General features: G+C 36.0%; 1 protein-coding gene, 2 long non-coding RNA genes and 3 pseudogenes across 4 annotated transcripts; 5 read left to right on the top strand and 1 right to left on the bottom strand.

Moving 5' to 3' along the window:
• The first annotated feature begins 25,387 nt into the window (after positions 1-25,387).
• Positions 25,388-28,372, top strand: LOC120071612 (uncharacterized). Its single transcript, XR_005480301.2, has 3 exons — positions 25,388-25,676; positions 25,788-25,838; positions 27,943-28,372. It is a non-coding gene; the product is annotated as an uncharacterized LOC120071612 (long non-coding RNA).
• An 899-nt stretch (positions 28,373-29,271) lies between these two features.
• Positions 29,272-30,615, top strand: LOC150038137 (uncharacterized; annotated as a pseudogene).
• A 388-nt stretch (positions 30,616-31,003) lies between these two features.
• Positions 31,004-31,983, top strand: LOC150038136 (uncharacterized; annotated as a pseudogene).
• A 4,299-nt stretch (positions 31,984-36,282) lies between these two features.
• LOC120070897 (uncharacterized) lies at positions 36,283-38,534 on the top strand (annotated as a pseudogene). Its single transcript, XR_016527826.1, has 4 exons — positions 36,283-36,367; positions 36,444-36,548; positions 37,762-38,007; positions 38,082-38,534. The product of XR_016527826.1 is annotated as an uncharacterized LOC120070897 (transcript).
• A 21,338-nt stretch (positions 38,535-59,872) lies between these two features.
• Positions 59,873-63,398, bottom strand: LOC120070661 (Actin-binding FH2 (formin homology 2) family protein). Its single transcript, XM_039022495.2, has 4 exons — positions 61,712-63,398; positions 61,439-61,629; positions 61,126-61,361; positions 59,873-60,667 (listed from the first exon to the last, which is right to left on the bottom strand). The coding sequence occupies exons 1-4, from the start codon at positions 63,292-63,294 to the stop codon at positions 59,975-59,977; spliced, it is 2,703 nt and encodes a 900-aa protein (XP_038878423.1). The 5' UTR covers positions 63,295-63,398; the 3' UTR covers positions 59,873-59,974.
• On the top strand, positions 63,188-64,128 carry LOC150038135 (uncharacterized). Its single transcript, XR_016527532.1, has 2 exons — positions 63,188-63,327; positions 63,395-64,128. It is a non-coding gene; the product is annotated as an uncharacterized LOC150038135 (long non-coding RNA).
• Positions 64,129-72,089: the final 7,961 nt, after the last annotated feature.

Here is a 72,089-nt window from a genome sequence, read left to right as displayed (position 1 = left end):
TTAATTTATTACTTATTATTTATTATTTTTTTCAACAATTTTTTTTTGTCTTCATCCCTTTTTTTCTTTTTTTTTTTTCAGCCGAAATTTCTCTTCCTTTCTTTTTTTTAAGCAAAACTCTTATTTTTTTTAAAAAAAAAAATTATTCTTTTTTTATTAAACATTTCTTCAACAATTTTTTTTCATTTATTATTATTATTATTATTAGAAATCTTTTTTTTTAACATTTTTTTCCTTTTTTTTTAGCAAACAACATAAATAAAAATATTTTCTTTTTTTTTTTTCCTATTTTTTCTTTTTTTCCTTCTTAACTTTAATTGCAACCATCATCACTCACTCTCTCTCTTTTTTAACTAACTTTCCCCCTTACTATTTTTTATAGGAGTTAAAGCGCAACTCAAGGGTGCAAAAAAAAAAAAAAAATTTTTAATCTCACCGGCTCGTCAGTAAACTTAAAGGGTAGGTTTCCTCTTTCACAAGCTTTGTTTCATAAAAAAATTCTTCCTTTCTTTTTTTGTTGTTGAAATGTTTGACCGCATAACCGATTCTTAGGTACATAGGGATGACCCCGACGTGGTCTATCTGTTGTACTTGTTCGTGCTCGTGCTCGTGCTTCCTGATTGTCATGGGGGGGGGGGGGGGGGGGAAGGGTGGGGAGAGGAACACAAAGGCTTGCAACTCCCTCATTCGATCACCCTAGGGACGATCCCGGAAAGGTCTACCTTGTAGCGTTGTTCGTGCATCCTAATCCTCATGGGAGGAGCCTTGCAAAGGCTTACAACTCTCTCATTTGATCATTCTTGGAACGATCCGAAAAGGTCTACCTTGTAGCATCGTTCATGCATCTTAATCGTCATGGGGGATGGGGGGAGGGGGGAGGGGTTTTGCAAAGGCTTACAACTCCCCCGTTCGATTACCCTAGGGATGACCCCGGGAAGGTCTACCTTGTCTCGCCGCTTGTGCATCCTAATCGTCATGGAGGGCCCCCCCAAAGGCTTACAACTCCCCCATTCGATTACCCTACGGATGATCTCGAAAATGTCTACTTTGTAGCGCTGTTCTGCATCTTGATCATCATGGGAGGGGCCTCGCAAAGGCTTACAACTCTCCCATTCGATCACCCTAGGGACGATCCCGGAAAGGTCTACCTTGTAGTGCCTTTGTGCATCTTAATCGCCAAGGGGGAGGGGGGCTCATTCAATCACCCTAGGGACGATCCCGGAAGGATCTACTACGATTCCCCCATTCTCATTTTGTAGGAAATTGTCACAGAGAATTGGGTTTTTTTTTTTTTTTTTTAAATCTCTGAACCCTATGGTTGAGGCTCATCCACCTATGACATTTTTTTTTGCAAAACGATGGTTCACTTAACCGAGCACATTTTATCTGATGAGAGACACCTCGTGATTCTTAAAGACCGGAGTCATCCCATAAAGGAAGGACTTAGCCTTCCTGTGGCAAAGTCATTAGTCGGTCCTTTTGTTGATTACTGGCCAAGTCTAGATGACAACATGATCCTTTCCAAATTAATGGAAGTGCCCTTGACCTGGGGAGAGCATGCATGGATTCTGCGATCTTTTATTCATGAGGAGACCTCTAATCCAAATCAAGTGCTAGCTCTCGGACGTCATATAATTGAGGGCCAGGTTCATTGAAATGCCATGACAAAAGTCCCTGGAGAATTCGACTTTGTTAACTGTTATTGGGAGTGGCTCGAAGTTGTAGTTGGTCGAAACGAGCGATCCCTTCGTGACATTAGTTTGTTTGGCGCAGTGACGGCCTCCTTATACACATATGATCGCAATGGTGATATAGTTCGAGCTTTTGTGAAGCCTGGTGCCCTTCAACCAACACTCTTCATACCGTGGTGGACAAAACATCAATTTCTTTATGGGTTCTCTGGTTGCTCGAGGGTCTTTCGATCAAAGGAAGCTTTTACGAGGAAGTGGTTCCTTCCCTCAAAGAGTTAATTGGTTATCGCGACAAAGAGAAGACTTTTCGAAAACATGTGAACACTTTTTTCAGGTATATTTTTCAATAGTGTGTTCATAGAGAGAAAATCGCATGACGTCCTCGAAGCATGACTCCTCAGTGTCTATCAACTTCTGGATCTCTTTTTGGTTCCTAGGGGCTTGCAAATATGAAAATCCTACTACAAGGAAATAAAAGAAAGCCTTTCGTTCCTGGTCCACGCAAAATCCTGATGGTGCGCAGATCGCATTTCGAGATTGGTCAAGCAGGGAAAACATGATATTCGCGGAGATAGAGGTAGGAGACAAGTTGAAGGACAAAACCTATCTGGCCGCCTTTCTATCCTATTGGTTAATCTTTTAATCTTTTTGTATTTCCTCAGAAAGGAGCTTACCTTGGCCCCGGGGTCTTTAGAATGGCTAGCTTGATGGCTAACAGGACTGTTTATAGTCTCGTTGTTATGGTCTTGGCCAATATCTACCATGGTCTCAGCTGATAATAGAGGTTTCGAACCCAATTAGGAGTATGGACTTTCACTTCCCTATGCATTATGTCCATGGCTGGCTGGTCCATTACTTCAACATGCATTACCCCGTCCCTACAGCTGTTCGGGGTCCTAAGATGGCCAGCTTTTCTGGCGAAAGTGGCCGATTTACTCTAACGAGTACGAGGCACGTGAGCTGATCCATAGCGGCGCTAGTATTCAGCGGCACGCAAATATTCAGAACAAGAGTAGGCATAAACGCTTGACTGATGGTAAAGACCTATCTTTTCTGAAGTCCAGTTATTTCTCCAGCGTGCGATCAGGCTATTTATCCTCTCAGTGTGGGAATGTTCGAACTATAGAGTCGTATAGCCCCTTTCGTTTTGGCCGACAGTTTGGCTTCCATCAGGACATTTCGAATGATATGGGGGAAATACCACCTGCCTCTATGTCGAAGAATGTTTTACATTACTGGAGAATAAGGCACGAGACACAAGCCCTTGTCTCAATTATTCCTACCGACTCGTACATTGGATCTGCACACCTATGTTACTCCACGTTTTAAGGATTGGTGGTTAACAAAGCACGGGAACTACTTCGAAGAGAATCGTCATTTGTTAGTGACTAGTGCTATCCCCCCCCCAGCGCCACTGATGCGTTATTTTATGAAGTGAAATTATAAAATGAGATGCGGTGATGGAAATACGTTGAGCAACAAGTTTTCTCAGCGGAATCCAAGTATAAACCCCACTGAGTTTCCTGGTAAGTCCAGGGTCGAACTCAGGGACTAGGAAAAACAGTATACGGTGATAATTTCTAAGAAGACCTTGCAGTAACCAAATAATTCAAATAGTTGTTTGTGTTGTTGCTTGCAGTGTAAAAATAAATGTATGCGGTAGATTTGAGAAAAGTTTGATTATGCGGTAGATACACTGAGTATGCGGAGGAACGGGTTGAGAAGGTCTTTCTCTAGCATTTCTCGAGAATGCGACAAACTATGCGATCATGCTACACTCATGCGATAGCAAATCATTTTCCAATGCAAATGCGGTGCTCCTAATTCTAGGATGCATGTGTTGAATGCAACAATGTCCATAAAGCTTATTTCTAAGTCTCTATTCTTTTCCTATGCGATGATGCAAGATGCACACAAAGACAAGGTGACTGCATACAATCATATCTTATTGCTAGGATGCATGCAATGCGTTAACAACAAAAAATGCATATTCCTAAGCTTCTATATCTTGATTATGCGTTCTAATATGACTCTCCCGAGCCTAGATTCTAACCTGACTTTTCCAAGCCTAGATCCCGTCCTTAGACTACCCTCCCAAGTATCTCTAATGGACGAATGAAGCATACATAATACAAGATAATCGCATAGAGTGAATATCCCCAATTAAGCTAGCTAAGTACTTCTTAACCCATTCGACATATTTAACTACTCATGCGTATTAAAAAGAGAGTGAACAGATAAAGAAGTAAATTCCATTTCTATAGATAAGAATAAGTACAAAATGACAATGGAAGATAAGGATAGAGAGCTTGGTAGCAATCCCTTGCTTTCCAAGGCCTTTACACTATCAACACTATTATGTTCGAAAGATAATCTTGCTTCCGTAGGTGCTGGCCTTCTCTCCGATCTTGATGCTTTCGGCACTTTTCCAAACTCACCAGAACGATCTATCGGCACAATCTCGCTTCTCTCACTTCCACCTTAAAATAAAAGAAAATCTAAGAACAAGGCTATTCTAATTATGGAGAAAAATTATCTAAGTATCTGAACTATCCGGACTCGCTGAACCCCTTTTCTGAAGGTTGCCTTCGGTATTTATAGAGCTTTGGGGTGAAAGGCGGCTTCTCTCTTATGATTGCACAGATGGGATGGCTTTAATTCTCTGACTGATGCACCAAATATTTGTCAACGAAAAGCTGAGTGCTTGTTATCGTTAGCGGCTTGTCAACTTAATTCGGATTCGACCGTCATCAGCTTTCTGTCTCATCGTGATTAATTATGCTTTTCACCTAGATGCGTCCACCAAGTTGTGCTGGCTCTATGTGGAAATCCTTCTTGAGCAAATGTTTGCGAGCATAAATCACCGCAAAAGCCTTGCGGTAATGCTGCGCTCGACCATTAATTTCTTGTGATTGTGCTTTCTGCCTTACGTCAATGCATATTCTGCATAAAAATACAAAACTTAACTGTTCTTATGCGATGAACGCATGCGACCGCAATGTTATGAATTTAATGCTTTTTGGACGCAATCTAACATATTTTATCAACGCAAACCTGCATTGTTTAATAACTTAGCACTGTAATAACGTGCATTTCTGCCCGTTATCACACCCCTAAATTTAAACAATGCTTGTCTTCAAGCATAAGCTAAAGATTTTCTTTAGAAAGTCAGTCGCAATCTCTTTTCCTAGATTTCTCAAGGATACTTCATTCAAATCTTATACACCAAAATTTCGTTAAGTCTTATTCAAGTCTCTTCTTAAAATATTTCTAAGACCTAGAGACTGCAAGTTTAACCTTCAAAAGAACTTTACTAGATTCCAGGACATCGCATGATTTATTTCAAAAAGAACTTTTTCACTGGGGTGTTAAATGATTTTTATCCTTGCATATTTTTTACATTGTTATTTTTCTCTGACCTTGCGCTAATCCAAGTGCCTCGCCTTCGTTTTGGCTTACCCCCACATGTGTCATGCAGACATCCAACTACGAGCAAGACGCTCTTTCTCAGACTAAGCTCATACCTACTTGGCAGTAGAGTTGCGGTCATTTATTTATGCGTTGATCCTGGTGACTTACTTTCGTTTTGGCTTGCCCTCACGTATGTCATGCGGACATCCAACTACGAATAAGTGCCATTCACAACTTAACTCTTATCAACATGGGTTTCTCCATTGCGTTGACAGTGAAGTTGTTATTCTTAAAATTTTCCTCTCTCTCCTTTTTTTTATAGAGCTAAAAATGGCAAGGTCGAAAATAAATACCTCACCCCCAAATTTAAAATGCGGCAATGTCCTCATTGCCAAATGATTGAAAGAAGTCATGCGATGTTCTTAGGAAGTTTGGTAAAGGGTCAGTTTGAAAGAAAGCTAGCAGACTACTAACTTCTAGAAATATTTCATGAGGTGACTGTCCTAAAATTAAGTTGACTCTAGTATATACGAAAAAAATAGAAGCATGTGTTTCATCATTGAAATCATAATTGACAAAGAGACAGCATGCGGTGACTTACTAAATTTATCAATGTTAAATGATTGCAATAATCAAAGAGGAGACGGTGATAAAACTTTCAAAATTAAAATGTGCTGTGATAGTGCAGAATTTAGAATAAAGTCAAGGAAGAATACAACCCCCAAATTTGCGTTGTCGCCCGTATTGTTTTTTGACGTATCCTGCTTTGCGAGGATCGACCTCCTTTGGATTGCGGTGACGAAATAAAGTAGTTGTGTCTTCGTGTAATGCCTCCGCAATCGTGTACCTTGATCGTTTTCAAAGAAAACGTTGAGAGGGTCAAATGATAGAAAATATTAACAATTTTTTTTTTTTATATATATATAGATATAAAGAAGTAAATGTGCAATAACAGATAACAATATTGTGATGAAAGTTCATGAAGTTTTGATGTAGGAAAAGGGTATTAAAAAGGATTGTGTCCTTGATGAGGTACTCAAAGACTGCTTATTTTGCGGTGCAAGCTGGACTTTTTACGTCCATGGCGGCTTTTTCTTCTTTTCTTTGACCTCTGGAATCTTGACTGCCTTGATCCAGAGCTTTTCCCTATTGATGTTTATTAAGATTTTCCCATTGTGCACATCAATTTGAGTGCGACCGGTCGAGAGGAATGGTCGTCCCAATATGATGGGCACATCTTCGTCTGCTTTATAATCCAAAAATGATAAAGTCTGCCAGCAAGATGAATTTATCAATTGAGATTGCGGCGTTTTTCAACTCTCCTTTAAGGTGTATTTGGGATCTATCCGTAAGCAACAGAGTTTCCTTCGTGGGCGTGAGTGTGCCAATATCCAATCGTTTGAAGATTGATAGCGACATTATGTTTATACTCGCCCCAAGATCACATAGTGCTTGGCCACTGTAGACCCTTCTAATGGAGCATGGTATCGTGAAGATTCCTGGGTCACACATTTTTGGTGGGATCATAGCATTTTGCGTTATTGTCGTTGTTGTGAACTTGTCTTCATCATTTTGTTTCTCTTTCAATCTTTGCGGGCATGGTGATGGTTGGACTTCCTCTGTCTCATATTCTAGAGGCTTAAGGGTAGACGCAACTTCAGGGTTCATCTTCTCGAGCTTTTCCGAATTATAAGTCAACGAGTCTTTGGTTGTCACAGCATTCAAGTTGGTCGTGATGGGTTCCTCCCCTACTTCTGCAGTCATTTTGTCGCTTAGCAAGGAGACTGCTAAGCGTTGTTCCTTCCCTGTACCCCCAACGTTGCGCGGAAGCTCAGTTGAGCTCGGCAAAGATCCTTGCGGTCTATTTTTGAGCTCGCCCGCAATATCCCAGCTGAATTTCGAGATTTCGGATGGACGTTGCTTGATTCTGAAGCACTGATTCATTTTTCTCAATGTACTGCTTCAACAAGCTCTCTAAGGACGAAGATTGTGGTGTTTGCGAGTTGCTGGCTTGGTTATGCATTGGACCGTTGTTTCTCAGGAAAAATCCGGGTGGCCCTTCTTTTTGCGCCACTGGTTGGAAGCTTTGTTGTTGATTTTTCCACGCGAAATTTGGGTGGTTTCTTCACTCGGAATTGTATGTATCGGAACAGGGATTATTCTTTATGAAGCATACTGACTACGGATTTTCTGGGCATTCTTTCATCGAATGGGTGTCTCCACTGATGACACAACTTGTGGTCGTTTGAGCAATTGCGTTGACCTGCCCTTTCTTCGCTCCCATGCTGTTAATTGCGATGCTTTGTATCAAACTCATCATCGCAGTCATTTGATTCTCGTCGCTTCGAATGCTACACTTAGGCACATTACTTGACATCACAATTTCCTTCTATCCTTGCTAATTCTTAGCAAGCCCTACTTTATTCTTCTATATGATAAAGTTTTGCTCAAAGATGCTTTTATAGTTTTCAAAATAGAATGTTTATCTCTTATTTGTCAAAACAACTTGATGTGTCTATATGCGATGAGCAAAACTTTGCGTCATTTATTCACTTAGAGACTGTTGATCATGGTTGCACTCTTCGTTTTGGCTTATCACCACAGGTGTCATGCGGACATCCAACTACGGTTGTGTGCCAATTTCAACTTTAACTCATGATAATCAGAGGAATTGTCTCTTGCATCCTTTTATTTATGTTTTTGTTTCTTTGTTTCTTTTTTTTTTTCATACCGCGTTGTTCTTGGAAACCCACCTTCATTTTGGCTTGCTCCTACGAGTGTCGTACGAACATCCAACTATGAGTAGGCTCCTTTCACAACTAAACTCTTATCAGGTTGGAACAATTTTGAGGTTTTCCCTTGCGCTGACATTGGAGTTTTGCATAATTTTTTAAAAATGAAAATGGACACATTTTCTTAACTATAGCATAATCTTGATCTCATCTACTCAGACCTTCCCTACCCCCAAATTTAAAGATGAGCAAGGTTCTCATTGCGTTGTTTGGAGAGACTAAACAAACACTTAGAAGAAAATTTCAAAAAGAAGGTTTGAGTAGAACTTTGAAAGATAAAAGGTAAAGTATAGCTAAACTAAGTGTTAGTCAGAATTTACTAAGTATGGAAAATGTTTCTAAGTATAAATATGTAATAGATCATAGAAACGTAATGAAGATCGTAAAAATAAGAAAAAGGCACAGGCAAAAAGTGGAGTGAATATATACTCTGATTGTATTGACTATTAACAAAGTATACAAATAAATTACAAATGAACGCATTACAAAATTTTCGTTACCTGTACAAGTCAAAGAATTTTATTAACTGATAAAAGAATAAATGAATTGAAAATTTCTTTCAAATTTGATTCAGAAGGGTGCACGATTTAAAAATTCACATCATGCTTCCATTAAACGCAGAAACATATTTGCTGAGGACGGGCAACACACATGTACTCCCGCAACACGCCCCTTAACTAGACACATTTCTGGAGGATACCTCAATGTAGCGCATTTAGCTAAGGATGGGCAAAGAGCACACAAGCGCGTAACACACCCCTCAATGCAATGCATTTGGGTATAATGGACGCAAGGTGTCTCTTGTTAACACACAATGCACCTATCATCGCATTTCATACCAGTATTTATTTTTCTTTTTTTTTTTAATTCATCTAAAACACAAGTCAAAAAGGACTTTGCGATGTTTAATGGTTCATCCACTCATTCACAAGAATTTACGAACGACGCTACTAAATTAAAGGAATGGAAGTACATACGAAATTAAATTGGAAGGAAATACAGAAAGCATTAAAAGCTAATCCTAATAGGCAGCAAATATGGAATTTAGAAAGAGATTAAAGAAAGCTGTAAAGATAGAGATTAAACATAGATATAGGGACGCTAATTGAAAGAGTTTTTCAGAGTTACCGCAATAGCATCCCCGCAAGTGGTCAATTCTGCTTGCCTGCACATGTCTTCAGGGACATTGTTCTCCTCCTTACCTCATCCCACAATATGTATGGGAGGAGATGCAATATAAGTCCTTTGGGAGTCACACTAGGTATGGGGAATGCATGCACTTCTCAAACCTTGCATTCTCCGCAACCGTAGGTTTTGAAAGTCCAGTGCTTATTTTGGTCCTGATGTGCTCCTGCGTGAAAAATACACCTGACCTCTGGGTCCGCTTAGAATTTAGGATCATTCCAGTACTCATAAGCCATTAGACTGCTCTTCGCGTTGAGCAATCAGTACAAAGAGATCTGTCCTGCACATATTACAAAAATATTCAACACTAACTGTTAACCATTCCCAGGCAACGCACCATAAACTTGTAACGCAGGATTTAATAGGTATGATTAATGATGTTCTATGCTCGAAATGATGCGATACTACCATTAGATATGCGTTAATGATGGGTGTTCACGTAGTGTGCCATGCGCTGTCACAAGTTTCCTTACGATAGAACCAAGTGTAATTCCACCGCAAGTTTCTCAATGTGATTTGAGGTCGAACACGGGGACTGATTTAGGTTATTACGGTATGTTCATGATATATGCGACCAGGTTTTCAATCTTTAAAAATGTGTTTGTACATGTGTATAAATTGCGATAAAATAAAGTAAAGCAGTAAAGATGCGATAATAAAATGAAATACAATAAACCTAAGCTAGATGATACAAGATACATGTTTCATGTTACAAGATGCTGGGGTCAAGGCTGGTTGTGAAAGTTATGCAAAGACGTGGAATGCGGTGGCAAGTCTTATGAACAGAATAGAAAGAGAAAGACAAATAATATACACAACGCAAGTTCTCAATTGCGTTGAAGCTACAAATGTTGTTCCGCTCTTATCTTGCGTACATCTTTCAGTGATCGGCCGCACTCCCACATATCTGTGGTGAAACAAAGACTAATGTAATGAACGCAAGATTGCTTCCATGTCTGGAAGTACTACTTGCTTTAGTTAACACATTCTTCTAACCTTCTCTCGATAGATCAGAATGGCATCTTCACTTCTGCTCTCACAGGTGAAGATGTCATCTAACATGCCTTAGCTAAACGCATTTTATATCTTTAACACATATTAAGTACTTGGTTAATTCATATTGCTTATCAGGGAATTAAGAAGATATCATAAAGAAAGTGATTGATGGGTGAACGGAAATAGACAGAAAATGATAAATGAAAGATATCGAAACATTTAATATCTCTATTAAGCATTTGATACATGGTGTGTGAATGAAAAGAGAATGAGAAAGTGAAATACAATGATGAAAGAGATAGAACAGATACAAACAAGTGCCAATGTCTTGGCACTGATTCGATGGAGATCTGCTTGCTGGGTAGGATGGATTTGATGGTAGGAAGAGCTTCCCTCTCAGGCTTGCTCTACTGATAGTAGGGATCTTTGCACAGAGCTTTCAGTTGGGTGTTTGGCAGATTAGTTCTGAGATTTACCTCTCGGTCTTATCTCGCTTCTTCCCGGATTTCTTCACTTAAGCACTCAGCTCAGCCTTTTCTCTCAACAGTTTTGCAGCATTTACCCCGTATCCCGTAGCATTCTTTTTCTCTGAAATCTATGGCGTATTTATAGGTGCAGATCTTTGACTCCGGCCTTGTGGTCCCCACTTGATTGTCATGGTTATTCTGAAGATGGAGGGATATTATTCCTTCTTTTATGCAATCAGACCGTCAATTCTGCATAACCGTTAGTTGTACACGTGTCTCAATCCTCTGCTTTTGCGTTGCTCAACTGCATCTTTCAATCATGGATTCGCATGCAGTGTTTTTTTATTACCGCATGCGGTTGCACACAGCTCTGGATCGACTGTCGCGTTGCGCCGTCATTGCGGTAATCGTCTCTTCATTGTTGATTGACGAGTGCTATGTGACAGAGATGCGTTGATCAGTTTCTCGTGAGCTTTGAGCGCAAGCGATGACTTGGTCTCCTGTAAAACAGAGTAAAGTTCAGCTTGTCTTCCATCTTTATGGTATTAATTGGTGTAATTGCAAACATTTATAATTATTATAATACTAGGCTGATTTTCATACAATATGTGCATATTTACTAACTTTAGGTTGCAATATCTAGATAAGGTGGCATAAATAACTTGTATTTCTACAAGTTATCAGAGGGATGCGATGGCCCCATTGTTTGCGTCACTATAATTCTTAATCTTTGATCGCTTTCCTGCCAATCCTTGTGATTTTTAGAAATGCGATCAAGTATACTTTTGACCTCCTCATATGTTTTGTCAAGCAGACCACCAACTGCTGTCGCATTGGCAGCGTTCTGCGAAGCAGGGTTCAGACCTTGATAAAAAAATCTCCGTCTGCAAGCAATTTGGTAAGCCGTTATGTGGACAGTCTCTTACTAGCCTCTTGAACCTCGCCCAAGCATCGCTGAGCGATTCGTTTTGTTCAAAATTTGTTATTAATTTCCTTCTCCTAGTATTCTCGGTTGGTGGAAAATACTTCTTCATAAACTTTTTCACCATTTGTTCCCACGAAGTTATTTCCCCCGGTTCGAGAGAATACGCCCATTTTCTCGCTTGATCGAATAAGGAAAATGGGAACAAAGTGAGTCGAACTTCCTCGGTGGAGATATTCGGAAACACAAAAGTGTTGCAGATTTTTATGAAGCTCCGGAGGTGGGCGTGCGGGTCCTCGCCACGCCTTCCTCCGAACTGTCCTACAGTCTGGATCATCTGCAGCATCACCAGTTTTATTTCGAATCAGGATCTATCAAGGGCAGGCCTCATGATTTTTGGAGAGAAATCGTAGAGGTTTGGCGATGCATAGTTCCGAATGGGCCTATTGCGATCATTTGCTAGTAGGATTGGATTCGCCATGACGTTGTTTTCGTTTGGTGCTCCGTTTCCAAGCTGCTCATTTATATCATCTTTATCTGGTTGTTGTTGGCGACTGTTTCTTAGTCTCTGTCTGAATGTCCTCTCAATCTCTGGGTTGTAATTCGCCAGAGATTGAGAGCTGAAAAGAAATCAGAAAAATTACCGTTAGCACACTGATTTATGAAGTCCCCAGCAACGACGCCAAAAACTTGATGCGTTATTTTCTGAAGTGAAATTATAGAATGAGATGCGGTGATAGAAATGCGTTGAGCAACAAGTTTTTTCAGCAGAATCCAAATATAAACCCCACTGAGTTTCTTAGTAAGTCCAGGGTCGAACTCAGGGACTAGGGAAAACAGTATGTGGTGATAATTTCTAAGAAGACCTTGCGGCAGCCAAATAATTCAAATAGTTGTTTGTGTTGTTGTTTGCGGTGTAAAAATAAATGTATGCGGCAGATTTGAGAAAAGTTCAATTATGCGGTAGATAAACTGAGTATGCGGAGGAACGGGTTGAGAAGGTCTTTCGCTAGCATTTCCCGGGAATGATCAAACTATGCGATCATGCTACACTCATACGACAACAGATCATTTTCCAATGCAAATGCGGTGCTCCTAATTCTAGGACGCATGTGTTGAATGCAACAATGCCCATAAAGCTTATTCCTAAGTCTCTACTCTTTTTCTATGCGATGATGCAAGATGCACACAACGACAAGGTGACTGCACACAATCATATCCTATCGTTAGGATACATGCGATGCGTTAACAGCAAACAATGCTTATTCCTAAGCTCCTATCTCTTGATTATGCATTCTAATCTGACTCTCCCTAGCCTAGATTCTAACCTAACTTTTTCAAGCCTAGATCCTATCCTTAGACTATCCTCCCGAGTATCTCTAATGGACGAATGAAGTATACATAATACAAGATAATCGCATAGAGTGAATATCCCCAGTTAAGCTAGCTAAGTACTTCTCAACCCATTCGACAGATTTAGCTACTCATGCATATTAAACAGAGAGTGAACAGATATAAAGAAGTAAATTCCATTTCTATAGATAAGATTGAGTACAAAATGATAATGGAAGATAATGATAGAGAGTCTGGTAGCAATCTCTTGCTTCCCAAGGCCTTTACACTGTCAACTCTATTCTATTCAAAACATAATCCTGCTTCCACAGGAGCTGACCCTCTCTCTGATCTCGACACTTCTAGCACTTTTCCAAGCTCACTGGAACGATCTATCGACACAATCTCGCTTCTCTCGCTTCCGTCTTAAAATAAAATAAAATCTAAGAACAAGACTATTCTAATTATGGAGAAAAATTATCTAAGTATCCGAACTATCCGAACTCGCTGAACCCCTTTTTTTGAAGATTGCCTTTGGTATTTATAGAGCTTCGAGGTGAAAGACAGCTTCTCTCTTATGATTGCATAGATGGGATGGCTTTAATTCTCTTACTGATGCGCCGAATATTTGTCACCGAAAAGCTGAATGTACTTGTTATCGTTAGCGACTTGTCAACTTAATTCGGATTCGACCGTCATCAGCTTTCTGTCCCATTGTGATTAATTATGCTTTTCACCCAGATACACCCACCAAGTTGTGTCGGCTCTATGCGGCAATCCTTCTTGAGCAGATATTTACGAGCATAAATCACCGCAAAGCCTTGCGGTAATGCTTCGCTCGACCATTGATTTCTTGTGATCGCGCTTTCTGCCTTATGTCAACGCATATTCTACATAAAAATATAAAATTTAACTATTCTTATGCGATGAACGCATGCGACCACAATGTTATGAACTTAATACTTTTTGGACGCAATCTAACATATTTTATCAACACAAACCTGCATTGTTTAATAACTTAGCACTGTAATAACATTCATTTATGCCCGTTATCAGCCACCCAGACTATCCAAAGCTAAAGGGACCAACCATAGAGGTAAGCAACTTCGCCTGACTGAGAAGGCTACAGTGATCGCATAAAAAGACGTTTCCAAATCGATTGAGGAGGATAGTCATAGTAGTACTGACGATCGTCATTGGAAGTGACCCTCTAAAAAGCACAGGGCATCGAATATCGATTTTCTTGAGAGGGTTCAAAATGATGCAATGGCTTCTAATGCTCTCAACCTACTGGTACGTCGTCTTTTTTTTTTTTAAAAAAAAAAAGTTCTCTCATCTCATCTTTTTGACTATACAGTTTACATTTAGTCTTAACTTTCTGTAGTCACCCTTGAACCTTTCTCTTCAAGGACTCGAGGCATCGTGAAGTGAATAATCTTTAGTAGGCCCTTTTGTCGCTGACTCAACTGTTGAGGGAGTTGGTACTTCCGAAGCGCTGCCAGTGGATCCCATGCCAAGGTCCTATCAAGTGTGTGCTATCCCTGGTGACATCCCTCATGCCAAGGAGGTGGTGGTCGTTGGGAACATCGAGGCTTCAGATCCTATAACCAAGGAAACTAGTTCCCTCTTGGTGCCTGTAATAGGAAGGGTTCTCCAACTCAGAAAAGCGTATAGGGTCTTGGCAAGTTCAGATGATCATGAGCTCTCGAGGCGAGTAAATAGGGTAGCACCCCTAGCCGTTCTTGAGGTTTTCGAGTTTTGTGCTGCCAATGTGGTTTTCGACATTTGACACCACGTGGCATTAGCCATGTGGGAGACTATACACAAGAAGATCATGCGTACTCCTTTCGAGAAGGTTCTCTATCTAGAGAAAGAAACTCATGAGATATTTCGAGCTATTTCTGAAATTTGAGGCGCCAACCTCCCTCCTCTCAGAAAACTTGTAGATGAGTATTTTTTTAAACATGGAGAAGTATAATTAGTTTTAGCTATCCTTTTCCTCTCAATTAACTCAAACAGGTAAGAAGCAACATTTGGAGGAGGCTAAGTCTAATATGAAGAAAATACTGTATGACGAGAGTAATGCTTTTGCTAAACGAAAAGCACTACTTGAACGCGACTCCTGAGCCTTACAAGAAGAGGAGGAACTGTTAGCCCTGTTGGAGGCCATCAGGGCCAAACGAGCCGAAATATCCCAGCTGATTTCTGAGAGCGGAGGCCTTTTGACTGGCATAAGCTTGAGGCCTCGGAGATGCGAGGGGCGATAAACGAGATCGAGACCACCCTAATCCTTTCTGATATATATGTCAAGGCTTTGGATATCCTACGTTAGATGTTAGAAGCCATGCAGTAGGAGTTGAGGAACTATCATTGAGTACCTTGACTTGACGTCGTTTGTCTTATTGGATTAGGCGTACATCAATGGGCAGTGGCCTAGGAGTTTTTTTTCCTTGTATCTTTCTTTTAGTTACTAGATTTATCTATTGTAGTGTTGAAATCCCTTACATGGAAGTTTTTTTTTTATTTTTTTTTTTATTTTTTTTATTTCCTCAGTGATGTTCTCTGGTGCCTTGTAGTCTTCTTTAAATTTCTGCTTCTTTTATTTATTTATTTATCTATTTATTTAATTTTTTTTACACTGGACTCATCAATATATATATATATACACACACACACACATATATATTTTTGACCACGTGACTGAACTTAAATTTCTTTAAGCTGCCTATGTACCCCTTAAAATGACGGGGAACAAGTCATAACGTAGTTCATACAAAGATTTTTTTTTCTTTTTTTCTTTTTCTTTACATTTGCTAAGCATTAATTGGGCCGATTCTTAGCCCGTCTTGATTAACTATCTTGTATGCTCTGTTTGTGTAAACTTCTTTGACGACGTAGAACCCATCCCTTTTAGGCATGAACTTATTTCCCATATGTCTTGTCGTGATAATTGGTCTTCTTACGATGAGCACTAGATCACAAACTTAAAAATATTGAGGCTTTGCAGTTTATCAAAGGCTTTAGACATTCGCGCTTGGTAACGTTCCAACGCTTATTGAGCTTCTAATCGTTTTCATCCAGTGCTTTCAACTCTTGGAGATGCAGTTTGGCATTGTCCTCTGTAGTCAACCCTTCTTGCACCGCCATTCTTAGCGATGGAATTTCTCTTTCCAAAGGAAGGACAACTTTTACCCTATAAACGAGAAAGTATGGGGTGACTCTTGTAGGGGTATGGTGAGTGGTAAGATAAGCCCACAACACTTCACCCATCTTTTCATGCCAATCTCTTTTCGACTTGGAGACAATTTTCTTCACCAGGTTGCACAACGTCTGGTTGAATACCTCTGCCAACCCATTTGTGGCGGCGTTATACATGGACGACTTGTACTGCTTGAATTTGAATTCTTCACACAACCTGTTCATGAAGCTGTTGGAGAATTATCTCTTATTATCCATCATGATTCGATGAGGAATACCATACCAAGAAATGATATGAGTGCGGATAAAGTCCATCACATTTTCTTTCTTAGCTTCCCTTAGAGCGACAACCTCAGCCATCTTGAAAAGTAATCAGTGGCTGCGAGAATATAAGAGTGCCCTACTGATGACTTAGGTGTTATAGGGCCAACCAGATCAAGCCCCCATGCACTGAAAGGCCACGAGGCTATAGTCGGATGCAGAGGCTCTAGTGGTTGATGAATGAAATTCGCGTGATATTGACAAGCTTTGCACTTCTTTGCGTATTCCATTGAGTCTTGGATCATCCCCGGCCAATAGTAACCTATTCCTTTCAGTTGGAATTGTAGCTTTGATCCAGCTTGATGTATGCCGCATACGCCTGAGTGTGCTTCCTCCAAAGCCTTTGCTGACTTCTTTTTACTGAGGCATCGAAGGGAGAGTCCTTCAAGGGATCTATTATATAAGACCTCTTTGTAGTAAATGAAATACACGGCCCTCCTTTGAACCTCGATTTTATTGCAAGGGTCGTCTAGGAGCCTTCCATGCTCAAGGTAATCTATGATGGGCTGCCGTCAATCTTCCTCATCAGTTAGGTAGACTGATATCACATTCATTTTCTCACATGCAGTCCCGACCGGAGGTATAACCTATCTTCGACAAAATGATATATTACAGGGTACATTATCCATGACTGTTAAGGCCGTAGCTAGGTTTGCCAAGGCGTCCACTTTCTTATTTTCTGTCCTTGGGAAATACTTCAATGTCACACTTTCGAATTTTTCCATCAACTGGCGAGTGTAAATGAAGTAAGGTTTCAAGTCGTCATGCATCACATCATACTGACATAAGAGTTGATTGAGTATCAACTTTGAGTCACTAAAAATCTCTATGCAAGCCACCCCAATCTCCAAAGCCACTTAGAGACCAATTATCAAGGCTTGGTATTCAACGACATTGTTCGAGCATAACTCAGCAAGTGAGAAGCTATAGGGCAACATGTGCTTTTCTGTCGAAATGAGGATGATGCATGCCTCCGCACCACTTCTCCATGTCGCACCATCAAAGAACATGACCCACAACCCTGAGGTTTTTGTGAAGAGAACTTCATCGTCGGGCAAATCTTCACTCAACTTTCAGTCTGATGGAACTGGGTGATCTGCCAAGAAGTCGACCAATTCCTGCCCTTTGACTGCCTTTTGCAGTACATAAATGATGTCGTACTGTTGAAGCATGATTACCCACTCGGCTAAACGGCCCGAGATGATTAGCTTGGACAGAACATATTTGATGGGATCGGCTTTCATGATTAAGTGGACTGTGAAGGCTTGTATGTAGTGCCTCAAATTATCTATGGTGAAGAAGAGCACAAAACACGTCTTCTCAATAGAAGAATAGTTGAACTTAGCTCTGTCTAGGGTCCTACTTAAGTAGTAGAGTGCACGTTCTTTTCCCTTCTCTCTTTCTTATGCCAGCAGTGCCCCTAGCGATCTTTCTTGCGCTGCGATGTACAGTATCAATGACTTACGCGTTACTGGGGCTCCTAAGATAGGAGGACTGATAAGGTACCTCTTTATGCTATCGAAGGCATTTTGGCAGGCCTCATCCCATTCGAATTTTTTTCCCTTTCTCATCAGTCTCTAAAAGGGTTGACACTGCCCTGCCAGGTTAAAAAATAAACCTTCAGATGTTGGCCAGATGTCCTTGTAAGCTTCTTAACTCATGTAGATTCCTTGGCCTTGGCATCTTCTGGATGGCATCGATCTTGGATTGATCTATCTCTATCCCTAGGTGTCTCACAATGAAGCCCCGAAATTTTTTTGAAGTTACGCCAAACGTGCACTTGAGGGGGATCATCTTTAATTGGTATTTTCGCAGGCGATCGAACACGGCTCTTAGATCTTTCAAGTAGTCTTATCAGCACTTGGTCTTAACCACAAGGTCCTCCACATAGCATTCCACGTGTTTGTGCAATATATCATCAAACATCTTCAGCGTGGCACGTTAATAAGTAGCGTCGAAGTTCTTCAACCCGAAAGGCATCACCTTGTAGCAATATATCCCTTTTGGGGTTCGAAATGTCGTCATTTCATCGTCTGAAAGGGCCATTCGTATTTGGTTATACCTGGATGATCTGTCCATGTTAGCTATTCACGTTGGGTATTTGACTTCGCAGATGAATTTGACTTCAATCAGCTTATTGACTTCAACCTCAATCTAAAGGATAAGTTCCGGCTAGAAGTGTTGTTGAGCCTGCTTAACGAGTCTACACCTTTGTTTGATCGCGCGATGGTGGACTGCTACCTTTGGATCTAGTCTTAGCATCTCTTTGTATGACCAAGCGAAAACATCCCTATATTTAGTGAGCAAACTCATGTATTCGCCCTTCCCTTTTTGAAAGGGACACACTGATGAAAGTCGGACGCGGCTCCTCTGTTGTGCCCAGATTCACCTCTTTTAGCTAGCCACCGTGGATTGACCACCATCCTCTAGACCTTGTGGAGCGTCCTTCAGTTCCTCCTCGGTCATACCTTCTTCAGATTCTTTAGTGATGGTGATGTGGTGGCACGAAGTTTCGCCTTCCACCCGCTCTAAATTTACATTCTGAGGATTGGTGAAGACAACATCGCACCTCTTTACTTTGATTGAGCCCTCACTTATGTTTCAAGTAACGAAGGTCTTTTTCTTCATGCGTGAGAGGGGGGTACTACAGATTTCTCGATCATTTCTTTCCTCTCCTGATGGCTTCTTGTTCGATGGCCTTTCAGCGTCTTTAAGGTTGAGGCGTCACCAAATTGACGCTCGGGGTATCGGCCCCCTCTCTCTTATAGTCGTTTCAGGGGCGTCACTGCAGGTTTTTTCCTTCCCCTTTGTCTCATTAGAGACATATTCGTCGAGGGGATCTTCAACCCTCTCTGCTTCAAGCGATCAAAAATGGGAGTACGGGGTTTTCCTTCGCTTTCCTTTGGAACTGCACTTAGTCTCTCGAAGGCTGAAGATCGCGCCACCACCGACGACTCACAGATGATTTCCTCATTTCTTTCATTTGGCAAGTCAACCTTCGAAAGACTGAGCATCGAGTAGCTCCAGGAATCGTATGTGGACTTCCTCTCTCATAAACCTTCAAACTCTTGAACTCAATGTGAGTTGTGAAGTAATAACCTACCTTCGCCAACAATTTGTAAGCCTTGGGATTGAATTCGTCTTTAGTTCGCTTCTCGAGCAGATTTAACTATGTCACTTTCGCCTCCAACTTGTGGACTTCCTGCTTTGTTATTGGCGTGAGAGGTGTGACAAAACTCTCCTTTAGAATTTCTATGTCGTCGACCTACAAACCTTTTGAGCATTTCGTAAAAGGTGACCCCCCTTCTTCCATCTCGACAAAGGGACATAGCGTAGAATCGGAGGCTTTGAGGCTTTTTTGTCCATCATCACAGGTGTCTCTCCAACACTGGGGGATGTCCCACTCTCTTTTGGGCCGGAGGCTTGTATCTTGCTACTTGTCCCTTTCTCTGTGTCTATTGGCGACCTTGACCAGAATCCACTATTTTCTTTGTCAATGAGGTCTCTACGAGCATTATTTCACCAGAATTCTTGCTCTTTAGGTAAACTTTCGCAATTGCGAAGTGAGATTCAGCCTTAGAAAACGGATTAGAGTCTGCTTCAACTTTCTTAATCCCATCCTGGTAGAACTTGAAACATTGATGCAATGTTGATGTAATCACACCATTCCCGTGAATCTAAGGGTGCCCCAATAGCATCCTGTAGGTGGTCTTTGAGTCTATCACATGAAACAACGCATCATCCTTCAGATTGCCAATGAGGAGCTCTAAGCGTATCATGCCTACTGCCCTTTTGCTGCCTTGATTGAAACCCTGAATCACTAATTTGCGTTTGATAGCTCTTCCATGAGTATGCCCAGCTATTTCATAGTCGTCTTAGGTATTATATTGACAGCGGATCCGTTGTTGATGAGGATTTGACTCACTCTCTGTTATCGAATGTATCCAGAGACGTACAAAGGCCTATTATGTAATTTGGATCCCAACACCAGATCTTCGTCTGAGAAGCCTATGGATGTACAACATGAGGCATACGCACATGTTGTAGAGGTCGATGCAGATGCGTTGGATTCTAACAATGCCTCAATAAGGGTCGTCTTGGCTTTTTGTGGGAGTGAGAGCAAGTCGTCTATGCTGAATGACGATAAGCCCTTTGACTCTTCTGTCGATTTTAATGGGCTTGGGAGGGTATCTCCTTCTTCCGCGATACTGACAGCATCATATGTAGTAGCCTATGGAGTCTCTTCTGAACCTCAATCGCAGAAGTTCTTCGGGAGGAAATTTGCCAATGTCACCCATCGCCTGGGATGAAAAACGTCCTCGTCTCCCTCGTTAACAACCTTGGGACTCCAGGCCTTCTTTCTACCCTTCCTTTTTTGTGTCTTTCTCCCTCTTCTATAACTTCAATAAGAGTGTGACTCTTTTTGGGTAGAGTTCAATCTTTTCTTCTTACGACGTGTCATAAGGATACAACCTTCGTTATCGTCATTATCGACGCGCTCTCCTCTATTTTGAGGATCTGTGGCTTGGACCTCCCGCTGAAACCGCACAACCATAGGTTTGAAGGTCCCAAACTGGACCAAACTGTCACTTTCTTCATAACATATGATTAGTGCCAACATGCTTGGAGTTACCGTCACTGAGGCATGATTTTTTTGGACCATCTCGTCTAGATCCAGCTCTATTTTTCTCTCACGGGCCAGCTTAAGGATCAACTCCTTCAATACAAAACATTTTTCAACTAGGTGGCTAATGACCCTGTGATACTTATAGTAATTGGGATCGTTCACTTTGCCGGCTTGTTCCAGTCGTTTACATTCTAGTAGCTAGATAAGGTGGTTCTCCAGCAGTTGCTCAAGCATATCCACAACGTCGGAGTCGGGAAATGGATAGACTTTTTCCTGTCGCTTCTTTAGAGTTAGGTGACATCTTTCGCCTCATTCGTCTTTCTTTTCCATCTTCTTCTCTTTCCCTTTCGAAGAAAACTTCAATGGGATCGTATTAACGACCATTGATTCCTTCGTGGTGCCTTTCATAATCTTCTCGGTGCCCTTTGCTTTCTTCTTGTTCTTCGATTCGTGGATCAGGAAATCCTTTGTTCCCCTGTTGGCGATACTTAGCTCCATGTCGTGGGTGCGAGTCACCAATTCTTCAAAGGTATGGGCCTTTATTCCCTGCAGGATATACAAGAGTTCCCAGTGCATACCCTACGTGCATATTTCCACAGCGGATAATTCGGTGAGTCGGTCTTTGCAATCCAGACTCAGAGCCCTCCATCGGTTGACGTAGTCAATAACCGGGTCCCCTTCCCGTTTCTTGGCGTTTATCAGCTCCATCATGCTGACGGTGCGTCTAGTGCTGTAGAAGCGATTCAAGAATTCTCTTAGGTTCTAAGACTGTGTACTAGTCAAAAGCGTTTCCTTTAAGGGTTCCGACGAACTACTTGACTAGTAGATCTTCCCTTATTCCTGCATTCTTGCATGTTTCTACGAAGTGGGCGATGTGTTGCTTTAAGTTGCCTTTTCCGTCGAATTACTAGAACTTTGGGGGTTGATACCCTGTAGACATTCTCAAGTTGTCAATCCTTTGGGTGTATGGTTTGGAATACATGAAGGAAGTCTAAGTCGGGCCTCCATACTGAGCCTTTATAGAGGTCATGATCATGTCTTGTAGTTGTTGGACTGACAGAGAGGTCATCGAAGCTGACTGTTACAGCAGGTTTTCTTGCAGCACGATTTTTCCCTTGTCAATTGCTTTGATCGTGGGTGCTTGGCTTGATTCAGCAGCTTCTCGAGACTGCATCTGTTCTCTTAGGGCAGGAATCTCATGCTCTCGCTTCTCGACAACTTTCATCAGAAAGTTTATCTTCCTTTCCATTCCTGCCATGGCCGCTTCAACCGTTACATCTACCATCATGACATAAATCACTTCTGGCTGCGAACCCCTTTTCGGCTTGCTGGATGCGGAAGTAGAGTTGTCAAACAGGGGGTTCTCCTTGATGACAACCCTGCCTTGTGGGGACTCCATCATTTGCCTCAAGATGTTGTGCGCGATGAGGGAGCTTTGCTCTTGCTCCTACGTAACTTCCCTTGAGGACTGCGGGTGACAAGTCCCGTGTAAAAGTTGTTTATGGAGGAAGCTCTGGATACCATCTTCTTTGGTGCCATTTGTCTTGTTTGGATGTTAAGAGGGAGATGAGAGGTAGAGATCTCCCACTGAGCGTGCCAATTTATTCACACGAGGTTTTCGGAGAAACGTATTTTATGGAGTTGAACTTGAGTTGGTGTTGATGTTGATGTTGATTTGATGCGATGTGGTTCGATCTCTAGTACTTGATCCTCTGATTCTCTCTCGGTTGAGTGGATGTGCTTGACTTGAAGAAGACAGACACCGAACGTTCTTGAAGTAGAAGTCTTGGAAGAGTCTTTGTGTCTTTAAAGGTCTTCTGTCTTCTAGGAGTGCAGCTTCAGAAGTCTTGGGAATCTTCTACTTGTCGATGAATTCTCTTTGGGCTCTCTGAATGTAGAATTACTGCCTATGAAATGAGAAGAACTCCCCTATTTATAGGACTCTTTGAAGGGCTTTATGGGCTTGGGTTGGCTGGCACATGGGTTTAGTTGGCCCATAGATTTGGGCCTGATTGACCCATGGGTTTAGTGGACCCATGGATTTGGGCCCAGCCTTTGGGCCCAATTACTTGGATCTGGGCCTACTTTGGTATTTAGGCCTCATTAAGCCCATTTTTGGGCTTAACTGGACTTTAACCCAGATAATATATTAGATTGGGCTAAATTAATCTTACCCAATTTAATGGTCATGATGACACCATATGACGTCATCGAAATTTGTCTTCAACTTCAATTCGAAACATGTGTCAACTTCTAATTGGTCCTAAATTTAATGATTTGGAATTTCATTATTAATTTAGTAAATGATGTGGCAACTTGTGATTGGTCCAAAATTTCTCATTCAACAGATACAAACATAAAATAATATTAAATGTATTTTCTTTTGAAATTAATTTTCTTTTTAAACCAATCCAAAAATCAAAAGTCCACCATGTGTCACTTCTCCATTGCTCCAAGTGGCATAAATTGGTCTACTTTGATGAGAAAAATTATACCACGACATAAGCTCAGGATTTTTCCATTAAACTTGTTTCAGTCATATCTTATTCGTTTGAGGTTCGATATAGTTGATTCAAATTGTGTTGGGATTGTTGTTCCGAGCTCTACGCAATGACACTTCAAAAATATAAATCATTAATAAATAAAAGTAGGTTTATTATCATCAAAATATTAATTAATTAATTAATTAAAATTAATTAATTTGGGATTAAGGGCCAAAAAACCAACACTTCCGATAACAGATTCCATGACCAAATCGAACAATCACCTTCGTAGGCTCCAACAACTGCACCTACAACTACAAACTTCGACAATAAATCATCTTCAGTGATCACCTTTGAGCGAGCAACTTCGTTGACCAACTCCAGGCTTTAACAACCACCTCTGATAAAAAAACTCTGGCAATTCCTATACCACCTTCATGAAATCAACTTTAGGCTCCAACAACCACTTCTAGCTACAAACTCTGACAAAAATCATCTTCAATGATCAACTTCAACGACCATCTTTTCGTAACCAACTTCGACGATCAACTTTGAGCTCTGAAAACCACCTCCAGCGACCAACTCCAATACCACCTTCATGAGATCAACTTTAGGCTTCGACAACCATCTCCAACTATGAACTCTAGCAAAAATCATCTTTGATAATCACTTCGACTACCACTTTCGATTATTAGAAGACCAATGACTGTTAAAGTTAAAAGGATGAGCGAACATCTGCAACAGAAAGAGATTCCCAACTCAATTATTTTACAGAAACAGAAATTCAAAGGACGGAAATCATATGCATTCTAAAAAATACAGCATGTTATAAGACCAAAGAAGAATTTAGGGTTTAGAAAATATTATCCCTAGAAGTCACTACTCTTCACAGATTCCTCCCTTGGTCACGAACCTCCTTGATCTTTCATTTGGAACATGAACACACCAAAAGCAAGTAACCTAAATCCCAATTGATTGGACACCACTATGATGGAAGCCTCAATATTCTTTAATCTCTACAGAGTTGAGAACCGGAGCAATTTTTGTGGGCTTTTCTTAATTTTGGGAGAGGAAAGAGTAATTTTAATTTTCTTTTTTTTTAGAGGAAACAAAATGTAGAAAAAATGATACCTTGAAGATACAGAGATCTTCTCTATATCAACAATGAAGAAATAGTCATGCGCTAGCTCCCCTTTCCACGATTAAAAAGAGAGAATTAAGGGGAGGAGTTATTTTCGTAACTCCCTCCTTTAATTTAATTCAAAAAATAAATTAAAAACATAACTTTATATATATATAATAACTAACTTACAATAATATATATTATACTATATGTTATATCTAATATAAAACATAACCTATAGTTTATATTATATCAAATATAATATAACATGTAGTTTGACACTCTCTCATTTAACCTATAGTATTGAATATAAATCAAATTCATATTAAATTTAATCTATAGTTTGTGTATGAATCAAATTCATATAATTAATATTTGGATCATATTCAAGTATTTATTTCCTTTCAATAAAACTTTATATTATAATGTATCAAATACATTACATTAATTATACCACATATAATTAATTTATATTAATTATATCACATATAATTAATTCTTTCAATTAATTTGAACAATTCAAATCAATCCAAGATTAATTCGATTCTCAATAATCCTAGTTGAGCTACCAAGGAGACCTTGTGGACCTATAGGTTGAAGCTCCAGTGGTACTTGGTTAATTAAACTCTTTAATTAAATATCCAACTTTGTTCGTCGCTCCATTAAAGACCGACAGTTGCACTCTTCGCACTACAAATATATTTTTGTATCTATTGTATATAACCAATCAATAGCGTGTAGACCCTTCACAAATTACTCGCAAGTATAGTTAGACCAAAATTACCGTTTTGCCCCTATAGTTACATCTAATACAACGAATATGACTTTTTATAACATCTAAGTATAACATTGAGGTTATACATGGTCTCCCGTGACATCTTCCCTAAAAAATTTCACTTCCCTCTCTCTTGCAAGATTAGTTTTAGATTTTCCTTCCAAAATTTCAATTCCGCCACTCTCTCAAAGCTAATATAAGATCTCTCACCCAATTTTTCAGTTCTCTCAACTCTAACAAAATAATCGAAGAATAGCTCTCTCTCGGTGTCCTCGTCTCTGACATCTGCCCAGCCAAACAACCATCGTTGCAGCGTCATCGTCTTCGCCACAACGTGCCTAAGTTCGTTGCTTGTGAGTTCTTGGTCTTTTCTCGTTTCATTTCTCTGTTCATCTCTCTCTTTTAATCGATTCTCTCTGTTTTAGACGATTCGCCCTTACTTTATCTATTTCTTTTGCGCACAGGTTGCTGACTGTCGCACAGAATCTTAGGCTTCATTGGACGATGCTATAGTGGTCAGGTCTTCTTCCTTCATTCGATAATTTTCCTTGTCTAGCATGTGTTTCATTTGAAATTTTGAGTTTTTCCTATTTATTTTGGTTATATGGTGACCTTGATGATCTTGACAAGGGTCATACCTCTAAATATTTGTTTGTTTAATAGTCCTTTGAACCTTTCTTGATAGTATTTGGTCTATATCTGCTCTATCCGAAACCAAAAGAAGATTATTATCAATTAGGAAGGTTGTACCATATGAGGGTAGTCTCCCTACTTTTATTTATTTCACATCTGCAGGGCTCGTGCTTATAGAACTTAGAACCATACTTCGTTTGATTCTTTTATGTCTACAAGTGCACGTACGTCCTCTAATTGCTCCTTCATTCCAACCAAAGTTTTGTCAGAAACTTTAAACTTAGAATGAATACTTGACTGAGATATCTGTTTTCCCATGATGACATTAATATTATCTACTCCTTCAAGGCTGCATCCTCAAATTAAAGTGTGTTAATGTTAGTTCTAATTATTGGAACATGTAGAAGTTATGGAAAGAAAAGTAATCTATCTGTATCTATCCATAATATGATTCACCTATTCTCTCTCTTTTTTTTTTTTTCTTTTTTTTTTTTTTTTTTTTAACATCAGAGACACTTTTAACTTCTGTGACAATCAGAGGATTTGATGGTGAAGATGTTGATTTGCTTAAATCTGAAAAATAAAATGGAACAAAAATTGAAAGTATGATTATTTTGCCTTTATGATCTTATACTTTTAAGTTTCAAGACAAAATTTATTGACCAAAATAATAATAATAAAGTAAAGATACAATTTTAGTCCTTGTACTTTGGATTTTGTTCAATTTTCGTCTCTCCACTTTCAAGTATCCTGTTTTAATTAGTATCATACATTTAATAAATTTTAGTTTCATCTCCCTTGCTAGTTAATTATTGATTTTTCAAAATAAAAAAATTAATATCTACTAACATTTACACTATAGTTATTATCAGTATTTAATAAATTTCGATCAAAATTCTTTGAGGGACTAAGTTTAAGATTTATTGAAAAACTAAGTAGACTCTAACCTGTAAGGACCAAAATGAAATTTTAATTTTTAACCGAATAAAAAGAACATTATATATTTACCTTGAACATTTTGTGAAATATGGTGCCGGGTCTTTTGTACTCTCACACATTGTAAACTGGTAGGAAACTTTGGTAATAGTTGTGGTTGAAGGTGAATGTAGTCATCCAAGTACAATACTTTTAAGTTAATAGGCTGAGTGAGACTATCTTTGAGCCTTACAAAAGAATTCTTGCTGAGATCAAGAATTTCCAATAAGGACAGACAATTAAGATCATCAGGAATATCTTCATCCTCAAGATTGCAATCACTTAGATTCAAATCTTTGAGAGGAAGAACATCATTCCCACATAAAGCAGTAAAAGAGTGCCAAATATTTCTAGATGATATCCTTTCACAATTTAACATTTCAAGATTCCTTAAAGAAATGATAGCATATGGTAGTTGGTCTATAAATGTTCCCCCAATATCAAGCATGGTAGGAGATTGTATTGTCTCCACTACAACAAATATGACTTTTTATAGCATCTAATTATAACATTGCGATTGCATGAATTTGCTTGTTTGCCGAGGTGTTCTTACTTTTGTTGGATTCAACCAAATGGTGTTCTCACTTCTTGCATGAATTTGCTTGTCTGCCGACATCAATGCCAAAGAGAAATGTATAACCTTATAAGCGAACACACATTACTCGTAGTTCTCACGAACCCTTTAAAGGTTTTATTTACATTCCTCTCCCATAGATCTCACAAAACATTTGAACATTTGAAATCTCTGGTAATTTTATAATTAGTGTATGAATTAAGGTTGGTAAGAATTTGTCTTATGGAAAGGAAAATGTCAATTATGTCTAGTATTGTTTACCAAAGTTTCAATTATTGTAGGACCTAATAACATTTCCTTTCCTATCTTGGTGCACATTTGGAGAAAGATTATTATCCAAATTGGAAATTTCTCATTGCATTCTTAATAACTGCACATTTTTTTGTTCTTGACTAACTACTCCATATAAGTAATTTGATGAAGTCTTTGTCTTGCAGATGATGGAGCTTTGTATTTCGAGAAAAAAGTTGTTGATGCATACAAACATCATGGACCTCTTGCAACCACATCTTTAGTCGTTCGAGGGTTGATAGAATTTGCTAGTGTTACTTCTGGAAGCTTAAATGTGCATGGAGACATAAATTTACATTTTGGTTCCTTAATTTATTAAATATGAATTTGGTTTTCATTTGTAGCTTACTGGCGATACAATGTTTGGTCTAACAAAATTCTTCCTTGGCATTAGAATTCCTGGTGATGCGAAAGACTTATTTCAACCAAATAGATTCCTTGGCTTGCTTGGAGACAAATAGACAAGTATTTTATTGTTAGTGATAGTGACAGTTGGACTTGGTTGGTCATATGATGATAATCTTTTATCACGAACTTAAGACTTGGAGTTCTTTATGGAACATTCTTTTTTAATAATTTTTGCTATTCTTGAATCATATTGTTGCTCTGAGGGCCGATTGCACTATTGGGCAAATGTTTGGTGTAACCTTTAGTTGGTTAGACTTGGGGATTTGGTTGTCTTCTAGAGTTTTCAGGAAATGCTAGGACTTTGAAGACCTATTAGTTTACTCCAAGATAAAATTCATTTTAGCTATTCTTTTTTGTCTATCGTTTTTAAGTGGCACACATTTGAATATTTGTTTCAATGTAAAATGGGCAAATTATTGCCTTGTAATTTCTATAACTTGATTACTTTTATCAAAGACTTATTTCTTTTTTGTAGTAAAAGCCTCTAATGAAATTCAATAAAAAAAAATAGCCAAAATGATCTTTTACAATAGGGTTGGGTTTCTTGTTTCGCCATTTGATGTATACTGTCTTCTTTGCATGATAAAATATAATGTTTCACATACCATCCTGGCTTGGATTTCTCATTTCAATTCTCTTTTCTTGCCACATGGTTTATATTCTATTGATTTTATCTCTTCCAGCAATTTTTCTTTCCTTGACAAGGAAGACCAACTGAAGGTTTTTTCTTTTACCAAATTGTCTTTCATTACCAGAGTATCTTCTAGAAGCATTTTTATAATTACTTGTTTGCTTTATTTGTTTTTTGAGCATTACTCAATTAGTATGAGAAAAATAGCTAATATCTCATTATCCCAACTCTTAATATATGTTTGATGGTTATTACTTTGTTGATGTATACCTTGTGCTAGTATTCTCGATTTCACTTTGGGTTGAGTTGGTAAGCTACAAAAATGCATAACTTTTAGTTTAATAACACATACTTTTGTTTGGCCTTTTAATCTTTGATTGTGTATCCTCATCCAACAATTACATTTGGCATTCTTGTAGCAATAATTTGAAGAAGAATGTTTGAAAAAGATTATCTTCATTTGAATAGGTAAGAGAATGTCAAATTAATATGGAATTAATTCCAGGTTAATATAGTTAGTTATATTAATTGGGAACTTGGATTTTTTTAATAGAGAAACCAATTAATATATGAGGGGAGCATGGAACTTCGTCAAACAAGTAGAGAACATGTTGGGTAGGATAGACAAAATTTTGTGTCCATGCAAGGCATGTAGGAACATGAATCATCAAACCTTTGATGTTGTCTATGAACATTTGGTTATCAAGGGTATGGATCCAACTTAAAGGATTTGGTACCATCATGGTGAAGAAGTACCTATAGAATGTATGTTTTGATGGTCAACCCTTTTGTAGTACTTCTTTCATGAGCGAAGAAAAAGTTGATGAACCATTTGTAAATAGTGATGTCAATCAAAAGGTTATAGATGCGGACACTTCTTTGTGTCCTCACTGTACACAAAAATATTAGTTGCAGTATCCTTATATAAGATAAAGGCTACTAATGATGGACTGATAAAAGTTCCACAAGTCTTTTAGAGCTATTGCACGATATGCTACCCCCTGACAACGTTATCCCAAAATCTACTCATGAAGTAAAGAAGTTCTTACAAGTATTTGATTTAGGATATGAAAAGATCCATGCTTGTGCAAATGATTATTGCTTGTTTACGAAAGAGAATAAAGATTTAGAGAGTTGTCCAATTTGTGAGCATTCTCGATGGAAGGTAGATAAGCGTAACAAACGGATGAAACGGGGTGTTTCAACAAAAGTGTTGAGATATTTTCCATTGATTCCAAGATTGAAACGAATGTTCCAAATGCATGATGTAGTTGAATTATTAACATGGCATATGAACCACAAAAGTAGTGATGGGAAGATGCGTCATCCAGTCGATTGCGTTTCATGGGACTCAATTGATGCAAAGTGGTCAGACTTTTCAAATGATCCACGAAACTTAAGATTTGGTCTTGCAACTAATAGTTTCAACCCATTTTCTAACCTTAGTAGTAGGTATAGTTGTTGGTCAGTTATGGTTGTGACATACAACCTATCTTCTTGGTTATGCATGTCGAAAGAAAATATAATGCTAACATTACTGATTCTTGGTCCTAAACAGCCTGACAATTATATTGACATTTATTTGCAACCATTAATTGATGATCTGAAATTGTTATGTAATGGAGTGGAAGTTTATGATGTAGTAAGTAAATCAAACTTCAATTTGAGAGTTGTGTTTATGTGGACGATCAATGACTTTCCTGCTTATGGAAATCTTGCTAGTTGTACAACAAAGGACAAGATGACAAATCCAATTTGTGGGGAGCACACACATTCCTAATGGTCGTACCATAGTAAGAAATTAGTGTATATAGGTCATAAAGGTTTTTTGCCTTCATCTCATGTATATAAAAGAAAGAAGTCATGGTTTGATGACAAAGTTGAACAATGACAAGCTCTAAGATTGCAAATGGAAATGTAGTTGATACCCAACTGAAAGATTTCCAAAATTGTTTTGGAAAAATTGAGAAGAAAAAACGAAAGAGACAAAAAAAGTTGAATGGAATGTGGAAAAAACGATCAATCTTATTTGACTTACCATATTGAAAGGTACATACATCTTTTTCATGAATGTCGTTTAGTTGCTAGGCTTTGATGTATATTATGTTATGTACCGACAAGTTTTTACTCTATTGTAGGAACTGGTATTATGCCACAACTTGAACATCATGCATGCTGAGAAAAATGTATGCGAGAGCATAATAGGCACATTGTTGGATATTAATGGAAAATCAAAAGATGGATACAATATTTGAAAAGATTTGTAAGATATGAATATACGACATGACTTACACCCAGAAGAATGTGGGAGTCGAGTATACCTTCCTTCAACTCTACATACTTTGTCCAAATCAGAGAAACAATTTTTTTGCAAGAGATTACATGAGTTGAAATTACTTGATGGTTATAGTTCAAATATTTCGAACTGTGTTTCAGTGGAGGAATGCAAGGTAATGGGATTAAAATCTCCCGATATCACATGTTAATGCGACAACTTCTACTTGTCATTAAAGAAATGCTTCCGAACGGTCCGAGACATTCAATAACACGAATTTGTGCATTTTTTAATAAAATTTGCCAACGTGTAATTGATCGAGAAAGTATGTTGGAAACTGAAAATGAGGTAATTGATACGTTGTGCCTTTTTTAGAGGTATTTTTCTCATTCCTTCTTTGACATCACGACTCATTTGGTGATTCATTTGGGGCGTGAAGTTCGTTTATGTGGACTAGTTCAATTTCGCTAGATGTATCCATTTGAAAGATATCTTAGTATCATATCATATATTACGGTAGCAATTAGTTGAATATAATAAGTATCTTATAATTGTTATGAGATTATCCTTAGATACATAAAGACCTTAAAAGGGTATGTTAGGAATCAATCACGTCCAGAAGGGTGTATTATAGAGCATTATTTAGCTGAGGAATGTATTCTTTTTTTATATATATATATATAAGAATTGTGTTAAAGATTCAACTAGACTTGATGTCAAACAACATCGGAATGAAGAATTTAATAATGGTATCATACTCGAAGGTCGTTCTATATGTACTGGAATGGAATTACATTATCTGATGACATGCTCAACCTAGCACATCAATATGTCTTGTTTAACACAACTGCAGTGGAACCATATATAAAGTGAGTAATGTATCAATTGGAGACTATTCATTTTATTTTGAAGATGGTATTAGAATTTTAATTAGTGATTTATCAAATATTTTAGAATGCATAGGAAGAAATTGATAATATCGAATAAAAGGCTTGAAAATGATGATAGTCTCCTAATGAAGGTTCATTCAAAACAATTTCCACTTTGATTGAAAGAGAAAGTAATGTTTTACTCACTTATGATAATGATTACAATCATGAATTCATCTAACATTACAGTTTTTTTTTTTTTTTAAATGGAACAGATTTCATTAGATGCTAGTAACACAAAAGACTCAGATATATTGAAATAGCTTACAAATGGACCTCGCAAGATTGTATTGTCATATTCAGGATACATTATAAACGGTCAGCAATCCATATAAAAAGCGTAGAATGGTCCAATTAAAATAGTGGTGTTTTAATTGATGTAAGTATAGTATGTAGATCAAGTACTAAAGATGGATCTCCAAAAATTGATGTGGTTACATATTATAGAGTCTTACTGAAATAATTTTATTAGATTACCATGTCCATCGACTTCCATTGTTTAAGTGTGATTGGGCTAAAATCCACAATGGTAGTTGATGACGAATTTACACTTGTTCATTTGTATCAAAATCAAAGTCAATTCAAATGTGAGCCATACATTCTTGCATCACAAGCTAAATAGGTTTTTTATGCAAGAGAAAATGACAATTCTCCTTGGTATGTTTTATTGAAAGCACTCCCTAGAGGATTTCACGAATTAGACAAATATAATGAGAATGTGATACAAACTTTGTGGGTCCTTCGTAGCACTTGACTGATGGAATAAACAAGCATAAAGAGAAAGCAAACAAAATCTTTAAGCACTTTAACTACACTTAATTTGAGTTATATGCTTAAAACAGTTTTTATAAAAAGGAGGATTTCATATGTGTATACCTTTGTAGAAATGCTCTTGATCCTAGTTGAACTCCACGAAATTGATCTGCAAATTTCCAGTAGACCACCAAGAGGAACTTTTCTATTAATCTTATCCTTGGATTGAGTGGTGAAAACTCTTAGAGGAATTCAGTTGGGTTTTTTAGAGCTAGAGAGTAAAAAAAAAAAAATTTCCAGAAATTTCATAAATTTCAGATTGCATGAGCTTCAAAATTCTGGAAAATGAAGTATTTAGCAAGTTGTAGCATGCAAGTACTCATACATTTAGCTAATTGACACCTCAATTAGCATTAAATGAGTGGACAATGTGTTAAAAAGTGGAAAAATCCACTAACATACTCAATTGTAAGATTTTTCCACTCAATTTCATTATTTTAATTTGATTCAATTCTTCCAATTTAATTAAATTTATGAAATTAAATTTCCTAAAATGAAATTGATTTAGTTTAAATAATTAATTAAACAAATCTAACTAATTAATTAAATAATAATTTAATATCAAATATTAAAATAATAAAACACATAATTTAGACATTTAATTATATCGAATATAATTATCCAAACCTTAAATTGAATTTGAAAATTTCAAATTCAAACCATATTTCGAATTTAAACATTTCAAATACGCTTAATATTCTAATCCTAGGTGTAATGTTTTACGAGCTAGTAGAGGAACCTTATGGATCTACAGATCATGAGCTCCAACAACTTGAGATTAATCAGTTAAATTCTTTAACCCAAGTCAATCATTATTCATTAACCACCGAGACATACCACTATAGTTCGATGATTGCACTCTCCCCACTGTAGATATATTTCTATTCACTTGATTTAACCATAATCAGTAAGTCAATCCTTCATAGGTCGTTCGTATTTACAGCTACGTCAAAATTACCGTTTTACCCCTGTATATATCTTGCTCCTTAAGCTCCCACTGATCCTCTATTAAACAACTGATTTATAGTTCAACTAATAAACTATGTCCCTCTCGGCCATGAAAGGGCGGGGCCCCATTGTTCAAGATTAGGAATCAATACTTTAGAGAACAACCTATCTGTTAACCCTAAAATGGGTAAGAGTGAATTTCATTGTGCAGGACTATGTCTCCAGCTATCTATCCGGTCTTATCCCCAAAATGGGAGGCTTGTTGAGCAGTGTTGTTGAACTACTCTCATCTATGCAGATCAAAGGATAATCCCGAATAAACAGGAGTTCATAGTTAGCTCAGGATTAAGATCGAGTTATTCTAGGTCATTGAATTAAAATAGTCAGTTTTAACAGTAAATGGTTGTTATAAAGAAAAAGTGACTATTTCGTGGTCCAATCTTATGCAAAACTCTTTTTCATACGATGCCCCTACTCGCATATCTCCACATGAATGATTCCAACATCACGTCATTTGTATCATTATACAAAGTAGATCACATCTATAATGTCCCAGGACGAGTAACCTAATCTCATCCATATATTTATAGAACTTTTTGGCTATATACTATAACTTGATCCTCTTTTATGTCCCTACATAAAGTTATAGTATTCATATTATAGCCATGGATTGATTTATTAGATTTTTATAACATAATGCTATTTCAATAACACTTTTATTGAATAAATGCTTCAACAATATTTTTATTGATAAATAGAATATGTTTCCACGATTACGAACTGCGAGTTTTAGGACATTCTCAGCATTGACGATAGTGATGAAGAGTTTAAATGTCATAACAATGGACAAGACAATTGTGAAGGCATCTTATTATGATAATTTAGAACTTACGGTCATTTTGTGAATTTGCATTAACATAACTTGTGGCCATTTTGTAAATGGACACTAACACAGAATTAGTGACCATTTTGCACTCATAGTGCATACCTAGGGACAGTTAATATAATATTAGTTGGTCTTTTGTGAATATAATGATAGATGGTCACTTTGTAAATATGCACAATATATTGCCAGGTTATATGCATTGTGAACCATTTCAATTTGTTTTACATGTATATTCAATATATAAATATAAATATTCTCTTTATTCTCACTCTAACTATTGCTATGCAACTTAGTGTTCTTTTTTTCAGGTTGTGTGCATTGTGAACCATTTGGATCTAAGACCAACATTAGAATACAATGAAGTCAAATGTACATGTAGGTTGTCTTTAAATGTTTATTTAGATAGAAAAATATTATATATATAATATCATCTCAATGTTTTATGTCCTAGGATTTGGCTAAGCAAAAGATTGGACCAATCGTTGGTAAGAAATAAAAAAAAACCTCGTACTGCAACACAAACATTAAGCGACAACAATATGATCGCACCTTGTTGAAAATATCATGAAGATTTGCAAAGTCATTCAACATGGACTTAACTCAACCGGGTAGCAAGGCCGAGGAGGCCGAGAAAAAAGATCCTCATTCAACAAAGAGTGTAAGAAGAAAGATTATAGATGTTGGGCCTGCACACTTGAATTTCTTGAATAAAAGCCCAAATGATGAAGCTAGCCTTTAGCTAATCCAAACCTTGATCAAGCCTTGTTAATTTGCCCCAAATATTTTGGTAGGTAGATAACTTGGTCCTGGTTGCTCCACGATCTTCCAGCTGATGTGCAACACGTGGATAGATCCACTTACTTCTGCCTGATGAAAGTGATACCACTCTGCTCTGATGGGAAAAGAATTTTGCAAACAATTATTTTTCTTTCTTTCTCTCGTTCTCTCCTCTGTTTGCAGAAAACTCTTTCTAACCCTTTTTCTTTCTGATTGTTTGCGTGAGTTTGCTGTGTGAATGAAGAAGAAGAAAAAGAACATGCAATATGATAAAGAGAAAGAAGAGAAGAAGATCTGCACAGAGATATACGTGGTTCGGCAATACAGTACCTACATCCACGGGAAGGAGAAAAACCTTTATTTCAAGAGCTAAGTCACACTTTTCTTTACAGATCTGGTAGCTTTCTTGTAAGCTTATGAAAGATTGTACTACAAATTGTAAATGATGCATATTTAAACTTTCTTATATATCAATACGTGAATGTTTTTATTCTTTAGGCACAATATAATATTGATGAAGAATGACAGAAAAAATATTTATTTCAAAATATGGGTGAGATGTGGAGAGAAAATAAATCTTGCCTAGTGAGTAAAATTGGACAAACTTCAAATGAGGATGAACTAAATAAACTGAAGCCAGAAAATATTTCTTCAATATATGATTGGAATGACTTTATCAAAGACAAAACAAGTGCAAAATTTAGGGTATGTGATATAATTATTGAGTATATTTATTTATTTGATTCAAGGTATGAAAACAGGTTTAGTCTTTATACCTTTGTTGAATACTTTGTTTGAGTATGATTTTAGGCAAAAAGCAAGAAATTTAAGGAGATGGAAAAAAAAAAAGCAACTTCTACACACGTGTAGTCGTGGAGGCTATGCTCGACTAGCCAAAGATTTGGTATAAATTTACTTAATACTAATAGCATTATTAGAATTAGCACTAGAGATATTATATAACTAAATATTTTATGTAGAAAAAATCTTCTTCTTCAACTCCAATTACCTGAGTAGATGTTTGGACAAAGGCACATGTGAAGAAAGATGGAAAACCCATTAACTCGTAAGTGGGCAAAACTCTGGTTAGATTATTTTTTGTATTTATTATTATTATTTTTTTTTATAGTTCTTGAGTTGTATAAATCTCTATTGTGGGCTTGCTGGTATTTGCTGGAGATTGAGTTATACGTGTAGTTTGTTTTAATCTTAGCACTTGTTGTGAATTTACATTGGTCATAAGGCATCATTCCCCTCACCCTCCTTTCTTAAATATATATATTTTTTTATATGTTCAATACTTTATTGGGTTGGTTTTATTTAAGTGATATGTCGCGGGCTTGTTGGCATTTGAATAGTGATTTAGTTGAAGTAAGAGCTTCTAAATGTTATGAATTTGTGTTAGTTATAAGGCAAAAAAACAATTGCTGATCTCTTGTTAGGTTGTTGGCATTTGAGTAGTGATTTAATTGAAGTAGGAGTTTTTAAATGTTGTGAATTCACATCGGTCATAAGGCATCCCCCTCCCTTATCCCTTCTCTCTCTTAAATGATCTTTTTTTTTAATGCTCAATATTTTATTGGGTTGATTTTATTTAAGTGATCTTTTGTTGGCTTGTTGACATTTGAGTAGTAATTTAGTTTAAGTAGAAGTTTGTAAATGTTGTGAATTCACATAGGTCATAAGGCATCCCCCTCCCCCCTCTCTTAAATGTTTTTTTTTTTTTTTTATATGTAATGCTTTATTGGGTTGATTTTATTTAAGTGATATCTTGTTGGTTGGTTTTATTTAAGTGATCTCTTGTTGGCTTGTTGGCATTTGAATAGTGATTTATTTGAAATAGGAGTTTCTAAATGTCATGAATTCACATTGGTCAAAAGGCATCCCCCCTTCTCTCTTAAAGGATATATATATTCTATGTTCAATACTTTATTGCTTTGGTTTATTTAAGTGATCTCTTGTTGATATATTGGCATTTTAGTGGTGATTTAGTTCAAGTAGGAGTTTTTAAATGTTGTGAATTCACATTGGTCATAAGGCATTCCTCTCCACCCTTCTCCTATCTCTCTTAAATGATTTTTTTTAATTATTTTTATGTTTAATGCTTTATTGGGTTGGTTTTATTTAAGTGATCTTTTTTGGCTTGTTGACATTTGAGTAGTGATTTAGTTGAAGTAAGGGTTTCTAAATGTTGTGAATTTGTGTTGGTTATAAGCCACCCTCCCCCTTCCCACCCTCCCCAAAATGACTTATTGGCTTATTGGCATTTGAATGATTTTATGCATTCTTTTTTGTTAGAAGCGTATTGAAAAAAATCGTATGGGAACGTCTTGTACGAGTAGTATAATTGACGATGCAATTACTAGAGTTTTCGGTCTCGATCATAGCCATGTACGAGGATTAGAGTTTGGTTTGACTAGATCAAAGTTGTCAACATCAACTCAAAAAGATAAGACTATTGCATCTCTTGAAAGAAAATGCAACAACCTAACATCAGATGTAGATGAACTAAAAAGAGTGATAGCTTCCTTAATAAAAGACAAGGTAAATTTGTCCTGACTCTCCTTATCTATTTAAATTGTGTTTTATATAACTTTTTGAATATGTTGTTTCTATAGGAAAAATTGAGCGAAAGAAATTCTAATAATGCTGTTAGAGTATCAACATCGGCAGATATTCCAACTCCAATCCTAAATTCCCCACCGGTAAATTGATTTATAACTTTTTCTATTCATTTACTATTCAAAATATTATTGTTTGAACATTTTCTAACCATATTATTGGTGAAAAAGAGTGTTACTACCAACACTCCTTATAAGTGTTTGTTGCTAGATTGGGTCGGTTCAGGAGAAGTTGTTGTTGAAGATAGATGGTCTTTCAATGATCCATCAATCCTTGTCCATCATATACCTTTTGGCCCGAATTCAGTTTTTGTGTGGGTTGTTATGGTAAAAATATCAAATTCCTTCTTATGGAGACCTACATCTAACATTGTTATTATTGACGATGCTGTGGACATTACTGTTGCATGGCCAATGGATAAAGTCAAACTATGTAAGAAAATTTATTAGGACTTTGTGAATTAAGTATTTATTTAGTTCATTAGCTAATCAACTGTTAGAGTTAGATCATGATGATTTATGAAAGCTATTTTGTTTTATTTTTTGTTAGGTAATTGATATGAGGACAAACATCGGAGCTACATATTTTTTGTGGGAGAATTTTTGTATCGCTATAATCTAAACATCTCTGATTGTATCAACCTTTTGGGATTATATATGTAGTCATTTTATTTGGATTAAGATTTACAACTTGTTTTATTAGGTAAGAACTTTGTTGGAATATACTTTTGATGACTATATCAAACCTTTTAGATGGTTATAGTGTTTTATTTCTTTTGTGTGCTATAAATTTGAAGATTTTTGTTATAATTATGATTGTAGATTTAGATGAAATGTGAATTACATATTTCTTCATCTAGACAATAATATGGTCAAACGAATTTTATAAATATATGCCTATAATTAATTCTACAATAATATTTGCGAAACAAATTGTAAAATCTAAAAAAATGTTACTAACAAGGGATATTAAAGACCAATTATAGCATTGCTTTTAGTACTGCAAAATGCTATAGAATGTTCATTAACATTAAAATTCATGCTTGAAGATGGGGTAGTTATAGCTTTGTTTTTCCATTACGATGAAAAAATACTAATAAAAATAAGGGACTTTCAATAGTGTGTCTAAAATCGCTATAAAACGTCTTTTATAACATTTTTTTTATTGGTATGAAAATTTTGATGATATTTTTTTTTCAATAAAGGAAATGTTTCCATAACATTGATTAAAGCTATCATATGTCAACTTTCTAAAGCGATATTAATAGCTGTACAAAAACACTATGGAAAGTCGAAGATTTTTAATAACATTGACTACAACAACATTTATAAAACGTTATGAAAACTCTTTTATGGCATTCTTACAATGTTATTAAAACACTGTCGAAACATTTTTTATAGCGTTTTTATAGCATTCGGAAAGCGCTATCAAAACATTTCAATAACATTTTTTTCAGCGTTGAACAAGTGCTATTGAAATGTTTTGATGGCGTTTTTCTAATGCTATAAAAAATGATATAAAACATTTCAATAACGATTTTTTTACGCTATAAAAGTTTTTACAGCATCAAATATGCGCTTTCAAAACACACTTTTTATGCGTGTTTTATAGCATTGAAAAAATGCTATGAAAAGTCGTGGACTTTCAATAATATGAGCTACGACAGCATTTCAAAAACACTATGGAAAGTCTACGATAACGTTTTTTTATGCTATTGTTAGTGATATTTCTTGTAGTGATCTAACTCCTTAAGTACCACTTATCCTTCTTATGAACAATAAGTCATAGTCTAACTATGACCAAACCCCTCTCAAGCCAAGAGAGGGTGTGACGCTACATTGTTCAAGCCCTAGAATCAGCCCTTAATGGATAAATTTCTCTACTTACTCTAACTATAGAGAATGAGTGAATTCCTTATCGTGTAGTTGTGTTCCTAGCTCCCCAATCAGGTGAATCCCTAAAATGGTAGGCATATTAAGTCAACAGTACTGGCCACTCTCACCCATTTAGATCAAATTACCGTCTTCATAGACAGGAGTTTACAACTCACTCAGAATTCAGGTCGAGTCACCTATGGTTATCCTGGTGAAAGTCTCTTCTATCAATAATGTTATATAGTGAGACTATTCATTTCTTGGTCAGATTTTATACAAACTCTTTTATAGAATACTCTCACTCACATGTCTCTACATGAATGATCGGGATTAGATCATTTATAGCACTTTATAATAATTGTAAAAACTACAAAGCGAGTCGTGTTCGTAGTGTCACCAGGATAAGGTACCCAGACTTATCCATCTATTACAGACCGTTTAGGTTGTCACTTAAATAAAATTTGTCTGTATGTCTCCACATACATGTTTAAGTTATAGAAAATAACATTGGATCTTAATTGATTGGTTTTATGGGTTAATGCTACTAAATGTCAAATAAAATGCCTCATATTTTATTAGATAAATAAATTGTTTATACATTGCAATTACAAACTACAAGACCCATGGGATCTAGGGCATCAACCCCAACAAAAGTATATTGTAGGGTTGTTGATTATATAAATAATAGTATTTTGTCTACATTAAATGCAATATTTATACGAAAATTTGTAAAATGTATTTTTATTTAATTGAATTTACATATCAAATAAATGTTAATAATATTTGGAAAAGTATATATGTAGTTGAATAGTATGCAACTCATAATAGAAAAAGAACCATAAAATAGATATTTTTTCAAAACATTTTATGACAAGGAATAGTGAAAAATTAAGATTCGCTCTCTGATGATCCTCCAAATTTAGAGGAATTGAAAGTGAAATTGTTGAAGAAATGGGGTGGCCATCGACTGCTAAGATGATGTGAGGGATTCAATTAAAAAAAAATTCATGACAGAGTTAAAATACTGAGCAAAATAGGAAGAAGAAAAAGAAGAGATGGTGAAGAAACTCATGGAGAAAAATTAGGAATCAAAAGCTTTGATGTCTCTTTGATTTATCATTTTATTTAACTATATTTATGCAAGAAATGCAATGAGTTAATTGTTGTTTATTACCCAAGGAAAAAAGAAAAGAAAGAAAGAAAAACTTTAAAAATTAAAGAAAAAATTACAATCCGTATTTTATTCAAACACAAAGATAGGTAGAATTATTGAATAAAAAAATTTCATCATAAAAGTAGATTATTTAAGCCCCGTTTGGTTACAATTTGGGCCCCATCTGGTAAACCATTTAATCTTTTGTTTTTTTTTTTTTTCTTTTTTTTTATTATTTTTTTTTTTTAATCAATGGTTTAAAAAACAAACAAAAATTTGGAAACTAAAAAAGTAGTTCCCATTTGGTAACCATTTTGTTTTTTATTTCTAGTTTTTAAAATTAAGCCTATAGATACTATTTCCACTTTCAAAATTCTTTCTTTGTTATCTATTTTTACCAATGGTTTAAAAAACCAAGCCAAATTTGGAGAACTAAAAAAAATATCTTTTGAAAAGGCGTTTTTGTTTTTTAAATTTGACTAAGAATTCAACCATTGTACTTAAGAAAGATGCAAATCATTGTAAGAAATATGGATGAAATAGTCTTAATTTTCAAAAATAAAAAATAAAAAACCAAATGGTCACCAAACAAGGCAGTAACTTTAAAAATTTTGTTTTTATTTTTAGAATTTGGCTAAGAATTCAACTATTGTACTTAAGAAAGATGCAAATCACCGTAAGAAATGTAGATGAAATAGACTTAACTTTAAAAAACAAAAACAAAAAAACCAAATGGTTACCAAACGGGGTTGTTGAAATGCTTTGAATCTGTTTGTTGGCGCTCGAACAACCAAGTATGAGGATCTTGATGTAATTTTTGAAAACGTTCTCTCAAATAATATTGTTCCCCTCTGCCCGTGGACGTAGCTAACACACTGTTAGTGAACCACGTATATCTGTGTGTCGATCTTCTCTATCTTTACATTTCTTTTTTGTGTTCTTTAATTTTTGTTTTCGTAACAAACTGGTATCAGAGCCTTGTTAGGGATTTTTCGAAATTTCGCATTTGTTTAACAATTGAAGATGTTTTGCGTGAACGTAAAGATCAACAATTTTACCAGGAGGAATAGTTTTGGTTTATGGCAGATCAAGATGCGATCCCTGCTAAAGCAGTGGAGTTGTGGGCACCGCTGACGGGTAAGTCAAAGAAGGCTATCGTGGATGACGAAGAGTGGCAGACTCTTGAGGAGAAGACTCATTCAACGATCATGCTATGTTTGGCTGATGATGTCATCATCGAGGTCGCAGATAAGAAACTGCCCCTGGTCTTTGTTTGAAGTTGGAAAGTCTTTACATGACCAAATCTTTAACCAAGAAGTTGTTTCTGAAGAAACGTCTGTATCATCTACGTATGCAGGAAGGTACGTCTCTTTGAGACCATCTTGATCAATTATATAAAATTATATTAGATCTACGTAATGTAGAGGTTAAGGTTGATGATGAGGATTTTGCCCTAATTCTGTTGATATTTTTGCCACTATCGTATAAGACTTTCGTTGACTCGTGTATTGGAGGGAAAGAAACTCTGAACTTAAAAGATACAAAGTCCACGTTGCTTATGAGAGAGGGTCGTCAGAATGTAAGAAGTTCAGTTACAGAAAATCAGGCATCTTGGTTAGCTGCTACAGGGAGTAAGGGACATAGGAATTCTAGTAAGTAGAAATCGAATCAGAATAAAAGGTTTTCGAAGTCAAAGGGTTCTAGGTCAGATGATATTTGTAACTACTGTAAAGAAAAGGGGCATTGGAAAACCGAATGTCCTAAGATAAAAAGGAATCAGGAAACGAAGGAAAAGAGTGACAAAAGGGAATCATCTACCTCTGTTGCACAAGTTGAGATTGATTCTGAAGAAGTCGAGATCAATTCTGAAGGAGATCTAGCTTTAGTTGTGACTGAACATTCACATTCTGATGATGTGTGAGTTCTTGATTCTGGGGCATCTTATCATATGTGCTCAAATAGAGAGTGGTTCTCAACCTATCAGCAAATAGATGGAGAGAATGTTAGCATGGCTAATGGTGTGTGTGCAAGATAGTTGGAATCGGCTCAGTCAAGATACGAATACATAATGGTGCCTTTTACACTTTAAAAGAGGTTAGGCATGTTCCACTAATGAAGAAGAGTTTGATATCCTTTAGTGTACTCGATAGCAAGGGTTACAGTTTTGAAGGTAAAGGTAGAGCAATGTATGTCTATAAGGATTCTGAGGTAGTTCTAAAAGGCATAAAGCGTGGAACACTGTATTTTCTATTAGTTTCCACAATAACAGGTTATGTTGTTGTTGCATCGTTGGTCATTCACAAGGATGATATGACTAAGTTATGGCATATGAGACTTGGTCATATAAGTGAAAAAGGGATGCAAATTCTATCAAAAAGAAATCTTCTTTGTAGGTATAAGGTGCAGGATTTTGAATTTTGTGAATATTGTGTATTTGGGAAGCTTCATCGAAGCAAGTTTCCAAGAGGTGTTCATCGTACAAAAGAGACACTTGATTATATTTATTCAGACTGTTAGAAATCTTCCAAAGTTGAATCTATTGGAGACAGTAGGTATTTTTTGTCTATAATTGATGATTACTCAAGAATGACTTGGGTTTTATGATGAAACATAAAAGTGAAGCCTTCAAGAATTTCAAGCAGTGGAAGATATTGATTGAAAATCAAATTGGGAAGAAGATCAAAAGGTTGCGAACTGATAATGGTCTGGAATTCTGTGGATTTGAATTTAATGAGTTCTGTAAAGCTGAGGGGATTGTTCGCCATCACACTATTAGGAATACTCCACAGCAAAATGGGGTTGCAGAATGCATGAATCAGACGTTGTTGGAGAGAGCAAGATACATGCTCTCTAATGCAGGGTTGGCTAGAAGGTTTTGGGCAGAAGCAGTAAATACATCATGTTATCTGATCAATCATGGACCTCACACAGCTATTGATTGTAAAACACCTTGCGAGGTGTGGTATGGTAAGCCTATAGATTATTCTTTATTAAAAGCTTTTGGTTGTACTGTCTACTATCATGTTAATGAGGGTAAATTAGAACCGAGACCTAAAAAGGGTATATTTGTGGGTTTTGGGGATAGAGTTAAGGGATATAGAGTCTGGTCACCTTCTGAGAATAGAGTCATACTTAGTAGGACTGTGATATTTGATGAAAATTCCATGCTTAACTCAACTGTAAAGTCTTTTGTGACGTCTACTGATGTGAGAGAAAGTAATAGTGCTGATAAACAGGTGAAGATGCAACTCACTTCAGCTGTGAATGAATTACAACATCAAGGTGGAGAAGATCAACACGTTACTACAGAAACTAATGTGCAACCAGAAATTAATGTGCCTAGAACGTCAGAAGTTACTTTGCCTGAGAATTCTAGATCACAAGTAGATCAATCGAGCATAGCTCGTGATAGAGCTAGAAGAGTTGATGTTGGACCTCCTGTGAGGTATGGTTTTGAAGATATGTTTACTTTTGTGTTACAAGTTGCTGAAGAGGTAGATCCTCATGAGCCATCCACCTATAAAGAAGCTGTGTCATGTGGTGAGTCTGCTAAATGGCTTGCTGCTATGGGGGATGAGATGGAATCTCTTGAGAAAAATTAGACTTGGGAATTAGTTAAACAACCTAAGGAGAGAGAAATTGTCACTCGTAAATGGGTCTTCAAGAAAAATGAGGGAATATTACCTTCAGAGGGCATTAAATATAAAGCTCGAGTTGTTGCTAGAGAATTCACACAAAGGGAATGAGTTGATTATAATGAGATCTTCTCACGAGTATTCAGACATACTTTTATCAGAGTGAAACTAGCTATAGTAGCACATCAGAATTTGGAACTTGAACAATTAGATGTGAAGATAACTTTCTTACATGGAAATTTGGAGGAAGAGATTTATCTGACCCAACCAGATGGGTTCTAGTGTCCAGGTAAAAAAGATTATGTTTGCAAGTTGAAAAAATCTTTGTATGGGTTAAAACAGTCTCCAAGACAGTGGTATAAACAATTTGACAGCTATATGATTGGACTTGGCTATAACAAAAGTCCGTATGATTATTGTGTATATATAAAAAAAAGTTGATGATGGTTCGATGATTTATCTACTTTTGTATGTAGATGATATGCTCATAGCTGCAAAGTCCAAGTTTGATATTCTGAAATTGAAGAATCTTCTCAGTGCTGAGTTTGATATGAAGGATTTAGGTGCTGCTCTGAAAATTCTGGGTATGGAGATTTATAGCGATAGAGACAAGAATAAGCTCTTGTTGAAAGGAAGGAAAAATTTAATTAGGGACGGATGGGGTTGACAAGAAATCATGTGTTAGACATGGCTTATGCGTTTGCGCTTATGCGTCTGAGGTCATGCATCGTAATGAAAATGCGTTAATCTAGTTTGCAATGACCAGGCATTCCTATCACAAGTTTTCTTGTGCTCGCACCAAGTATAACATGAACGAGTTTCTCGGGTAATCCAAGGTCAAACACAGGGACTTGTCACTCAATAATGCTTGTGAAGAAATGTGTTTGAGGCGATGAAAAGAAAAATAAAAAGAAGCTTAATGGATTTACACACTACTTCTACTCCTAACTAAACAGATTGAGCAAATAAGACTTGCGATGAGAATAGGTAGATACATAACAACCATTAACGCATAGTAATGTTTATTATTTTAAATCGCCCGAGTAATCCCAGCTCGTCACACTAGTGCATCGCACACCTCTCGGTGGTCAGCCACATGACTATATCTCTATAGTGCATGGTTGCATTGATCATAAGATTGTGTCTATCTCTAGGAACAATGCATACCTTACTTTAGTCTGTTCCATCTCTTACCTTCTCAGGCAGTTAGACGCAGTTATTTAACTTATAGACAAGCATTGCAACGTCCCATAGACAAGCGTTGTTGCAGCCTTTCACCAAGCAAAGAGGATTAACTCACTATACTTGCACAACGCACACCTCTCGGTGGGTTGCTACATGCGTTCTATCTCTAGGCTACACGATTAAGTATGTGATCGCCTTCGATAAATAAATGTTGAAGATAAACAATGATAGAGATAAAGATGATGAAGACGACGCAATGAAGGAATCAAGAATTGCATTGATCATAAAATGTCTTAACATCTTAAGCTAAAATGTAATGCAATATAGAGGTTAGAAGAGAAATGGAGGACTCTGCGTCAAGGCTTCCAGTGGTGCCATGGATGAATGGTGGAGATGTCTCTCTCGAGCTCTATCTCCAACGAAAGCTCCGGTTGTCACTCGATCTAGTTTGTGGAGGTGAAGAATTCTCACTGAAAATCTTGTTCAAGCTCTCATCTATGATTGCAAACCTCTGCCTTGAGGCAGAAATTCGAATGTTTTAGAATGAAGGTCCAAAAGGCTATTTATAGAGTTTAAACGTTGACAACTATCATGATTGCGTTATGGCTCATTACTGCTTTTGTCGTGGTATGGGCAATGTCACATCGTCTTATCCTGTTGACACTCCCAAGGTATGTGTCCGAGCTTGATTCAACTAAGTATCAATGCGTTCTATCCATCTTGCGATCGTCTTTCTACTATGGTTGTCACTTCATGGCCGCAATTCCCAATTGATCACCGCAACTTTCATGCAATGGGCGCATTTGATCACTGCAACGTCCATGCGATGGACATATGCGATCCAACTTTCAGCGCATGCGTTTGTCTTTGCGATCGCGTGGCTTCAGCTCATGCGTTTGTCTGCGATTGCTTATTTCAAACGCATGCGTTTGATTCCTGTGATAGCTACAAAAATAGACACTTTGGCATGGAGTAGCGCATAATATTGGGGTCAGTGAGAATTTAGGTGCTAATCAACGCAAAACTCATTTTTTTTCGCAAATTCTAGGTATTATCACCGCATTTCCTACTTATTAGCCCTCATGATTCTAAATAAAAGGCTTATAATAATTGGCATTTCTGCAAGTTATCACACCCCCAAACTTAGAATGATGCTTGTCCTCAAGCATGCGTTATACTCAAGAAATTCTTAACTCACCTTTCGGCGTCTCTTTGTGATGACCAACTTCTCAGAGTATAATTTACTCGTGCCTCTAACTATGGACGCAATGCTCTCCTCCACTTCGGTTGCTTTTCTAAAGAAATCTTTTCTAATTTAAATTCGATAAGTTTTTGCTCAAAACTTTTTATTCATTCACCGCAACTTTGTTTCAGCTCTTGAGAATGCATTCATTCAAAACAATTCAAGATTATGCGATTACTTATTCAAATGTGGCATTGAACCTGGTTATGCTCTTCGTTTTGGCTTACCCCCACGTGTGTCATGCAGGCATCCAACTTCAGTTGTGTTCATATTCAACTTAACTCATGTCTTGCTTAATTTTGGCTTGCGCCAGACAGAGGAATTGCGCTTATGCGTTGATCCTGGCGATTTACCTTCGTTTTGGCTTGCCCCCACAGGTGTCATATGGACATCCAACTATGGGTAAATGCCTTTCACAACTTAACTCTTATCAATATGGTTTTCCCCATTGCGTTGATAGTGGAGTTGTTATTTTCAATTTTTTTTTAAGGGAATGATCGTAATTAATGAACGTAATTCTCCGAGACCGCTGCCACCCCCAAACTTAAAGGGTGGCAACGTTCTCACTGCAAGCTAAAAACAAACTCAACAGGAATGTGATAACAAATGTTTGAGAAAGGGTTTGCACACAATAAAACTATAGACTTTCACAATTTGAAGAAGCTATTAAAAGTATGGATACCCTTGTGATACTAGTTAGAGGAGGCGGTGAATTATTTGTACCATCATAGATGTATCGCAAAAGACCACAATCAGACAAGGAGAATTCCAAAAGGATAATGCATAAAAGATAACAAGAAAAAAAAAACCTTAAGTAGAAGAACATATGCAACAATATGTTGGAGTTCATGCGATTGAAGCCATGTGTTGAAGGATGTGGAGGATTCTTCCGTTGTAACTGCGCACCGAGGAGAGTTATTATCGCACCTACAAGGAGCAAACACACCACAACCAAGGAAGCAGCCGCATATCCAAAATAACAATAAAAATAATAAACTAAACCAAGAAAGCAACGTAAAGATAGAGTAGAAGACGTCCCTGGAGAAATTGGAGTATTGTCACCGCAAGGAGTCCCCATGTAGGAGATGGATCTCAACTGCTCGGGTCAAGGAGTCGCCCTAACCATTGGAACTTCCAGCAATTGTTGGACGCATGATGGTTGACATGTGCCTAAGACTACTTCCAGCTCATGCGACAGATGGCCTTTCTATCTCGGGGTCAATATTTGACTTTCGACGCATCGCCTATACTTTAAATATTGTTTGCAGCTTGGTCGCACAATCTACAATACGCTTAAGATTGAAGGGTGCCTGCGAAAACACAAAACTTCACAAAATATTAGCTGCCAAGTCCCCGACAACGGCGCCAAAAACTTGTTGGAAGGAAGGAAAACTTAATTAGGGAAGGATGGGATTGTACAGGAAATTATGTGTTTGCACCCATGTGTCTGAGGTCATGCATCGTAATGAAAATGCGTTAATCTAGTATGCAATGACCACGCATTCCTATCACGAGTTTTCTTGCGTTCGTGCCAAGTATAACACGAACACAAGTTTCTTGGGTAATCCGAGGTCGAACACAAGGACTTGTCACTCAATAATGCTTGTGAAGCAATGCGTTTGAGGCGATGAAAAGAAAAATAAAAAGAAGAAGTTTAATGGATTTAAACACTACTCCTACTCCTAACTAAACAGATTGAGCAAGAAAAGACTTGTGATGAGAATAGGTAGATACACAACAACCAATAACGCATAGTAATATTTATTATCTTAAATCGCCCGAGTAATCCCAGCTCGTCACACTAACGCATTGCACACCTCTCAGTGGTTAGCCACATGACTATATCTCTATAGTGCATGGTTGTGTCGATCATAAGATTGTGCCTATCTCTAGGAACAATGCATACTTTGTTTTAGTACGTTCCATCTCTTACCTTCTCAGGTACTTAGACGCGGCTATTTAACTTATAGACAAGTATTGCAACGTCCCATAGACAAGTGTTGCTATAGCCTTTCATCAAACAAAGAGGATTAACTCACTATACTTGCACAACGCACACCTCTTGGTGGGTTGCTACATGCGTCCTATCTCTAGGCTACACGATTAATTATGTGATGGCCTTCGATAAATAAACGCTGAAGATAAACAATGATAGAGATAAAGATGATGAAGACAACGACAATGAAGGAATTAAGATTTGCATTGATCACAAAATGTCTTAACATCTTAAGCTAAAATGTAATGCAATATAGAGGTTAGAAGAGAAATGAAGGACTCTGCGTCAAGGCTGCCGGTGGTGCCATGGATGAATGGTGGAGATGTCTCTCTCGAGCTCTATCTCTGGCGAAAGCTCCGGTCGTCACTCGATTTTGTTTGTGGAGGTGAAGAATTCTCACTGAAAATATTATTCAAGCTCTCATCTGTGATCGCAAACCTCCGCCTTGAGGCAGAAGTTCGAATGTTTTAGAATGAAGGTCCAAAAGGCTATTTATAGAGTTTAAACGCCAACAGCTATCATGATTGATTTATGGCTCACTATTGCTTTTGTCGCGGTATGGGCAATGTCACATCATTTTATCTTATTGACACTTCTAAGGTATGTATCCGAGCTTGATTCAGCTAAAGTATCAACGCATTCTACCCATCTTGCGATCGTCCTTCTATTATGGTTGTCACTCTGTGGCCGCAATTCCTAATTGATCACCGCAACTTTCATGCGATGGGTGCATTCGATCACCGCAACGTCCATGCGATGGACGCATGCGATCCAACTTTCAGCGCATGCATTTGTCTTTGCAATCGCCTGGCTTCAGCACATGCGTTTGTCTTTGCGATCGCCTGGCTTCAATGCATGCGTTTGTCTGCGATTGTTTATTTTAAATGCATGCGTTTGATTCTTGCGATAGCTACAAAAATAGACACTTTGACATGGAGTAACGCATAATATTGGGGTCAGTGAGGATTTAGGTGCTAATCGATGCAAAACTCAATTTTACGGAAATTCTAAATATTATCATCGCATTTTCTACTTATTAGCCCTCATGATTCTAAATAAAAGGCTTATAATAACTGGCATTTCTGCCAGTTATCAGCTCTTCTTGTCACAGAAATGATATATTCAAAAAATATTGTCCAGGTTTGGTATGTTATTAGCTAAGCCTATCGATACTCCTAGTGCTGTAAATGCTCGTTTGTCATCTGTGCTTTCACCACAGTCTGAAGCCGAGAAGGAGTACATGTCTCGAGTTCCTTATACTAGTGCAGTGGGAAGTTTGATGTATGCTATGGTCTGTACTAGGCCTGATCTTGCCCATTCTGTTAGTGTTATCAGCAGGTTCATGGGTCAACCTGGGAAGAAGCATTGCAAGCCATTAAAAGGATTTTTCGTTACCTTAGAGGTACATCTGATGTTGGTCTTGTTTATGGGAATTGCACAGAGTGTTTGGTGACTGGTTATTCTGATTCTGACTATGCTGGAGATGTTGACAGTAGGAGGTCTATGACTGGTTATGTGTTCACTCTGGGTGGTTCTGTTGTTAGTTGGAAGGTAACCTTACAGCCTACAGTTACTTTGTCTACTATTGAAGTATAGTACATGGCCTTGATAGAAGCTGCTAAAGAGGGAATATGGCTGAAGGGGTTAGTTGGTGATCATGGTTTGCATCATGACCAAGCTATTGTATATTGTGATAGTTTGAGTGCAATATGCCTAGCCAAGGATCAAGTTCATCATGAGAGAACTAAGCACATAGATGCAAGATATTACTTTTTATGAGGTGAGCAGAGAGTTAAAGTGATGAAAATTGGTACTGCTGATAACCCTGTTGATATGTTCACCAAACTGGTTCCACAAGGCAAGTTCCAACATTGTTTGGACTTGCTGAATGTTTTGAATTGTTAGAGCAATTACCAATTTAATCTTTATCAAAGCATCGTATTTATAGAGCAATTACCAATTCATGCAAAATTGAGTTGACCAAATTTTGACACTTTAAAATGCACTCAATTTAGTGGGATAAGTGACATTCAGTGGAATCAACACTTTTGCCAAATGATTACTCACTAATTCACTAAAAGTTGGATTTTTCCACTAAAAATCATTCTTAAATCTTTCCACTAAGTGAAGTCGACATTTTGAATTTTGGCTATTTTGAAGTCAACATTTGACTTTTGTCAAATTTTAATTAAATACAATTTTAATTCAAAACTAACTTTTGAATTTTCCACTTTGTGAAGTCGACTTTGACCTTTGACCTTCAAAGCATGGTGAAATCAACATTTGACTTTGATCAACTTTGATTAATTCCATTTAATTCAAATTCAAATAATTAATTTTAAACCAAATTAATATTAAATAATTCATTAAAAAATTTAATTAATTTAATTTAATATTCAATTATTAAATCCAACACTAACCTTGATGAATCCTTATTCATAGTTTTGATATTTAAATTTTATTTAAATATCTCCAATTCTCTCTTTATCATTTAATTCCTAATTGAATGATACTTTGTTAAATGTATCGTATATCTTTAACGCTTATTCTCTAATTCGAATATGAACACTTCATACTCACTCGTCACACTATTCTAAGGTTTAACCTGATATGAGCTAATAGGGGGATCTAATAGACCTACAAATCATGAGCTCCAACGATCCAAGATTAACTGGCTAAATTCGTTTAACCAGATTAACCAACATTCGTTAATTATGGGGACACTCCACTAAAGCCTAGTAGTTGCACGCTCCTCACTGTAGATATATTTCTGTCCACTTGATTTAACTATGATCAATTCGATCCTTCACAGGTTGTTTGTAACAGCTGAGTAAAAATGACCATTTTACCCCTAGAATACATCTTGTTCTTTGAGTCTCCACCAATATATTAATGAACAATTGGTTTATGGTCCTATCAATAGACCAAGTCCCTCTCAGTCATAGAGAGGGTGATGCCCCTTGTTCAAAACTAGGAGTTAATACTTAAGGAAACAAACTATTTGCTAACTATGAAATTGGGTAGGAGTGAATTCAATCTTGCAGAACTATGTCCCCAATTATCTACTCGGTCTTACCCCTAAAATGAGAGGCTTATTGAGCGGTGATGTTGAACCACTTTCACCCATGCAGATTAAAGGATAATCATGAATAAACAGGAGTTTATAGTTAGCTTAGGATTAAGATGGAATTACCTTAGGTCATCGGAATGAAACATTTAGTTTTAATAGTAAACGAGGTTATGAAGAAAAATGATTATTTCATGGTCTGGTCTTATACAAACATCTTTTGCATAAGATGCCCCCACTCGCATGTCTCTATATGAACGATTTAGGATCATATCCTTTGTCTTAAATACAAAGTGGGCCGCATTTATAATGTTTTCAGGATAAGGTACCCAACCCTATCCATATACTTATAGACCGTTTTGACTATATACTCAAACTTGATCCACTTTTGTGTTTTCACATAAAATTCAAGTATTTTGTTATAGTCAGGGGTTCATTAGTTTATTGGATTTAGGCTTTAACAAGTGCAATTTACATATTCACTTTATCAAATATACCTCAATAACATCTTTATTACAAAATAAAATATGTTTAATGTTTACAAACTACGAGTTTTAAGACATATAACGCAACAAAAACTACATTAGATAACCCAGACATATGAACTCAATTCTACACTCCAAATACAGACATATGAACTCAGACCAAATAACTTTGTACCCAAACATAAATATATGAACTCCATAGATATATGAACTTTACGGACATATGAACTCCAGATATTATATCTTAACTTATCGTTCCAAACAGTCCCTTAACATTTTTCAATTATACTATTTTTATTAGTTAATAGTTATAATAAATGATAAACTTTATTGTGAAATTGAGGTGAGAGACAAAACCACCTCAAAGAGATGTTTTTTTTAAATCTCTCTCTCAAATTTTCTTAAAATTTATTTGTAGGAAGTTTGATTTGTATTTTCTTAGATGGCTTAATTCATCTCAAAATTTGTACTAACTCACTAAATATATGTTAGTTTATCATCAATCTTATTTTAACACTATTCATTATTGATTAAAAAGGAAATGACAAACAACATAAATCACCCTTGAAGTAAAGTAGTTGTAAAAATTGCACCCTAAATTTTAATTGAAAAATTAAACCCTTAAACTTTAACCCATGATGTATGGTGATAGTTGTAAGTATACCATCAAACTTTCGATTATAAAGATTAAGCTTTCAAGCTCAATGATATACTTAATACACTAGCAAATAGATTACATCTCAACTAGATACAGTATACATTGTATATAATAATTAATATTTGAAATAAAATATAAGCTAGATGGTATAACAAGACTTATAAATCGAAATAACCCAGAAGTTACAAAAAACTGAAAAGCTTGTGTGGAGATTAAGAAGGTAGTCGAAGCACGATTGAGGACAATTATTCGCTCCATACGGGATGCAAGCAGGCTACAACAATCGCCTTAGGGGTACAATGACTAATTTCGGTATAACTGCAACTTCAAACTACTAGAATATGACAGAACTTTTGGATATTTGATATAAGCTCAACTCAAGATCGAAAGAATGAAATGAGGGAACTCTTCCATTTGTAATGATTTGCTACAAATGATAAAACAAATTGCTATTTTTAGTCTAATAACTTAGTAACTCTCTAAAATAAAAATAAAATCAAATAAATATAAAATTGAAAATATTTTTCAAATTTAGCTCAATTGAGTTGGTATTTGACCAAAATAAAATATAACTAATTCAGATTGAATAAACTACAAATTTACATTTTATATATGTTAAATTTGTACATTAAACATCATCTAATTTGATGATTTCAATCCAATTTGAAGTTTCTAACCATGAATTTAATCTACATAATTAAATCCATCTTTATGTGAATATTAAATAATATTTACTTTGTTTCACAAGATTATAAATATCCAATGCAAACTATGATAAATATAAAATTCAAACCCTCAGCCATTAATGTGAAAATTGAATCCATTTTACTTAATTTCTCTCTCATATTTCTCTTCTCTCTACCTTCAATTTCTCTCTTATATTACTTTTGTCATTTTCAAAGTGTATTTGCTATCAATTTCATCAAATATTTTCAAAATGTAACATTGTCTATGCATAAAATTAAATTTGATTAAAAAGTTGATTAAACTTGCCAAGAAAAATGAAAATATGATTTACGAGATGAATGAAGGAAAATTAAAATAATATACAAATTGTTTTTTTTATAAATATATATATATACAAATTGAATAAAATATACAAAAATAATAAGCAAAAAAATGCGCATCCGGGAAATCGAAGCCCGGTCAGTACCGTGGTTGGGTACTATGATATGCGCTGATATGACAACATGTGGTTATTAAATAAATAAATCCAATATCATTTATAAATAGAAATATAAAATTACGATATTATATTAATTGATCAACCTAATGTGTTGGAAATTTGAACCTTGATCCACTGGTGATAGTAATTTTGAACATAAAAAAACTCTTCTTTGCCAACATATCATTACTAGATTGACAAGTCATATATATTGTGGAAATTTATTTCCCCAATCAAAAAAAAAAAAAAAAATTGTTGGAGAAAATGGTATATATAAATCTGAATACAGTAGAAAAGTGATTACATCTCAATTTTTAAAAACAATACACTCAATGTATAATATTCAAACTCAAGTTAGATGGTGTAATAAGATTTGGATATGAAAATAATCAAAAACTTGAAAGAATCTCAAATCCTTTGGAGACTCCAAAATATAGTCGAGACACGCTTCTGGTAAGCGCTATTTTGAAGAGAATTATTCGATCTACACGAGCTACAAGCAGACTACAACGGTCATCTCAGTAGAATAAACGACTAATTCCAATAGAACTGCAACCTCAAACTACTCGGATTTGGCATAACTCTTAAATATTCATTCTCAATTCAACTCAAGAACAAAAGAAAGAAAGAAAGATATAACTCTTCAATTTGGAATGAGATGCTACAAATAAAGAACCAAGTTGTTATTTATAGATTAGAAACTTAGTAACTCTATGAAATACAAAATAAAATCAAATAAACACAAAAATTGAAACATTTGTAAATTTTAACTCAATTAAATTGTTACTTGATAAGAATCAATAACTCATTCAAATTCAAGAAACTATAAATTTAACTTTCATACATGTTAAATTTGTACAAGAAACATCATTTTAGTTTGAAGTTTCAATCTAATTTGAAAATTTCTAAACAATAAATTTATATCTACACGATTAATCCAATTTTATGTTTCAATATTCAATTGTTTCACTATTCTTTCACTATATATATATCCAATTAAATTAAATTAAATTAAATTTATAGGTAAAAACTATAAACGTGTTTGGAATTACTTTGAAAAATATATATTTTTTTTTAAATAAAACCAATTTTTATGAAAATACCAATTGAGTTCTTTGAACTTTAGTTTGTAACAATTTGTATTTGCATTCCTCTTGGAATCATGTCAACTTCTTCATTCGATTAAAAAAAGTATATTTCAAATGTTCAATTATCATATATAAGTACTTGTAGGTAAATAAAATAATAGCTGCCTAATGGACTAAGGCTTAGTTTGAGTTTGCTGTAGTTTTTAAAATAATTATTGGTAGTTGTGCTTTTAGAAAAATCAGATGTGAGAATAAGTAAAATAGTGCTTGATAGAGTCTAATTTTTAATTCGAAAAAATTAGTTACAATGTTTAGTAAATTAGTACTAAATTTGTGTAAAATAGGTATATGAACAAAATAGATTATCATTTGAAGTTTTTTATATTATATTTAATTTATAATTTGGGGATTCTAAAAAATAGAAGGGAAACTATTTACAAAAAAAATAGAAGATTTTTAATCTTTTTTGATAGAGGCTAATAGAGACGGATAGAAGTCTATCAATGTCTATCAGTGATAGAAACTAATAGAAGTCTCTCACTGATAGACGTTGATAGAAGTCTATCATGACCCAACCTTCTAGGACTCAAGCTAGACCGTTACTAAATACATGCACGCATGAAGCTTAAAACGACACATTTTTACGGTGAAATAAATGCTAAATGAATAAGATAAGTTCAAAAGTTCTTTATTAAATTCAAATAATAAAAACAAAAATAGGGTACCCATAAATCATAAATGTTAATAAATAAGTCTGAAAACAATTCTTAATAGTAAGTTTCAAATATCAAAACTGAAAGTTAAGCAAAATATGAAAAGAAATATAAATCTCATGAGCGGAAGCATAAAACTGGTCCCAATGGCTCGATTACGAATTCCGCTTATTATTCGCCAGTGCGTCCCTACTCTTACCTGAAATATAAACATGAGAAAATGTGAGTATAAAATACTCAGTAAGTAACCCCACTACTGGGGTCAGGCTAGACATCTATGTCCTCTAGATGCGTACCTCTGGTGAAACATATAAACTGCTCTAGTCCTCATGGGACACATACATACATGAAAAATTGATTTCTATCCTACTGTAGTTAAGTATGTCCATTACCTCTAGTAAGTCCCGTAGGACCCACAACCTATGGTGAATCCCGAAGAAAACACAATCTCTTTCATACCCATGGTTATGCATACACCTCTTTCGTATACATATTACCCACTTAATGTGTACCTCTTTCGTACACATGGTTATGTATACACCTCTTTCGTATACACATAATCCACTGAATGTGTACCTCTTTCGTACACCTGGTTATGTATACAACTCTTTCGTATACACATAACCCACTGAGTGTGTACCTCTTTTGTATACCTGGTTATGTATATACCTCTTTCGTGTACACATAACCCATTAAGTGTGTACCTCTTTCATACACCTGGTTATGTATACACCTCTTTCATATACATATAACCCATTGAGTGTGTACCTCTTTCGTATACCTAGTTATATATACACCTCTTTCGTATACACATAACCCACTGAATGTGTACCTCTTTCGTACACCTAGTTATGTATACACCTCTTTTGTATACACATAATCCACTGAGTGTGTACCTTTTTCATATACTTGGTTATGTATACACCTCTTTCATATACACATAACCCATTGAGTGTGTACCTCTTTTGTATACCTAGTTATGTATACACCTCTTTCGTATACGCATAACCCACTGAATGTGTACCTCTTTCGTACACATAGTTATGTATACACCTCTTTCATATACACATAATCCACTGAGTGTGTACCTCTTTCGTACACCTCAGATCCTCTCTATGAATGTAGGGATGCATACCTCTTTCGTACACATGGTTATGTATACACCTCTTTCGTATATACATAATCCATGAAGCGTGCACCTCTTATGTACACCCCAGTACCCTCTAGGTATGTATCACTTTCATACACACCCGCCCTAGTACATCTCTTTCATGTACTAACGCCCTTGGACATGCATCACTTTCATGCAGTCACATAGTCTGGAAAGGAAAAAAGATTGCATCTAACTTCATATCACATATAACATTCACATAATCATGAGTCCTCTAAAATCTCCTCATTAAGGTCATGATAATTAACCTCAACGTACGTGTTTAATCTAGTTTTAATGGATCAACTCTAGTACATCAATTTCATGCACTAACTCATGTAAACAATCAAACATTCGAAATTTCATAATACATCATATAGCTTACACACTTTCATCATAAATCATATAAATATGTACATCAACAAATGTCCAACTTTCATCTAGCTTTAAGACATTCTAGTAGTAGTGTCGCTTAACTCATAATTTAGGGTCATGATCAATCGTACTTTTAATATGCCTCATAAAATTTTAAATCATGTTCATACATTAACATGCTTCAGACATATTATCACATGCTCATATATCTTTTCTAAACAGTCCATTAAATCTCAGAACAGTCAGAATTATCCTTGTAACTAGTCTTAAAATCCTCAAAAATAAATCATAAATTTATCGCCCGATACAAAGGCGGTTCCAGTAGTAAGATTACTTACCTCAATATGAAACTGAGATAATAATTCTTCACTCATGCAAACTCTTCAATCCAACTTCACAACCTTTAGTCCAATCATAGGGCATGAAGAAAATTCATTTTAGTCTCCAAGCTCGATTCCATACATAAAACAATTTTAGAAGTCAACAAAATTCTTACCCAACTAGCACTTTAATCTTAAATCACCTCCAAAACCCAAGTCAAAATCCAACTAAGAACTCCTAATTCAATCTTGTTAGTGTTGAATAGTGTGATCTCGACTTCAAACTCTGGTCTAAATTTTTAACACAATGGGCTACTATTAGATTAACTCAAAAGTCAAAACCCTACAACCCAAAGAGCCTTGGAAGGGGGAGTGTTGTCGCGTGAGAGGGAGAAGAAGGGGTATTTTCTTTTCTTTTCTTTTTAATTCTCCACCACACAAAAGTATAAATAATATATATATATATATATATAATATTATTTTCTTTTATTCTTAAATTCCAAAATCCATATATATATTTTTTTCTTAAATTCCAAAACCCTTATATATATATATATATATTTCCTTTTCCTTTCCTTAATAAACATATCACATCAAACTCAAATCTTTCACCTCTTCTCCAATTAATTAAATAAACCTCAAAATAAATTCATCAACTTTAATTCACTTCTTTCCAAAAATCTTAAATCTCAAAATTAAATTATAACTTTCCAAATTAACTTAAATTCAAATTAAAATCTTTTTAGATACTTGATTTAATAAATTCCAAATAAACTAATCATCTTTTCCTAATTCTTTACTTAAATTTTGGATTCAAATTCTAAAATTAAGGAGGGTAAAATTTTAAAACTACAATTTCCTCTTTTTCCCATTCAAATTTCACAAAACTCAAAATTTCTTATCCAAAATAATTTAATTATCCCTTTCAATTAATTTAAAACTCTACTCAAAGAATCCATATAACCAATAAAATTTCTTCAACCATAACAATTTGATTCCAAATTCCAAAGATTAGGAAACTAAAATTCAACAATTTGAGATAATTAACTTAAATTTTTCTAAAAAAATGGGGATGTTACAGTCAGTGTTTATCCGTGTTCTTTTTACTATTTCTATAAATACTATATGTGAAAATTTCCCTTATAATTTGTTATAACATAATTATTTGAATGATAATTAATTTTGTTTAATCTAATTTTTTTTTTATAAAAGATTATTTTTAAAAAATAGTTGTTATAAAAAATTAAACCAATTACAATTTTGAATAATTGTGAGAAATAAATTAGTGGAATGAAATTTTGAGATCGATAAGGAAGATACCAAATTTTTATGAAAGCTAAAATCTAAGAACTCCATAAAATAACTTTACAATGTTAGAACAAATTCAAGACTGATTATGTGTAGATTAATGAATTAGTTATTTTACCAAACAGTCTAAGTGGTTAAGATTCTCATATAATCATTTTTTAGGACGGCAAAAGCAACCTAACTTATATCACTAACCTTATTAGCACATTTGCAATTTTATTTATTATTTTCTCTTAATAATAAAGAACCATGTCTCTTATAAACGTAGCTAACATACTATTAGGAAACCATGTAAATATCTGCACTTTACATTTATTTTCTTACCTTCCTTATTGGATGATTTCATAACAATATCAACTCAAATCTCCCCTCTGAAGAAAAATAATAATAAATGAATAAAAACGCCAAGTTATCAATTTACAAAAAAGAAAAAAAAAGTAATTAAAAATTTTGAATTTGGGCGCCAAGATTGTTTCAACTTCCAATCTTGAAGCTCTTACAAACATTGTCCAACATTCCAAGAAAATCTCTCACAATCACAAAAATCCTCAGCGGATTCGTCTCTTCTTTGCTTACATTTCCATGGAAGTACTCTGTAATTTCTCTCACACTCGACATTACCCTTTCTTCATCCTTCCTCACTTCCTCCATCCTCTTCTTCACATAGCTCACAAACCCTTTCATGGCTTCCACAAAATTCCCACTCCTTTCATCCACACTCAACTCCTTCCCCACCAGTTTCTCCATTATCCCCATTCCCTCATTCAGATTCCCTCTTGAGCTCCCGACTACTTTCAGGTCGATTGTCGCTGCTCGCTTCACATTCTGCAGTTCCGTGCTCAGCCCCGACACCAGTTCTAATCCCATTCGTCGGTAATCGTTTTCCCTTTCTTCCACTGTTCTTGATTTGTTTTTTTGGTTGATTTTCCCCATTATGCTGCCTGATACTCTGATTCCTTCTGATCGGATTATTTCTTGTACCACGAAGTGGAGTAGGGATGTTTTGCCGTCGGTTCCTTTGACGTCGGAAAGTTTTAGGAGTGCGTCTAGTTTGAATGCTCTTGCGCCTCCTCGGCTTGTTCCAACGTTCATTCGGTTTCCTGTTTTTAGTACGGCTTCTAGTAGTTTTAGGAAGAGTCTACTGGATCTTAGTTCCTTGCAAGCCTCCTGATGGAATAGAAATTGAAATGGAATTACAATGAGTGGGTAAGTTTAATTTTGTAATGATTAATATCATTTTAGCATCTATCGTTATTGTTTTTGTTGTTATATAATAGAATCGAGATGAAAGAAGAATTAGAAAGAGTGGGGTTTAATTTCTTATGAGTAATCTCATTGTAGCATCCGTGGCTATTGTTTTTGTTGTTATGGAATAGAAATTGAAGTGGAATTAGAAAGAGTGATTAAATTCAATTTTGCAATGATTAATGCCATTTTAGCATTTTTGGTTATTGTTTTTATTGTTACAGAATAGAATAGAGATGAAAGAAGAATTAGAAAAAGTGGGTTTGATTTTCCTATGGGTAATCCCATTATAGCATCTTTTTGGTTATTATTTTTGTTGTTATGGAATAGAATTGGAAGTGGATTTATAAAGGTTAGTTTATTTATGTTATGATTGTTACCTCTAGTATGGAAAATGAATTCCGGAGATGATTCACTTCATCTTCAAAAGTTTCTCTGTAAAGCATGGCTTCTACTCGTTGGAAGGCAAATGGTATTCTCAAAATTGCTATGACAAACTTCTCTGTACAACCCAATTCACCGATGTCTCCTTCATAGCTTAACAATTTGGCTTCTTCTTCTTGGGTTGGTACCATCTTCACCAGTGCTTCAAGTTGTCTCAAACGCAACCCACTCCCTGATTTTCACATTTACAAACATTAGATTGTTGCAATAACAATTTTGAAGTATCTTTTTATTTAGATATAGTCATACCTTGTTCTATGGCTTCACAAACTTGTTCTGTAGAGAGATTCAGGGCTTTTAAGAGAATGGTTAGGTTCTGAAGTCTTTTAGCCTCTAGTATATGTTTGCTTGGAGAAGGGCTTTTGTTGCTAGCATCACCATTCTTCATTGAATCATGTTGGTTGTAGCCAAATAGTGACTCAATCATTTCTTCATCTAGCCTGTTTTTCATGAACTCCATCTTAACTTGTCCCAGTTAAGTAAAATTGAAATAATAGGAATAATCAAGAACAAAGAACTTACTCAAATGAACTCCATCTTAGCTTATCCCACACCATTGATTGATCAGGTGCAGCTCTTACTTTGTCCCAATGGAGAGGCTTAAGTTTCGGCCGCAAATTTCCCTCTTTTCCAAATGCCATGAATTGAGGGAGCTTGGAAGGAGGAGGAGGTGGAGTTTTGAAAGAGTAAGCGTTTGTTTTTAAACTTGGTGGTGGAGATGGGGGAGGAGGAATAGCAGATGACGGTAATGAAGGTTTAGCAGCAGTTTGAGGTGATTGCAGATCATTCCATGGTATTTGAGATAATGAAGAAGAATCTGACATTGCAGGAGATGAGGATCTTAACAGTGCAGAAGAGGAAGTAGATCCAGTTGAAAAGGGTGAAGAGAAGGAAAATGAACTGCGATCAGTGACCAGAGGAGGTGGCGGCGGTGGTGGCGGTGGTGGTGGAGGAGGAGGTGGAGATAAAGATGGGACATTCTTTTGGAAACCTATAGACTGGGGAACCATCTGCATTTTGGGTTCTGAATTACAAGGAGAAAGAGTAAGATGCGACCGGTCAGAAGTTAATAGTTTGTTAGATTCATCACATTGTGTTTCTAATTTACTTCCTAATTTCTCAGTTGGCACTGAACAAGTAGAATTTGTTATCACATTAGCAGAAGAAGATTCTGAAGCATTCGAAAGGCGAAGATTTGACAAATTGGAATCACCACAAGAATGGAATGATTCTTCATCATCAGACGAACAACATTTAACAGGAGTAACTCTATCCCCAGATGAAGAATGAGTTCCATCAGATACGCATTGTATTGATTTACTATCATCTTCTTCATGAACATACATCCTTTCCTTGGTTGAAGAAACACTTACATTATCAGATTCTGAATCCAACGTCTCTTGGTTCCTTTCCCCCTCTTTATGAACAGATAACTCCTTTTCACTTACAGAAGTATGGGTCTGTTCTTCAACATCCATTCCAAGCATACCGAGATCGAACAGATCAAGGCCAGATTTTGGTCTTGCTGTCTTCTCTTCTCTTTCACTCTTAACAGAAAGCTTCTCCATGGATTCATCTCTCTGACTTTTGAACTTCTTGCAGACCCAAAAGGCAATAATAGAGCATATCAAAATGGTGACTCCTGCAGACACAAAAACTGCAACAAGAATCTTTCTGACTCTTCCTTCTCTTGGATCTTCTTTTCTTTTTCGTTTGTATACTGGTCGGCTCTTATGCAAGCGAAGCTGATGAGGGTGGGAGTGCTCATGAATGTGCACTCGATGAGCTGCCATAGGAACAGGAGAAGGAGCAATGGCGGTTGGTGATGAAGATGGCGACGGCGTCGGTGAAGGCGAAAGATCTGATGGGCTTTGATTTCCCACTTGTGAGCTCTTGAGTCCAAGCAAAGCTCTGACTCTCTCCAGAATGAAGGGTTCATTTCCTCCACTCTCATCTTCCCCTGAAACTCTCTCTAGCTCTTTAACATCAAAGCTCTCTGCTGTATTCAACAGTGAGTTAGCAATCAAAATGTGGGAGTTCTGCGATGAAAAAGGCATCGAAATGAAGATAACAATCATGAAAATGCACTTCACAAGACAACCCATTTCTCTCTTCAATCAAGATTCATCAAAACCCAAGTAAGAATTTTCTTCCTAAGAAACTCTGTTCTTTTCACATCCTTGAACCTAATGTTGGGTAGTGCAGGAAGATTCGATTGCAGAGAAGAGGAGGAAGAAGAGAGTCTTTAATGCTACTCCAAGAAACCTCTCTGAACATGGCAGTTGTTTGTATTTGGGTATGTAAATTGACCTTCCTTACTTTTCTTTTGATTTACTCATTTTTTTTTTCAGTCATTACCTCATAATCCTCATCTGCAGAAGGACCATTAATTACACTGCTTCTGAAAATCTTTTCAAAAAAAGTCTCTCCACTCAACTCAAACTCCATTCTGTTTTCTTGTTTTGTTTCTTCTGCTTTGTGTTAGAAAAAAGTTAAGCATGCTTTTTCTCTGCTAGTTGATCCGTGATTCAAAACTTTTTGAAGGTAATGATATATCAGATTTGCTTTAAGGGATTAAAAAATTTGAGTTTGAAGTTAAAATGGTAGGATTTGGCAGATGAAACAGAGGGTTTTAGCAGATTAAAAAAAAAAAAAGAAAAAAGAGTACACAGAATCAAAACACTACAGAAAAAAAGTATCTCTTGTGGGACCTTTGTTTGTAATGGAGTTGCCAAACAGATGGAGGAAGACGGGAGCCATAAGTTTTCACCAACTTCATAATTAAGAGAGAGAAGAGGAGAGAGAAAGAAGTTAAGGTGGGGACAAATAGGAGGAGATGTAAATAGTCTTAAGAAATGAAGAATTTTAGTATGTTATAAGGAGGGAAAATATCCATTTATATTTCTACCCTAAATTTATAATGGTATCAATTTATTTTATATTATGTTTCATTTGGATAAACATTATATGAGATTTATATTTTCTTTTAAGGGATAGTTGCAAATATAACAATCATGTTTAAAGTATATGTAGATTTAGCACAATGTATAAGAAGTTATAAATATAACAAAATTTAGACATAGAGCTCGAAGTCTATCAATGATAGACCATATCACTAGTAGATCAATGATAGATTTTATTACGTTTGTAATTTTTTTAAAAAAATATTTTATATTTAATTATTATCCTGAAAAGTGTTACCTATTACAATTATTTTTTTTCCTTTTAATTTTGAAAATATGACATTGGTATTGAAAATATGGTTACAAAAATATAACAAAACAAAGAACACATCTCAAAACATTTGAAGATATTGTTATTTTAGTCGTTATGATTATTCTACCACTTAATATTCACTTATATAGTACTTATTCCATTTAATTTAGGCAGCTTCAAATATAGATTCTATTGGCATGTGACCTAAGAATATTTCATAAATTTACTAATTAAAAATTAACATTTTAAAAGTTATGAAAACAAAATAGAATAAATAAAAAAATAGTGCATAAATAATAAAGCATATTATAATAACATAGAGATGTGAAGGGATTAATAATGATAGAAGATAAAATAAATGGTCCATCCCTTTCTCATGTGAGGATTGGTTGATATGAAAGGGAGAAATGAAAGCAAAACGGGAAGGGAAGAGAGGGAAAAGAGAAGTTTGATGACTGAATAATGGGAAGCAAAGTGGCTTAAAAGGACCTCTCTTTCTTCCACTTTCTTATTGGTTTGTTCCATCTTCCCAAGTTTTTATGTGGGACATACTTCCAAATTCATTCCTTTTCTCTCTCTTCAACCCAACCCCTTTGAGGAGAGAGAATCTGAGAACCGACAAACAAAACAAGTATGAAAGTTTAAAACATTTTGGAAAAAATATCTTTTTGGTCTCAAGACTTTTCTTTTATTAGGTCTCTAACTCTCCAAGACAGTCCAGTTTTCATTCCGTTCTTCAATTTTAAAATCTATTTGCCCTATTGATTGGAGTTAGCAAATTTGTGTTTGAGTGTAGAGTTGTAAGATGGAGTTCTTTGATAAATATGAACAATAAAAAAAGAGAAAAAAAAAGTGTAATTACTCGATCAATGTGAAAAATAGAGATATGGAAAAATGAAGTTCTTCGATAAATGTAAAAATTAAAAAGAGGGGAAGATAGAGTTGATAAATATGCAAACTTTAATAATGTTTACTATTGAAGTTGAGTTGTTTACACCAATTTAAGAAATTGGTGGGTCAAATGCCTCTTTAGTTAAGTTTCGAGTTTGGCTTTTAAATAAGCCTATAAGTTTCAAAATGTTACTAGTTTATCTTTGAGAATTGAATTTTTATTTCTATTTGCACGAGGTTTATGGAGAAACTTATTTCGTAGAATTTGAATTTTGTATTTGTATTAATTTGGTAGAAATTGAGTACAATCTCTAATACATAATATTTTGATGCTTTCAAAATAAACTATAATCTTTAAGCTCGTTGATCTTCTTGAATGATCGCCTTTGGACTTGTTGATTTTCTTAGATGATCGACCTTTGGGCTTATTAATCTTATTGGATGATCGACCTTTGACTTAATGATCTTTTTGGATGATCGACCTTTAGCTTGATGATCTTCTTGGAGGATCGACCTTTGGATTTGTTGATTTTCTTGGACGATTGGCATTTAGGCTTGATGATCTTCTTGGACGATCGGTCTTTGGGCTTGATGATCTTTTTGGAGACCTTTGGACTTGTTGATCTTTTTGGATGATCGGCCTTTGGCTTAATGATCTTCTTGGATGATCGACATTTGGCTTGATGATCTTCTTGCAGGATCGACCTTTGGCTTGATGATTTTTTTGGAAGATCGACCTTTGAATCTTCTTGGACGATCGACCTTTGGGCTTAATGATCTTCTTAACGATCGGTCTTTGGGATTGTTGATCTTTTTGACGATCGATCTTTGGGCTTATTGATCTTCTTGGAGGGTTTGTTGATCTTCTTGGATGATTGACCTTTGAGCTTGTTCTCTTTGGACGATCGACATTTGTGCTTGTTAATCTTATTGGATGAACGACCTTATGATTAGTGCTCGTACAAGGCTTCTGGAGAAACTTGTTTCGTGGAGTTGAACTTGAGTTGGTGTTAATGTTGAAGTTGATTTGATGCGATGTTGCTCGATAGTCAAATGACGTTTGATTTGAGGAAGTGAAATATGTGATGTTCTTTGAGTTAGGGAGTCTTCTGTTTGTTGGGAGAATTCTCTAGTCTAGAATTTCTGACCCCTACAAATGAAGAGAGCTTCCCTATTCATAGAATTCTATAGTGGGCTTCATGGGCTTGGGCTTGGTTGGTCCATGGGTCTGCCCCTAGGTTCAATTGGTTGGACTTGGAACTATTTTGGCTTTTGGGCCAAATTAAGCCCATTTTTGGGCTCAATTAGACTTTTAATCAAAATAATAATATCAAATAAGGTCAAATTAATCTTATTTGATTCAACGGTCATGATTAAACTACGTGGCATCATCGAAATTTGTCTTCAACTTCAATTTGGGACACATTTCACCTCCTAGTTAGTTCCAAATTTGAAGATTTAGAATTTCGTCATTAATTTAGTGAATGACTTGACAGTTTATGATTGGTCTAAAATTTATGTACATATGTGGGTGGGTGAATCTTGTTCTTGAATTTGACTTCAATTGTTGTGTCAGAAATTTTAATTTTCTTTTCATATTAACGGACAATTTTCTTTTCATGTATGAAGGAACATGATTGTGAATCTTCTCGTCGTTGTTTTATTCATGAAATGATATTGCCTTCAATGTTTTCATCTTTCTTTTATTTTGATCACTTGTCATCTTGAGACGATCAAAAGCATATATTGAAGGTCGATCTTTTGTTTGATGTTGAGATCTTTAGCCTTTTGAAGGTTGAAGTTCGAGTAGAAGTAGACGTTGGACATTGGTCTCCTTATACTTAATCTTTGGAAGATTGAAGACCGAGCACTTGAAGGTTTAATACGATCGAAGACAGAAGTTCTTTGCTCCATTTCTTTTGAGTTGTCGACTTTTTAGCAGTTATATGATTGTTTTCGACTTCCACTATGCTGAAGTGTGACATATAATAACTTATAATACTTCCTTTGGATGATTATTGAGGAAGCTTCTTGGGAGAAATTCTACCAAAGTTACCAGTCGTTGAAGTTTAAGGAAGTTCTTATCTTCTTCTTTAGCAGACTTAGGCTTCCATGCCATCTTTTTGTCTTTCCTTTTATGAGTCTTGTTCCTTCTTCTATAACTTTGATAGGGGCGTAATTCTTTTTTGGGTGGAATTTGGTTGTCTTCTCTTTCAACAAGTCACGAGGATCCACCCTTTGTCGTTATCTTCAACAAGTTCATATTTTTTTTTAGAGTTGTCGTTTGAATCTCTTATTGGAATCGAAAAACTATAGGCTCAAAGGTTCCAAACTGAATCATGCTTTTTCTTTGTTCATAAGACGTAAACGGTGTTAAAACACTTGAAGTCGTCACTATTGTGGCGTGATTTGTTTGAGCTACTTCATCCAAATCTAACTCAATCTTCTTTTCACGAGCCAACTTCAGAATTGGCTCCTTCAACACGAAGCATTTTTCTACTGGGTGGCTAATGACTCGATGATACTTGCAGTAGTTAGGATCATTTTCTTTTTCTGCTTGTTCCAGTCGCTTGCATTCCGACAGTTGAATAAGTTTATTCTCTAACAGTTGTTCCAACATGTCCACAACATCAGAATTAGAGAATGGATAAACCTTATTCTGTTTTTCTTTAAGAGTTGGGTGATGCTTCTAGCTACCATCATGCTTTCTTTCAAACTTTGTTTCTTTTTCTTTGGAGGAAAATTTCAGTGGGGTCACATGAACAACCATAGATTTTTTGGTGGCACTACTCACAATCTTTTTAGTGCCCTTGATTTCTTCTTTTGATTGATCAGAAGCAGAGACAGAGTTGTCAAACAAGGAATTTTCTCTTATGATGATCTTGCCTTAAAAAGATTTCGTCAGTTGCTCTCAGATTTTCTCTACGAAGACAGAACTTATATAAGAGTTTCTTGCAATGATAACTTTGGGGATAACTTTCTTTGGTGTTATTTGTAGATTTATTGACTAGAATGACGAGAGAGAGATAAGAGGTAGAGAGGTCCCACTGGCATGCCAATTTGTTCGCACGAGATTTTGGGAGAAACTTATTTCGTGGAACTTGAATTTTGTATTTGTATTAATTTTGTAGAAAGTTAGTACAATCTCTAATACATAATATTTTGATGCTTTCAAAATAAACTATAATCTTTAATCTGGTTGATTTTCTTGAATGATCGATCTTTGAGCTTGTTGATCTTCTTGGATGATCGACCTTTGGGCTTGTTGATCTTCTTAGATGATTGATCTTTGGGCTTGTTGATCTTCTTGGATGATTGACCTTTAGGCTTGATGATCTTCTTGGAGGATCGACCTTTGGACTTGTTGATCTTCTTGGAGGATCGACCTTTGGACTTGTTGATCTTTTTGGATGATCGACCTTTGGGCTTGATGATCTTCTTGGACGATCGGCTTTTGGACTTGATCATTTTCTTGGATGATCGACCTTTGGGCTTGTTGATCTTCTTGTATGATCGATCTTTGGGCTTGTTGATTTTTTTAGATTATCGACCTTTGGGCTTGATGATCTTCTTAGACAATCGGCCTTTGGGCTTGTTGATCTTCTTGGATGATCGACCTTTGGGCTTGATGATCTTCTTGGACAATCGACCTTTGAGCTTGTTGATGTTGGGATTGGTGTCCTAATTCTTCCGGAGTCTTGTAGTTTGTAAACTGTACACATTGTTATGAATAAAATAAGAGTTATTTTATTTGGCATTTACTCATATCCAATAAACAAAGTTCCATGGTTATTGTATGAAAACTTAATCATGTATATGAGATATACAAGTGGATCATGTCTTAAGTGATAACATAAATAAGTCTGTAGTATAAGAATTAAGGAGAGATATCTGATCCTGGTGACACTACGGATACGATCCGCTTTGTAAAGGTTTGCAAGTGTTGTGAACTACTACAGATGGTAGATCCTGACCATTCATGTGGAGACATGCGAGCGGGGGTATCTTATACAAACACAAAGAGTTTGTATAAGACCAGACCACGAGATGACTAGTCTTTTTTATATAACATCGTTGATACTTAAGATTTACATCTCACCTAAATGACCATAGGTGACAACCTCAATCCTGAGTGTTTGGGAACTCCTGCCTTTAAGAGCGGTTATTTGATTAGTATGGGTGAAAATGGCTAGATTGTTAACTTAACATGCCTACCTTTTTTGGAGATTTGTTTGATTTGGGAGTTGGGAACTCAGTTATATAAGATGCAATTCACTCCTTCCCGGAAATAGGGATAAGTAGATAGATTGCTCCCTTTAGTGTTGATTTCGAGTCTTGAACATAGTGGCCACAATTTCTCTTTGGAAGAGAGAACTCAGTCATAGTACGACTATGACTTATGTTCATTAGAGGAATCAGTGATACTTAATGAGTTAGATGTAACTACAGGGGCATAACGGTTATTTGCCTAACTGTACTTACGAGCGATCCGTGAAGGGTTATACACTGTTGATTAGTTGATACGGACACAATATATACATAGTAAGGAGAGTACAACCGTCGGTCTTTAGTGGAGTGTGTGACAGTTAACGGATGGTGGATCACATGATTAAAATGTTTAGTCAGTTTTCACGTACCGTTGGGGCTTCAAGCTACAGGTCCACAAGGTCTCCTTGGTAGCTCAATGGATTCAAGTTGAGAATCAGTTTTGGAGTTTATTTGAAATGTTCAAATTGACAAGAGGTAATACGATTATATATGATATGATCGGTGTGATGTATGAGATACATCAAGTGAGGGATTAATGTAAATGAGATTTACATTAAGTACCATGAAATAGAAAAAGAGTTATGGTTTATATGTTTCATGAGATGAAATATTAAAAGTATAGGTTATAAATATATTATGGTAAGTTGGTTATCATATATTTATAATAATATTAATTATTGGATAATTATATCTTTTTCTCTAATAACTAATTCAGTGTGAGGATATTGGTAGTTTCATGGTATTTGTGAAATAAAAGGAAAAATGTTTTCATAATTTTAAGAAGTTGTTGCAAGAGTTTCCATGCTCGACAAGTACTCACAGAAACGCTGTTAAGTGAATAGGATTCACTAAACGATAGCTGAAGAGAGACTAAACGATCGTGGAGTGACACTACACGATAGTTCACTCAGCTGGCCATTAGCTAAACAATCGCGGAGCATTTGTTAAACGATTGGGCATTCGTCTATACGATAGACTTTTTTCATCTCCCACTTGCTCAATCGTTTACACGATTGTTATTCCTCTAATCAAGTCCACACAGAGCTCACACTTATGGATTCTCATATCGAGAATATCAAGGTAGCCATTGTGGTGGTGTCTTACTCTACTCGACTGAGGTCGAGGTTTTTGGAGGTTGTTTGCTGTGTTCGTCATCTTGGAGATCGCTGTGTTTGTTTGATCGTGCTGTGTTCGAGCATTCGTGTGTTGCAGTCTTGAAGATTGAACGAGCGTTCGTGATCGAGGGAGTTTGAAGATGAGTCTTCAAAGGTATGATAATCTTTCCTTTGATCTTATTGAAAGCATGCTGTAATTTCGTATTGTGCATGACCGGTTCGTTTTCATTTCTTGATTGTAATTGTGTATGTTCAAATACGAATGGAATTTTGAACGATCATTCTCCTGCTCATGGAAATCCTCATCCTGATTTCCTTCAGTTGATCCTTTTGGATGATTAGTGCTCGCACAAGACTTCTAGAGACACTTATTTTGTGGAGTTGAACTTGAGTTGGTGTTGATGCGATGTGGCTCGATCTCTAGTACTTGATCCTCTAGTTCTCTTTCAGTCGAATGCGTACGCTTGATTTGAGGAAGTGAAACATGTGATGTTTTTGGGGTTGAAGTCTTGGAAGAATGCTTGCATCTTCGAAGAGCTTTATTCTTCAAGTGTGGTCAGCTTTAGAAGTTGAAGAGTTTTCTGGTTATTGAGAGAATTCTCCCTAGATGTAGAATTTTTTACCCTTACAAATGAGAAGAGCTCCTCTCTTTATTGAATTCTATACTGGACTTGGACGTGGTTAGTCCATGGGCCTTACCCCTAGGTCCAATTGGTTGAACTTGAACCTACTTTGGCTTTTGGGCTAAATTAAATCCATTTTTTTGGCTCAATTGGACTTTTAACCTAAATAATAATATCAAATTGGGTCAAATTAATCTTATCTAATTCAATCGTCATGATAAAATCACGTGGCGTCATTGAAATTTGTCTTTAACTTCAATTTGAGACACATGTCACTTCATAGTTGGTCCTAAATTTGATGATTTGGAATTTCGTCATTAATTTAGTGAATGACGTGGCAGTTTGTGATTGATTCAAAATGTTTCGTTCAAATTTGATCTTAGATTCTTTCGCGTTGATGTCTATTTATTAATTTAAAATAAAGGCTATTTTCAAATATATGAAACTAAACCAAAATATTTACAAATATAGTAAACTTTCACTGTTTATTTGTGATAGAACACGACAGACTCTGTGTCTACCTGTATCATGATAGATGATAGTAGTCTATCGTGATCTATCGCAACTAGGTTGTGATATTTTGCAATTATTGGTAAATATTTTCATCAATTTTTCATTTAAAATAATTATGAATTTAAAATTTAAAATCAATTTTAACTGTAGTGAAAAAATAGTGAAATTTTAATTAATTATGGTTCTCTTAATTTTTAAAAATTAATTAATTAACATTAATACTAAAGAGAGAAAACGAGTATTTAATGAAAAATTAAAGTTAAAATTGTAAAT

The sequence above is a fragment of the Benincasa hispida genome, chromosome 2, assembly GCF_027475165.1.
Source record: "Benincasa hispida cultivar pf3 chromosome 2, pf3_genome.v1.1, whole genome shotgun sequence".
In the NCBI taxonomy this organism is placed as follows: Eukaryota; Viridiplantae; Streptophyta; class Magnoliopsida; order Cucurbitales; family Cucurbitaceae; genus Benincasa; species Benincasa hispida.
Note: the sequence above shows the minus strand (reverse complement) of the source record. Positions and strands in the feature narration are given on the sequence as shown.

Bases quoted from the DNA above. Each gene is read 5' to 3' on its own strand.
- LOC120070661 (XM_039022495.2), bottom strand. From the start codon at position 63,294: ATGGGTTGTCTTGTGAAGTGCATTTTCATGATTGTTATCTTCATTTCG. The intron at 61,362-61,438 runs GTATGACTATAT...TGTGAAAATCAG, and splicing joins TTGTGAAGCCATAGAACAAG to GGAGTGGGTTGCGTTTGAGA. The intron at 60,668-61,125 runs GTAACAATCATA...CTATTCCATCAG, and splicing joins ATTCATTTTCCATACTAGAG to GAGGCTTGCAAGGAACTAAG.